Source organism: Scyliorhinus canicula, unplaced genomic scaffold (assembly GCF_902713615.1).
Source record: "Scyliorhinus canicula unplaced genomic scaffold, sScyCan1.1, whole genome shotgun sequence".
NCBI classification, from domain to species: Eukaryota; Metazoa; Chordata; class Chondrichthyes; order Carcharhiniformes; family Scyliorhinidae; genus Scyliorhinus; species Scyliorhinus canicula.
Window position 1 is genome coordinate 56,586 of NW_024055494.1, and position 65,635 is coordinate 122,220.

Below are 65,635 nucleotides of genomic sequence, written 5' to 3' on the forward strand. Positions count from 1 at the left end.
ACGGGGAGAAAGTGCAAACTCCACACAGACAGTCACCACGGAATTGAACCCGGGTCCCTGGTGCTGTGAGGCAGCATTGCTAATCACCGTGCCACCAGAAGCATAGTTTTGGTATCAGTATTACTGTTTATGAAGCTCAAGGTCGAATTTGCTTTGCCATCTATTCTCTTTAATATGACTCGCAGATATACAAAATCCCTCTACACCTCTTTCTCTCTCCTCCCAAAGAGGCCAGTTGGGTTTTATAACAATCCAGCAGTTTTCATGGTCACTTTTTCCCAGTGTAGACCCCACAAATGACCAGATTCATTCAGCTCAATTTCACAACCTGCCTTTGTGTTTTTGTGGGTTCTCTCTCACTCCCTATTTTCTGTTTTCAATCATTTTCACAGGGTGTTCGAAGGGGAGGCTTCAAAGTCCGGAAACTCAAACCAAGCATCACATCAGGATCTGACTGAGTCCTCAATTTATCATATCCTGAATATCAATGTACTTTGAACATGGAAGGAAAAAGCATTGTTCACAGTGGGGAGAAACCGTACACGTGTTGTGTGTGTGGACGAGGATTCAGTCAATCATCAGGCCTCACAAGCCACAAATGCAGTCACACTGAGGAGAAACCGTGGAAATGTGCGGACTGTGGGAAAGAATTTAGTTCCCCATCCAAGCTGGAAACTCATCGACGCAGTCACACTGGGGAGAGGCCATTCACCTGCTCCAAGTGTGGGAAGGGATTCACACAGTCATTCGACCTGCGGAAACACCAGAGAGTTCACACTGGGGAGAGACCATTCACATGCTCCAAGTGGGGGAAGGGATTCACTCAGTCATCCACTTTGTCCATACACCAGCGAATTCACACTGGGGAGAGACCATTCACCTGTTCAGAGTGTGGGAAAGGATTCACTAAGTCATCCCACCTGCTGAGACACCAGCGAGTTCACACTGGGGAGAGACCATTCACGTGCTCCAAGTGTGGGAAGGGATTCACTAAGTTATCTTCCCTGCTGAGTCACCAGCGAATTCACACTGGGGAAAGACCGTTCACGTGCTCCAAATGTGGGAAGGGATTCACTGAGTCATCCACTCTGTCCACACACCAGCGAGTTCACACTGATGTGAGACCGTTTCAATGTCCAGACTGTGGTAAGTGCTATAAAAGTTCCGGGGAACTGATGAACCATCAACGTGTTCACACTGATGAGAAACCGTTCAGGTGCTCTCACTGTGGGACTGGGTTCAGACAATCATCTAACCTCATTGTACATCAACGAATTCACACTGGGGAGAGGCCATACACCTGTGTCAAGTGTGGGAAGGGATTCACCACTTCATCCAACCTGCTGACACACCAACGAGGCCACAAGTAACCATAGTGATTGTATTTTGCTGTTCCTCACATTCAGGACTGAACCAGGTTAATTTGGGTCTCTTTCTGCTGATCACAAACTCCAGCCCATTTACAGGAGCTGATATTCTGGCTAAAAATCAAATAAATTAGATTTATGTTAAATACGCAGTGTGTTGAAACTTTTTAATATCTTGACACAAGTTAGTTCCTTTTGAAGTTCTCTCACTCTCCCCTGTCTCTTCCATCCTCACCTCCAACAAGAAGTGTGAGGAGCTTGTGGAGCTTCTTTGTGACTGAGGTTGAGTAAATCCGATCAGCTGCCTCTGCTGCTTCCCTCCCTTCCACGAGCACACCGGACCAAACTGTCTCTAAATTTCATCCTTTCCCGAGCCCTGAACCCAGATCTTTCTCTAGTTTCTCTCCCCTCATGCCCTCTCAGCGCTCATCTTGTCCATGAGACCCAGCTCCTGCTACATCGACCCTATTCCCACTGAGCTACTGATCAGCCAACTACCCTGTGTCCATGGATATTGTCAACATTTCTCTCTCTCCAGGTACTGTCCGTCTGTCCTTCAAATCTGCCATCATCACCCCCTCAATAAAACAAACCCTTGACCCTGCCATCCTTACAAATTACTGCCTCATCTTCAACCTCCCTTTCCTCTCCTAACTCTTTAAACATGTTGTCACCTCCCAAATCCTTGACTATCTTTCCCAGAATTCCCATGTTTGAACCCTTCAATCAGGTCTCTGCCCTGTCACAGTGAAATACAAGAGACAAACAGAATCTCACCCGGAGAGAAAGACAGACAATCCGGGAGCTTGGATCCAACACGGATATGTTCATAAGACCAGAAGACAAGGGTAGCAGCACAGTCATTATCGAGAGACAACAATACCTGCTGGCGACAGACAACTAAACAACATGAATCACAACACCAAGCTACCTAGACCCATATACCCCAGACAGGACGGAGAATTGGAGACAGACTGGAAGAACTCAGACTCCAGACACATTAACCAAAAACAGATGGAATATCCGAGGGGACAACAGGTAGAATAAAGGAAGTTCAACCAGCTCCCTAAAGTACCCAAACATATAATAATATTCTTTGTTATTGCCACAAGTAGGCTTACATTAACATTGCAATGAAGTTACCGTGAAAAGCCCCTAGTCACCACAATCCTGTTTGGGTGTACAGAGGGATAATTCAAAATGTCCAAATCACCTAACAAGCACATCTTTCGGGACTTGTGGGAGGAAACCGGAGCACCCGGAGGAAACCCACGCAGACAAGGAGCGAACGTGCAGACACCGCACAGACCGTGACCCAAACACGAATTGAACGAGGAATCCTGGCGCTGTGAAGCAACAGTGCTAACCACTGTGCTACCGTCGGAAATACCGGCAAACAGACACATCGGATCAGACTGTGAGAGAGAAAATCCTCCAGAATCAGAGAATTTACAATGCAAAAGGAGGCCATTCCACCCATTGAGACTGCATCAGCCCTTGGAAAAGCACCCTATTTAAGAGCATGCCTCCACCCTATCCCCGTAACCCAGTAATTCCACCTAACCTTTGTTTGGACACTAACGGGCAATTTCGATTGGTCAATCCACGCAACCTGCACATCTTTGGAGAAAATTGGAGCACCCGGAGGGAACTCATACAGTCACGGGGAGAATGTACAAACTCCACACAAACACCCAAGGCCGGAATAGCTGAAATATCAACACACTGCTCCTGGTAGTTCATGCGACAGTGGTTCAATAAATATAATTAATGGATCAAAAAGGTGTGTAATATAGAATAAAAACAGAAAATGCGAGATTAACTCAACAGATCTGGCAGCATCATTGAATCCCTACATTGCAGAAGGAGGCCATTCGTCCCATCGAGTTTGCACCAATCCTACAAAAGAGCACCCCACCCAGGCTCAAACTCTCTTGCCCTATCCCCGTAACCCAACTTCACCTTTGGACACTAAGGGGCAATTTAGCACAGCCAATCCACCAAACCTGCACATCTTTGGACGGTGGGAGAAAACTGCAGCACCCAGAGGGAACCCACACAGACACGGGGAGAATGTGCAAACTCCACACAGTCACACCAGGCTGGAATTGAACCCAGGTCGCTGGTGCGGCAATGCTAACCACTGTGCAATGCAGCAGTGCTAATCACTGTGCCCCCATGCCACATCTGTGGCGAATGAAACAGAGTTAACGTTTGTTGTTCCTTGTAGCAGTTCTGTAGAAGGCTCAATGGACTCTAAAAATAAATTGTTTTATTCAAGTTTGACTCAGGAAGAAGTTTCAGTCTGTGTGAAGCTCAATATTCAATCACACAAAACCCGCAGACTGATTGGATGGAGGACCAGAGTCCATCCGGTCCTCCAAGTCTTCAATTGGTCAACACCTCTCAGGCAGGAAATGAGATTCTGGAACCCACGCCACGTGGCCAATGGGAAGAAAAAATGATGCAGACTCTCAGCCAATGAGGGAGGTCCACGATCACCCCCGCCCCTCATTCACTCTGATTGGTTGGCGAACCAGCCGCTCCTGCTCGGTCCTCCAGTTTCCCTCTCTTCCTATTGGTCCGGAGCTGCCGTCAATCATTCCCCGGGTATTGTGATGTTGAGCATGCGCAGTGCAACTAATGTCCAGGGACAGACGCTTGTTTCTCTCATCGTTAGGCGGGAAGGAGGCGGATAGGCGGAGGCAGCGTTAGGGGCAGTGGGTGGGAGGGGAGGCTTCACACACACCCAGTGGCCTCAAAGCTAAAACAAGAAATTACCACTCCCAAGTTTGCACCGAGGGAAGGTTTTCCTGTAGAGCCTTTCTCCAGTTAACCACCGCCATCCTCGCAGGGGGCAGTGTGCAGCAGGGCGCATGCGCGGTGATCCCTGTCCACTCAGCAGAACTGACAGTGATGGATTCTGGAAACTCCTTTTACAGGAGGTTAGAAGGGGAGGATTTAAACACAGCAAAGTGAAATCAAACAAGGCATTAAGACCTGAACTTCTGTTTTGAACCAAATGTATTGACAATTTTTATATGATGCAGAACAAGGCCAGCAGTGTGGGCAGTACAGTGGTTAGCATTGTTGCTTTACAGCACCAGGGTCCCAGGTTCAATTCCTGGCTTTGGTCACTGTCTGTGCAGAGTCTTCACATTCTCCCTGTGTCTGCGTGGGTTTCCTCCGAGTGCTCCGGTTTCCTCCACAGGCCCCGAAAGACATGCTGTTAGGTAATTTGGACATTCTGAATTCTCCCTCCATGTACCCAAACAGGCCCGGAATGTGGCGGATTAGTGGCTTTTCACAGTCACTTCATTGCAGTGTTAATATAAGCTAACTTGTGACAACAAAGATTATTATTATAAATAAATCAAATCAAAACGTGGGTGAGGGTCACATTCAGGAGAAGTTATTAAAACGTAACCAAATACAGATAAACTATATCAGATTTACTTATATTTCCATTTGAATCACTGCTCCTGGTACCTGAGACCTCTTAACTTGATCCATCACACCAACATTTGGACTAACTGACTGGGCTGAGGTCGGTATTGGATAAAAACCAAAGGATCACTTGTCATCACAGAATCCTAGAAATTTACAGCACAGAGGAGGCCATTCAGCCCATTGTGTCTGTGTTGGCTGAAAATGGTTTATCGGGTCCACTTTCCACCTCTTGGTCTGTAGCCCTGCAGGTCACAGAAACTCCACATCGGGGTGTCTTTAAATGTGATGAGCGTTTCTGTCTATACCTACCTTTCAGAGTTCCAGACCCCCACCACACCCCTTGGTGAAGAAAATCCTCAATTCCCCTCTAATCTTTCCAATAGATACTTAAATCTCTGGCCCCCTGGTTACTGACCAGCCTGTTAATGAAATAGGTCCTTCTGCCGTCTGATCCACTATATCTGGGACCCTCATGATTTTATACACCTCAATTAAATGTCCACTCAGCCTCCTCTGTTCCACAGAAAACAATCCCAGTCAATCCAATCTTTCCTCTTGTTAAAATTCCCCAATCCTGGAAACATCCAGATAAATCTCTTCCGTACTCTCTCCAGTACAATCACATCCTTCCTGTAATGTGGTGACCGGAACTCCGTACTCTAGCTGTGATATAACTCGTGTTTTTTAGTTCTGGAATAACCATTCTCTTAACATTTCATTGACTTCAATGTGATGGAAACTGACAGTTGCAACCTGTCAGCATTTGAAAGATATTTACAAATGATTTGAGAGTTTCTTACAGTTGGGATATTTCTCTATCCTGTCCATTCGAGGTGTTTGATAACAGCCTTTCTCCTGTGAACATCCAGCTGGAGTATTATGCCCTGATATGTTTCCTTATTCACCTTGTTGACTAAATATTGAATCTTGTCGTTTTCAGATACCAGATAATCAAACTGCCAACAACAAATCGTCTTTTACTAATTTTATTTACAGCGCTGCAATAATACAGACAGTCAAATCCTTACATGGTTCTGGTCCTCAGTGAAATACTGAAATGATGAACTTTAGATGTACTTCATATATTCCACAGGAAACAAAGTACATTTGGTTTGTCCACATCGAGTCCTTTTTTAAAATTTAGAGTACCCAATTGTTTTTGTTCCAATTAAGGGGCAATTTACTGTGGCCAATCCACCTACCCTGCACATCTTTGTGTTGTGGGGGTGAAACCCACGCAGACACAGGGAGAATGTTCAAACTCCACACGGACAGTGACCCAGGGCCGGGATCGAACCTGGGTACTCAGCGTCATGAGGCAGCAGTGTTAACCACTGCGCCACCCCATCCACATTTAAATTTTATAAATTTTTACAGATGCACCACAGAAATGAAATGAAAAAATGAAAATCGCTTATTGTCACGAGTAGGCTTCAATGAAGTTACTGTGAAAAGCCCCTAGTCGCCACATTCTGGCACCTGTCCGGGGGGGCTAGTACGGGAATCGAACCGTGCTGCTGGTCTGCTTGGTCTGCTTTAAAAGCCAGTGATTTAGCTGAGTGAGCTAAACCAGCCCCTGGTTTAAGTAACCTATCTTACTGCATCACACCTTGTATGGTAACTGATCAGCCCAAGACCGGATTAACCATGCTAAATTGCCCCTTAGTGCTCAGAAAACATGCTTACGGTTAGGTTAGGGTCGTTGGTATAGGGAATGGGAGTGGACTTTTATAATCTTTATTATTGTCACAAGTAGGCTTACATTAACACTGCAATGAAGTTACTGTGAAAGACCCTAGTTGTCACATTCCGGCGCCGGTTGGGGTACACTGTGGGAGAATCCAGAATGTCCAATCCACCTAGCAGCACGACTTTTGGGACTTTTGGGAGGAAACTGGAGCACCCGGAGGAAACCCACGCAAACACGGGGAGAACATGCAGATTTCAATGTGGGTTTTGAGGAGAGATTTAGCCTGCTGCTGCTGAGTAGACTGAACACTGGTTCTGAAATACTGTCACACTGATCCAAATCCTCCCAGCCAATCCAGAGTTCCAGATTTAAGTAGAATTATTTAAATAAAAAAATATGTACCATTTAATTTCTTTACACTTGGGTCAGCAAACCCGGTCACACAAACTACAAGAGATAGTCTTTGAGATTAATTATTCCTTTAATGTCTGTGTTGTTCTGAATGTTGACAGTATTAACCTTCTCCCTAACCTGCGCTTACCCTTCTTTAGGATCATTCTAAAAATGTTTAACTAACTTGCTGGAGTTTTTTGAGGCGCTAACAAAAGGCGTTGATGAGGGTAATGCGACAGATGTGGTGTACATGGACTTTCAAAAGACATTTGATACAATGCCACACAACAGACTTGTGAGCAAAGCTATAGCTCATGGAATAAAAGAAACAGGAGCAACATGGATACAATATTGGCCGAGTAATAGGAAACAGAGAGGACTGGTCAATGGATATTTTTGGGGGCTGGAGGAAGAGTTTAGTCGCGTTCCCCAGAGGGTGGTATTGGGACACCTGCTTTTCTTGATATATATCGATGATCTAGACGTTGGTGTACAGGGAACAATTTCAAAGTTTGCAGATGATACAAAACAAAAGTACTCAGTATCCTGGGATTTATTATTCTGTGGCACAGTGGTTAGCACCGCTGCCTCACAGCACCTGGGACCTGGGTTCAACACTAGCCTTGGGTGACTGCCTGTGTGGAGTTTGCATGTTCTCCCGTGTCTGCATGAGTTTTCTCTGGGTGCTCCTGTTTCCCGCCCCCCCCCCCCCTCCCCCCGACAGTTCAAAGGTGTGTTGGTTAGGTGGAGTTACTGGGATAGGGATGGGAAGTGGGCCTAGGTAGGGTGCTCTTTCGGTGAGTCGGTGCGGACTTGATGGGCCGAATGGCCTCCTTCTGCACTGTATGGATTCTAAAATTAATAGGGAAATAGAGTAGACGAGCAAAGAGATTATGCTGAACTTATACTTGGGGCAGCACGGTAGCATGGTGGTTAGCATAAATGCTTCACAGCTCCAGGGTCCCAGGTTCAGTTCCCGGCTGGGTCACTGTCTGTGCGGATTCTGCACGTCCTCCCCGTGTGTGCGTGGGTTTCCTCCGGATGCTCCGGTTTCCTCCCACAGTCCAAAGATGTGCGGGTTAGGTGGATTGGCCATGTTAAATTGCACGTAGTGTCCTGTACCAGCCAGGTAGTGTTCCCATACCAGCCTCCCCGGACAGGCGCCGAAATGTGGCGACTAGGGGCTTTTCACAGTAACTTCATTGAAGCCTACTCGTGACAATAAGCAATTTTCATTTTTCATTTTCATAAAAGGTAAGGTTAGACGGGGGTTGTTGGGTTACGGGTATAGCGTGGATACGTGGGTTTGAGTAGGGTGATCATTGCTCGGCACAACATCGAGGGCCGAAGGGCCTGTTCTGTGCTGTACTGTTCTATGTTCTATACAAGGAACTTGTTAGAACCATTCTTGGAAACTTCTTCTGCACTCTCTCCAATGTGTTCACATCCTTTCTGTGGAGTGGCGCCCAGAACTGTGCACAATGTTCCAGTTGAGGTCTCAAAGGGCATGAACGGAGGTGAGGGAAACGAGAGAAAGAGGAATTCATGGCTCGGACAAAGGGGAATATTAGAGGAGACTTGGCCCAGTGGGTGAGGGGAATTATCAACAGCAGAGAAAGCTGATTGAATGGACTGAATCTTAGTGACAAAGAAAAGCATGCGTTCCTCCTCCATGAGCACTTGTGGGGAGTTGAGGATGGAGGAGGCAGGGGAGAGGGAGAGACCTTCAAAAAGAATTGTTTACGTTGACAATATTAAGATTTATCACACAAATCTTTTATTTTTACTTTTTACAATTTAATGGAGATTTTGCGTGGCCAATCCACCTACCCTGCACATCTTTGGGTTGTAGGAATGAAACCCACGCAGACACAGGTAGAATAAGCAAACTGCACACCGACAATGCCCAGGGCCACGATGAAAGCCGGGTTCTCGGCACCGTGACTCAGCAGTGCTAACCACTGCGCCACCTTTCCACGGGCCACACACAAAACATTTAACACAAAGCTCATTTATTTGGCTTTTATCGAGAATATTAACCCCAATAACTGGACTGGATTTCATCAACATCAGCAGAAACTGACCCACTAAACATATTTGAATCTGGATGTGATTAATAGCAGAATCCAATCAATGTGGTTACTTATGAAATCTTTGATGTTTCAGCAGGTTGGATGACTGAGTGAATCCCTTCCCACAATCGGAGCAGGTGAACGGCCTCTCTCCAGTGTGAACTCGCTGGTGTACAGTGAGGTGAGATGAGTGTCTGAACCCAGTCCTGCAGTGAGAGCACCTGAATGGTCTCTCCTGGTGGTGAACATGTTAATGGCGCATCAGCATACCGGAACTTTTATAGCACTTCCCACAGTCTGGGCATTTAAACGGTCTCTCCCCAGTATGAATCTGCTGATCTGTCAGCAGGGAGGATGAAGCAGTGAATGCCTTCCAATACTCGGAGCAGGTGACTGGTCTCTCTCCAGTGTGAACTAGCTGGTGTCGCCGCTGTGGATGACTGAGTGAATCCATTCCCACATTTAGAGCAGGTGAATGGCCTCTGCCCCGTGTGAACTCGCCGATGTTTCAGCTAGTGGGATGACCTAACAAATCCTTTTCCACATGTGGGGCAGGTGAATGGTCTCTCCCCAGTGTGGCTACACTGATGAATGTCCAGCTCAGACGGGTAACTGAATCCCTTACCACAGTCCCCACATTTCCATGGTTTCTCCATGGAGTGACTGTACTTATGTTTTGACAGGCCAGATGATTGGCTGAAACCTCTGCCACACATAAAAACTGATGTTTCCACAGTCAGTTCACTGGAACTCTCTCATTCGGGTGTGTGTTGTGTGGGTCTTGGTGCTTTTCCAGTCACACTGATGTTTGAAATCTTTTCTCACAACCAACAGAGAAACATTTCTCCTTTCACATTAAAAGGCCGATGTTATTCAGATTCTGATGTAGCGAGTGAGTCTGTTTCATTTCTGCGATTTTTTGATTGAGTTTCCACTCGCAAAATTTCCTCTCCTAATACCCTGTAAAAGAAGTTTACAAATATCATCACTGTATAGTTATAGAAATTCAGTACAGTCAATTCCAGTTTCTGTGGACTAATCTTTTATCGCTTGTTACCCCAAATAAGTGGTCCAAACAAACTGAAAGAAGACAAAATTAGCAAAGGGAAGCTTCCTAACTAAACCAGAATGTTGCTTCTAGTGTTTTGGAGTTGCTTTGTACCCCGAGGTTCCCACCAGTTGTGGAAGGTAGCAAGCGTACCATTGGCCGCCACTGCTCCCTTTCAATTAAAATTTGTAAGGCAGTCTGACAGCCACCCAACCTCCATAGGAACTGCTCATTGAGGTTCTTTCTTAATCAGCCCCAAGAAAAGATCCAGGAGAAGAACTTCAGATTCACCCAGCCTCCTCCACAATGAGCAGCCAAGAATTAGGAGCCTGGGGCTGAAGTGTAACCGAAGGTGAGGAGCAGCCCCTTCAGGAAACTATACAGAGGCTGCAACCTCTCACACTGAACAATGGTCCCTCCTCCAGACTGCAGTTGGGGCTGGGTGAAGTTGTTGTAGTGACTCCGTTCCTGCAGGCACTAGGACCTGGCGGGAACACACTACGAAGCCACGCCCATTACAGACGTCACCGCATCCACGCATGCGCACCGCTCCATTTCAATCAAGACGGTGGCCGTTAAGCCGGGACTGATATCGGGAAAAAGATCCGAAGTTGCAACCGCAGGACCTACAGGTGCATCTTCCAGGTTTGGGGGCCTTCACGCAGCGTTTAGAAACTCTCTCTCCAAAGCCGGCTCCATCGCTTCCTCCGGATTTCCTCATCCTTACCCTCTGCCCATGAGACAAAAAAGTGTCTCTTTCCCAGACGCCATCACACACTGCGCATGCTCCAACTACTCCCAGGCATTGCGCATGCGCACTGCTGCCCTGTGGTGTCGATAGAGGACATTCACCACCGCGGGGTATGCTGGGTAATGAATGCGCCATTTGCTTGGCGCCATGGTTTGGAACTACCTGGCAAGCTGGGCGGGCTAACTCACGGAAGCGAAGTGGAAGGCGAGCAGGTGAGGGGGAGGGGGAACTGTTCTGCTGACCCCCCCCCCCCCCCCCATCAGCAGACCTGGTCCCCCGCCCCCCTCCACCAACAATCCCAACCCCCCCCATATGAAACTAGTCACCTGCTCGCCTTCCAGGCGCTTCCGTGAGCTAGCTAGGGATTGGTGCTTGGAGACAAATTGGAGGTCGAGGACAGTGGGTGCCCGAGGGCGGGCCTGAGGAAGCGCAGGATGCGGGCTGGAGGCTGCCCTAAGAAGGGTGATGGGCGCAGAGGGGATGTTGCGTGCATGTGTGCGTTCCCCAGACCAGGCTGATCATATGGAATGTGAGAGGGCTGTATGGGCCGGTCAAGAGGGCTCGTGTATTTGCGCATTTGAGGTGGTTGAAAGCAGACGTGGCAATGTTAGAAGAAACACACCTGAGGGCAGAGGATCAGACTAGGCTGAGGAAGGGGTGGGTCAGGCAGGTATTTCATTCGGGGCTAAACTCTAAGACTAGGGGAGTTGCGATCTTGATTAATAAGCGGGTGTCATTCGAGGTAGGGAATATAGTGGCGGACTCGGTGGGGGGGGGGGGGTGTAGGTACATCATGGTGAGCGGGAAGCTGGAGGGGATATCGGTGGTTTTAGGAAATATTTATGCACCAAATTGGGACGACGTGGAATTCATGAGGTGGGTGTTAGGGAAGATTTCGGACCTGGACTTGCGTAAGCCGATCATGGGAGGCGCCTTCGATATGGTCATTGATCCGAGGTTGGATCAGTCGAGTTCAAGGACGGGGAGAGTGCCAGCCGAGGTGAAGGAGCTAAAGGGGTTTATGGAACAGATGGGGCGGGGGAGGGGGAGCGAGCGGGCGGGGGTGTGGATCCATGGGAGTTCGGTCAGCCAAGAACAAAGGTGTTTTCTTTTTTTCATAAAGGGTACTCCCGGATTGATTTTTTTTCATTTGAGCAGGGCTTTGCTGGCGGGGGTGGTGGATACCGACTATTCGGCAATTGTTGTGTCGGACAATGCCCCACACTGGGTGGATTTATGGGTGAGCAAGGATGGGGCACGGCGTCCACAATGGAGATTGGATGTCGGACTGTTAGCAGATGAGGGTGGGTGAGGGAGGCCATTCAGAATTATTTGGAGATAAATGACATGGGGGAAATTTCGGCAGCAACAGTGTGGGAAGCACTGAAGGCAGTAGTTAGCGGGGAGCTAATTTCGATACGGGCTCATAGGGTGAAGGTGGAGCGGGTAGGGATGGATAGACTGGTTAGGGAAAGACTCCAGGTGGACAGAAGGTATTCTGAAGCCCCAGAGGTAGAGTTGTTGAAGGAGCGGCAGAAGCTGCAGATGGAGTTTGGTCTGATATCTACAGGCAGTTCTTGGAAGGGTTGGAGTTTCCAACGGTGGAGGAAGAGTTGGTGGAGGGGTTGGGAGCCCCGATCGGAATTATAGAAGTAGGAGAGAGATTAGAGGCCATGCAGTCTGTTAAGGCCCCAGGACCGGACGGCTATGGCTACACTGTGGAATTCTACAAGATATTTTCTGGGAGGCTGGGCCCACTGCAGAAACCAGATGGGGTTTGATAAAGGTAGGCAGCTAACGGCCTAGAAGGCTCCTATGGTCACGATGCCTTCCAAGGGGCTGGAGGCGGAGGTAGCGGTTGCTATGGACGCAGAGAAGGCCTTCGACCGGGTTGAATGGAATTATTTGTGGGAGTCCTGGAACGGTTTGGGCAGGGCTTTATTGACTGGGTTCGGTTGCTGTACCAGGCACCAGTGGCGAGTGTGCGGACGAACCGGGTGAGCTTGGACTACTTTAGCCTGCACCGGGGGGGGGGGTTAAGGTAGGGAATGTCCCCTCTCCCCACTTGTTTGACTTGGCTATAGAGCCATTGGCGATGGCGCTAAGAGTGCCAAAGGATTGGAAGGAACTATTCCGGTGGGGGGGGGGGTTTGGAACACAGGGTCTCATTATATGCAGATGACCTACTCCTATACAATTCTGACCCATTAGCGGACATGGGAGAGATTATGCAAATCTTAAGGGAATTTGGCCGGGTCTCGGGATACAAATTGAACATGGGTAAGAGCGAGGTTTTTGTGATCCGGATGAGAGGGCAGGAGCTGGGGGAGCTGCCGTTTAAAGTGGTGGGAGGGAGTTTCCATTACTTGGGAATTAGGGTGGCACGGAGATGGGAACAGTTACATTAATTAAATTTGACCCGGTTAGTTGAACAAATGAAGGAGGACGTTGGGAGGTGGAACATGCTCCTGTGGTGGGGAGGGAACAGACCGTAAAAATTAGATTATTGTCTGTTTTCCAGTGCCTCCCTATTTTTATACCAAAGACCTTTTTTAAGCGGGTGAACAAGGTGATCTCTGGTTTTGTGTGGGCTGGTAAAACCCCACGAGTAAAGAGAAGTGTTGCTGAGCGGAGGGGGGTGGGCTGGCGCTGCCAATCTTGAGTAACTACTACTGGATGGCAAATATAGCCATGATTAGGAAGTGGGTAGTGGGGGAGCGGTAGGTGTGGGAGCGGGTAGAGGCACAAGTAAGGGCACAAGTTTGGGGGCATTGGTAATGGCCCCTCTGCCATTCTCACCGGCCCAGTACTCCACATGCCCAGTGGTACTGGCGGCCCTGAGAGTTTGGGGGCAGTGGCGGAAGCATATGGGAGTGGAGGGAGTATCGGTGTGGGCTTCAATTTGTGGCAACCACCAGTTAGTCCCTGGGAGCCTGGATGGGGAGTTTTGGAAGTGGCAGAGAGCAGGCACTGAGAGGCTGCGAGATCTATTTATTGATGGGAGCTTTCCATGTTTTGAGGATTTGGAGGCAGAGTTTGAATTGCCGGGAGAGAATTGGTTTCGATATCTGCAGATAAGGGATTTTGCACTAAGGCAGGTTCCAACTTTTCCACTTCTATAGCCACAGGGGATACAGGACCGGGTAGTTTTTAGAACGTCGGTGGGGGAGGGGAAGGTTTTGGAAATGTATAACAAACTTATGGAGTGAGAGGAAACCCAGATAGGTGAGCTAAAGCATAAATGGGAAGATGAGCTGGGAGGGGAGATAGAGGTGTGTCTGTGGGAGGATGCGCTGAGCAGAGTCAACACGTCCTCATCATGTGCCAGGCTCAGCCTGATACAATTTAAGGTGGTTCACCTGGCACACATGACAGTGTTTCATTTTCCATTTCAGTGGCCCAGATGAGCATGTTTTTTGGGGTGGAGGACAGGTGTGTGAGGTGCACGGAAGGGCCCGCAAACCTTGTTCACGTCCACCTCCGTTAGGGGATACTGGCAGGGATTTGCAGATGTCATGTCCAGGGTGCTAAAGATGAGGGTTGCGCCGGGTCAAGAGGTGGCAATTTACGGAGTGTCGGAAGATCCGGGAGTCCAGGGGGTGAGAGAGGCTGATGTTTTGGCTTTTGCCACCTTGGTAAACCGGAGACGAATATTGGTAGCTTGTAAGGGATTTGCAAACCCCAAAATCAAAGGTATGGGTTAGCGACATAGCTGGGTTTCTCAGTCTTGAGAAAATTATGTTCAGAGGTGGCAGCCGTTTATCGACTTCTTCGGAGAAAACTAAACTGTCAGTGGGTTCGATACGGTGAGGGGGATGGGGGGAGTTAGGCTATTTTGTGTCTGGAGTAGGCAGGAGCTGTGGGCGAAGGAGGGATGTGTTACTCACTGAATTGTGTTCACATTTGTATTGGTGTCGTTTATTGTTATAAAATCATAAATGCCTTCATAAAATGTTTTTTTAAAAAAAGAGTATTGATAGGCAGAGGGATCTGGGTGTACAGGTCCACAGGTCACTGAACGTGGCAGTACAGGTGGAGAAGGTCGTCAAGAAGACACACGACATGCATGCCTTCATCGGCCGGGGTATTGAGTTTAAAAATTGGCATGTTGCAACTTTACAGACACTTAGTTTAGCCGCAGTTGGAATATAGAGTTCAATTCTGGTCGCAAGACTACCAGAGGGATGTGGAGACTTTGGAGAGGTTACAGAAAAGATTTACCAGATGTTGCCTGGTCTGGAGGGTATTAGCTATGAGAAGAGATTGGAGAAACCAGGTTTGTTCTCACTGGAACGACTGAGGTTGAGGAACGGCCTTATTGAAATCTACAAGATTATGAGGGGTATAGACAGAGTGGATAGTCAGAAACTTTTTCCCAGGGTGGAAGAGACAATTTCTAGGGGGCATAGGTTTAAGGTGCGAGGGGCAAGTTTTAAAGGAGATGTATGAGGCACGTTATTCTATACAGAGGGTGGTGAAAGCCTGGAACTCGCTGTCGGGGGAGGTAGTGGAAGCAGGGACGATAGTGACGTTTAAGGGGTGTCTTGACAATAATATGAATAAGACGCGAATAGAGGAATGTGGTCACCAGAAGGGGAGGGGTTTTTAGTTCAGATGGGTGGCATGTTTGGAGGGCCTGTTCCTGTGCTGTACTTTTCTCTGTTCTTTATGACCATCAAACTGCATTAACCTTTGACCTGGGTAATTTGACATCCATGACCCTGGTTTGTAGAGACCCAGGTGCCTGATTGATGAAGCAGAACAATGGCAGATAAGGAAAGATAATGAAGCAAATTCTGCTCTCTGGATCCCACTGCCTCATGGGATGTCCTGCCCCATGTGTCCAGAAATCTGCAGCTCTGTTCAGTCACATGAAGATCCGGGGCAGAAACACATAACCCTGAGTAGACGACAACCTCGAATCGAGCGACTGCTGATGTCAAAAGGGTCAATGTGCAGTAGGCAGCAGGAGGGGTCATCCATGACCAGGGAGCAGAAGGGGTCATCCTGGGCCAGGGAGCAGGAGTGGTCATCCTGGGCCAGGGAGCAGGAGTGGTCATCCTGGAGCAGGGAGCAGGAGGGGTCATCCTGGAGCAGGGAGCAGGAGCGGTCATCCTGGACCAGGGAGCAGGAGTGGTCATCCTGGACCAGGGAGCTGGAGTGGTCATCCTGGACCAGGGAGCAGGAGGGTTCATCCTGGACCAGGGAGCAGGAGGGTTCATCCTGGACCAGGGAGCTGGAGTGGTCATCCTGGACCAGGGAGCAGGAGGGTTCATCCTGGACCAGGGAGCAGGATCAGTCATCCTGGAGCAGGGAGCAGGATCGGTCATCCTGGAGCAGGGAGCAGGATCGGTCATCCTGGAGCAGGGAGCAGGATCGGTCATCCTGGAGCAGGGAGCAGGATCGGTCATCCTGGAGCAGGGAGCAGGGGCGGCCATCCTGGACCAGGGAGCAGGAGAGGGTCATCCTGGACCAGGGAGCAGGATCGGTCATCCTGGAGCAGGGAGCAGGATCGGTCATCCTGGACCAGGGAGCAGGAGCAGTCATCCTGGAGCAGGGAGCAGGAGCGGTCATCCAGGCAGTGGCATGCAGAGGTCTGGTGATGCCCAGGGCAAATCTTGATTGTATGCCCCAAAGCCCCACGTAAATATTTCATTAAATATCACCAAAAAACCTATAAAAAACGTAGTTGCACCCGTTCTAGAGCTATTCACTGACCTCTTTATCTTTGTCATCTCTAAGGTATAGGACGGCTGCCTGAGGTTAAATTGCGCTGTAAGAGTTAGTCAATTTCTCCTTAGCGCTGGGATTCTAGGGATATTGTTCTCTTCTTCAGTCATTTTGCTCTGCAGCAATGGGTGAGATGTTATGTCTCGAAAGTTGTGCCTCCCTCCTCTGCAACCCCCATGGAGAAGGATAAAAGCAGCAACGTCATGGAAATACTGTTATGACCCTTGTGGAAACAAACTTCATACAACCCAACTAAGACCAATATACAAGACTTCACTTTTATATTAGCAATCACACCAAAATCAACGTAAATTAAACATGAATTAACAGGAAAATTGCAATAATATGACCGATAAATTACACATAGCAGATACAAAGACATATCTCACACATTTCTCAGTCAGCCCATTCAGCACGCATCGCATTCGTTTCAGCCACAATATCCTTCAAAACGTTGAACTTCTTCAAATCAAATTCCATCTTCATTTCTCTAAAGCTTTAGCACCAAGTCTCATCAAACACCGGCATTACTTCACCCAATTTCCACAAATATAATTTTCACAGTCGACACATTTCCAGATCCCTTCTTCTTCACAAAACCCTGGTCATGTGGGGCCTGTTTTTGCACTATGCCAGTGCATAAAGGGTTCCCAAATCCAGATATAAAAGCTCTGTTCAAGATCCGAGCTCCAGCAGCTTGCTGTCAAGTAGAACATAGAACATAGAACAGTACAGCACAGAACAGGCCCTTCAGCCCTCGATGTTGTGCCGAGCAATGATCACCCTACTCAAACCCACGTATCCACCCTATACCCGTAACCCAACAACCCCCCAACCTTACTTTTTTAGGACACTACGGGCAATTTAGCATGGCCAATCCACCTAACCCACACATCTTTGGACTGTGGGAGGAAACCGGAGCACCCGAAGGAAACACACGAACACACGGGGAGGACGTGCAGACTCCGCACAGACAGTGACCCAAGCCGGAATCGAACCTGGGACCCTGGAGCTGTGAAGCATTTATGCTAACCACCATGCTACCGTGCTGCCCCTGTCTCTGAGAATCTCCCATTTATAGGACCCTGGGCTTTAAGTATAAAGGGTAAGAGGGCAAAAGTTAAGAGGCCATGATGAACAACATAGAACATAGAACAGTACAGCACAGAACAGGCCATTCGGCCCTCAATGTTGCGCCGAGCAATGATCACCCCACCCAAACCCACGCATCCACCCCACACCCGCAATCCATCAACCCCCCTCCCCTCCTTAACCTTACTTTTTAGGACACTACGGGCAATTTAGCAAGGCCAATCCACCTAACCCGCTCATCTTTGGACTGTGGGAGGAAACCGGAGCACCCGGAGGAAACCCACGCACACACGGGGAGGACGTGCAGACTCCGCAAAGACAGTGACCCAGCTGGGAACTGAACCTGGGACCCTGGAGCTGTGAAGCATTTATGCTAACCACCATGCTACCGTGCTGCCCCTTTATACCGTGCTGAATCTTTATAAAATACTGGTTCTGTCCCAAATGGGTGCCCCTGGCCCAAATGTCAAATTCTGGGCACGACAGTTTAGTAAGTTGACAACTATAGAGAGGGTGCAGAGAAGAGTTTAAAAATGGATCGAAAGATAAAGAATAAATAAAACTCACCCATGGTGGCATTGATTGCCGTCGATTCGGGAGAATTCGCGCCCTTTTTGTTCACGCTCCAGCCGGCGAGTGCAAAGCCGCCTCTTCACCAGCGGCGACCGCGGTGCGCAAGTGCGCTCTGGCCGACCGCGGTGCGCAGGCGCGCTCCGTTCTCTTCACGCTGCTGCCCCCATCCAATGGATGCCCGGGGCCAGCGCACCTTCGGCCCCCCCCTCTGCACGCCACTGCATCCAGGACCAGGGAGCAGGAGCGGTCATCCTGGACCAGGGAGCATGAGCGGTCATCCTGGAGCTGGGAGCAGGAGCGGACATTGTGGAGCAGGGAGCAGGAGCGGTCATCCTGGACCAGGGAGCATGAGCGGTCATCCTGGAGCTGGGAGCAGGAGCGGTCATTGTGGAGCAGGGAGCAGGAGCGGTCATCCTGGACCAGGGAGCAGGAGCGGCCATCCTGGAGCAGGGAGCAGGAGCGGTCATCCTGGAGCTGGGAGCAGGAGCGGTCATCCTGGAGCAGGGAGCAGAAGCGGTCATCCTGGAGCTGGGAGCAGCAGCGGTCATCCTGGAGCAGGGAGCAGGAACGGTCATCCTGGACCAGGGAGCATGAGCGGTCATCCTGGAGCTGGGAGCAGGAGCGGTCATTGTGGAGCAGGGAGCAGGAGCGGTCATTGTGGAGCAGGGAGCAGAAGTGGTCATTGTGGAGCAGGGAGCAGGAGCGGCCATCCTGGAGCAGGGAGCAGGAGCGGTCATCCTGGAGCAGGGAGCAGGAGCGGTCATCCTGGAGCAGGGAGCAGGAGCGGTCATCCTGGACCAGGGAGCAGGAGCGGTCATCCTGGAGCAGGGAGCAGGGGCGGCCATCCTGGAGCAGGGAGCAGAAGTGGTCATCCTGGAGCAGGGAGCAGGAGGGGTCATCCTGGACCAGGGAGCAGGAGCGGTCATCCTGGACCAGGGAGCAGGAGCGGTCATTGTGGAGCAGGGAGCAGGAGCGGTCATCCTGGACCAGGAGGTAGGAGGGGTCATCCTGGAGCAGGGAGCAGAAGCGGTCATCGTGGACCAGGGAGCAGGAGTGGTCATCCTGGAGCAGGGAGCAGGGGCGGCCATCCTGGAGCAGGGAGCAGAAGCGGTCATCCTGGAGCAGGGAGCAGGAGGGGTCATCCTGGAGCAGGGAGCAGGAGCGGTCATCCTGGACCAGGGAGCAGGAGCGGTCATTGTGGAGCAGGGAGCAGGAGCGGTCATCCTGGAGCAGGGAGCAGGAGCGGTCATCCTGGAGCAGGGAGCAGAAGCGGTCATCCTGGAGCAGGGAGCAGGAGCGGTCATCCTGGAGCAGGGAGCAGGAGCGGCCATCCTGAAGCAGGGAGCAGGAGGGGCCATCCTGGAGCAGGCAGAGAGAATGCTGTGGGTTTCTACCCTGGACTGTGTGAAGGGGAAATAAATCGTACATGTTAAGGTTATGATATGATTTAAGAATGAGGTTTCAGTCTGAATAAAACACCAGAAAAGGGGTTACAGATTGTTACAAAAATTCAAATTGAGCTTTGTAAAACTTTAAGCACAAGTCAGCAGAATTTGCAGCTGTGTTCTCACAAGGACAGCGAACTTCAATAACAAGGAACAGGAGGTAACGGCTGTCTCAGTAACAGATAGGGACAGTGGACAATAACAAGGAACAGGAGGTAACGGCTGTCTCAGTAACAGATAGGGACAGTGGACAATAACAAGGAACAGGAGGTAACGGCTGTCTCAGTAACAGATAGGGACAGTGGACAATAACAAGGAACAGGAGGTAACGGCTGTCTCAGTAACAGATAGGGACAGTGGACAATAACAAGGAACAGGAGGTAACGGCTGTCTCAGTAACAGATAGGGACAGTGGACAATAACAAGATAAGCAGCGCCTGCAAAGAGTAGGTGAAAGTGTGTGTTTATATATACCAGATTGAAACTTTAAACAATGACTGTGCATGTGTTCAATAAGTTAGAACTATGTGCCACTTTGTGTGAACAATAAAATTAGTTCAGCAAGATGCTTGTTGAGCTTTCTCTCGTAAATCTGCTCGGATATTCCTGTGAATCATTTGTTCGGAGAAGTTAACGGTGCCAGCTTGAGAACGATGACAACTGACAGTGAGGTTTCTGTTCATTTACAGGATACTGGAAGAGGAGGTTTAACAGACTGGAAACACAAACCAGACATCACATGGCGATCTGACAAAGTCCCTCGATTCATCAGAACCTGAATATCAGCAGCTTCTGGGTCTGGAAGGTAAAAGGTTTGTCTGTTCTGTCTGTGAGGGAAGATTTCAGGTCTCAGTGAGACTGGAAAAGCCCCGAGATTCACAAACCCTGGTTAAACCAAACCTGGAGAACTGTGTTCAGTTCTGGGCAATAAACCTGAGGAAGGATAGAATGGCCTCGAAGGGAGTGCAGCACAGATTTACCTGAGTGATATCTAAACCCCCCCCCCCCCCTCCCGGGTTAAATTACATGGTGCAACTACAGGAAAGACTGTGTGGACTGTGCACATTCTCCCCAGTCTGCGTGGGTTTCCTCCGGGTGCTCCAGTACCTCCCACAAAAATGTGCAGGCTAGGTGGATCGGCCGTGCTAAATTGTCCCTTTGTGTACAACGGTAGTGTTATGGGAATAGGGTGGGAGATTAAGCCTCGGTAGTGTGTTCTTTCAGAGGGTCAGTACAGACTCGATGGACCGAATGGGCTCTTTCTGCACTGTAAGGATTTAAGGATTTCTTGGAAAGAGCCATAGAGTCATAATGGTACAGAGGAGGCCATTCCACCCATTGAGTCCGTGCCAGCTCTCCACAGCAATCCAGTCAGCCCCATTCTCCTGCTCTATCCCGTGTCCTTGCAGGTTTATTTCCCTCGTGTCTCTCCAATGTTGTTCAAAATCATTCATCGTGCCTATTTCCACCCCCTCGTGGGCAGCAGGTTTTGGGTCATTATCACTCACTGTGTAAAAATATTCTCCCTCACATCCCCGTCTATCTCTTATCCAAAAATGTAAATCTCTGTCCCAGATTTTTTTTGTCTACCTGATCCAAACCCGTCAGAATCTTGAGAACCTGAATCAAATCTCCCCTCAGCTTCTTTTGCTCCAACTATTCTGGTAAATCTGTAACTTCTCAAGAATCTTCACATCTTTCCTAAAGTCTGGTGACCAAATCTGGACACAATACTGGAGATGTGACCTAACCAGAGCTTTAGAAAGATTCAGCATAACTTCCTGGGTTTTGTATCAGTATTCCTACTTATGAAGCTCAACACCCCATTGGCTTTACTAACTAATCTCTCAATATGTCTTGCAGATATACAAAATCCTTTTCCTTTACTTCCCACCTCTATCTCTGTCCTTTCTGAGAGGCCAGAGTCCTGTGTAGGTCCAGACCAAGTGGAAGGTTCCCTCCCTGATGGATATTAGCGAATCAGTTGAGTTTTCACAATAATCCAGTAACTTTCATCATCACTTCTTCCTGGTCTCCGGTAGCACGGTGGTTAGCACTGTTGCTTGACAGCTCCGGGGTCCCAGGTTCAATTACCGGCTTGGGTCACTGTCTGTGCGGAGTCTGCACTTTCTCCCTGTGTCTGTGTGGGTTTCCTCCGGGTGCTCCAGTTTCCTCCCACAGCCCAAAGATGTGCAGCTCAGGTGGATTGGCCATGATAAATTGCCCTGAGTGTCCAAAAAGGTTGGGTGGGGTTACTGGGATAGAGTGGAGGTGTGAAGCAACAGAAAAGTATATTTAGCCTTCAGAGAGCAAGTCTGCAACAATTTGAAATGAATTCCAGGATCTCTGATCAATCCGATATCCATTCATGTGTTTGCAGACAGGAAGCAGGTGAATATCCTCTCTCCACTTTGTAATTGACAAGTTTACAGTTGTGATGATGATTAAATCCTTTTTTACACACACACACACACACACACACACACACACACACACACACCCTCTGTGCAGTGTGAACTCACTGACGAGTCAGAAGTTTAAACGACTGAGTGAATCGCTTCCCACACACGGAGCAGGTGAACAGTCTCAGCCCAGTGGGAACTTGCTGGTGTATCCACAGATTGGATGATTAATGAATCCAATCTCACGTCATATCACTGCGCAACCTCTCCCCAGCATGAACAATTTGATGATTGATCAGGTCAGTTGAAACATTTCCACACATGGAGAGAGTGAATGACTGTCCAACAGGCGACTGTGTGATTGAGTGAATCCCTCCACACACAGAGCAGGTATTCAGCCTTTCCTCAGTATGAACTCACTGGTGTCTCAGAAGGGTGTATGTCTGATATACTCTCTACTCACACAGGGCATCAGACAGCCCCTCCCCGTTGTGAGTGCGCTGGTGTGTCAGCAGGTTGGATGACTGTGAATCCCTTCCCACACTTAGAGCAGCTGAACGGCCTCTCCCCAGTGTGAAGTCGCTGGTGTGTCAGCAGGTAGGATGAGGTAGTGAATCCTTTACCACACACAGGGCAGGTGAATGGTCTCTCCCCAGTGTAAATACGCTGATGTACAGTGAGATCAGATGATCGCCTGAACCCAGTCCTACAATCAGAGCACCTAAACGGTCTCTCGTCAGTGTGAACATGTTGATGGGACATCAGTTCCTCAGAACTTGTATAACACTTCCCAGAGTCTGGACATTTAAACGGTCTGTCCTCACTGCGAACCCACTGGTGTCTCAGTAGGTTGGATGATCGAGCAAATCCCTTCCCACACCAGGAGCAGCTGAATGGCCTCTCCCCAGTGTAAGTGCGCTGGTGGGTCAGCAGTTGTGATGAGGCACTGAATCCCTTCCCACACTCACTGCAGGGGAACAGCCTCTCCCCAGTGTGAGTTCGCTGGTGTTCCAGAAGACTATATCTCTGAGTGAATCTCTTCCCACAGTCAGAGCAGGTGAATGGCCTCTCCTCAGTGTTAATGTACTGGTGTCGCTGGAGGTTGTGTGAGTGACTAAATCGCTTCCCACACTTGGAGCAGGTGAATGGTCTCTCCCCAGTGTGAATGTACTGGTGTGTCAGCAGGTAGGATGAGGTAATGAATCCTTTCCCACACTCAGAGCAGGTGAACGGCCTCTCTCTGGAGTGACTGCAATGATGTACAGTCAGATCAGATGATCGCCTGAACCCAGTCCCACAGCCAGAGCACTTGAACGGTGCCATGTCAGTGTGAACACATTGATGGGACATAAGTTCCTCAGAACCTCTACAGTGCTTCCCGCAGTCTGGGTATTTAAAAGGTATCTCGTGGGTGTGAACTCGCTGGTGTCTCAGCAGGTTGGCTGAGTGAGCTAATCCCTTCCCACACTCGGAGCAGCTGAACGGTCTCTTCCCAGTGTGGACTCATTGGGGTCAATAGGTGGGATGAGGTAGTGAATGTCTTCCCACACTCGGAGCAAGTGAGCGATCTCTCCCCTGTGTGAGTGTCACTGTGAATTTCCACTTCAATGGGTAATTGTAACCCTTCCCACAGTCCGCATGTTTCTACGTTCTCTCTCTGCTGTAACTGCGTTTGTCTCAACAGGACAGCTGATCGGCTGAAATCTCAGCCACACAGAACCTGAGCACAGTTTCCACTGTGAACGGTGTTGTTTCCCGTCCATGTTCAAAATCCGTCAGCATTTGGATGATGATGAAATTTTCACCCATTCCTTTGTTCTCTGTAGATTTAACAGTTCTAATGCAGTCCCAGCTGGTCCCCCACATTAAACCTCCCTATGAACCCGAGATCTTTATTGCTTAATCACACCAAGTTTCAGTCATGCTCACAGACCTACAAAGGCTCCCAGTTAAGAAGCAGATACATTAAAAAATACCCCATGCTCTTGTTCCCCCCTCACCCCCTTCCACTCTCTATAATCTCCTCCATGTCATTCTCTATCTCTCTATAATCTCCTCCATGCCATTCTCTATCTCTCTGTAATCTCCTCCACGTCATTCTCTATCTCTCTGTAATCTCCTCCATGTCATTCTCTATCTCTCTATAATCTCCTCCATGCCATTCTCTATCTCTCTGTAATCTCCTCCATGTCATTCTCTATCTCTCTGTAATCTCCTCCATGTCATTCTCTATCTCTCTATAATCTCCTCCATGTCATTCTCTATCTCTCTGTAATCTCCTCCATGTCATTCTCTATCTCTCTATAATCTCCTCCATGCCATTCTCTATCTCTCTGTAATCTCCTCCATGTCATTCTCTATCTCTCTATAATCTCCTCCATGCCATTCTCTATCTCTCTATAATCTCCTCCATGTCATTCTCTATCTCTCGAAAATCTCCCCCATGCTCTGGTCTCTCTCTCTCTGTAATCTCCTCCACGCTCTTATCTCCCAGTCTCTGCAATCTGCTCCAGCCTCACAACCTCCAAGGTCTCTGCACTCCTCTCATTCCAGCTTCCTGACCATTCCTGATTTTAATCACTCCATGTTTGGTATCCATGCCTCGAGCTGAGGCCATAAACTCTGGAATTTCCTCCCCAAGCCTCTTGACTTCTCTATCTTCCTGTCCTCCTTTAAGATACTCGGTAAATCCAACTCTGACCATCTGCCTCTTATCTCCTTATATGACTCTGTGTCAAATATTGCTTTTTAACCCACCCATGGAGCACCTCAGAATGGTCCATTAGTTGAAGGGCGCTATATAAATATACATTGTTATTGATTTGGACATGTATCACTGTTCGTTCATCATCACTGGGTGAATAACCTGTAACTCCAGCATTGTGGGAGTCCCTTCACCACACAGACAGCAGCGGTTCAAGAAGGTCAAACATCATCTTCTCCACAGGTAACTGGGGATGGGGAATATTTGCTGCTGGTCTTGTTGGTGAAAGGACAAGGGAGTGGGAGGGGCTGATTGGCTCTGGCACAGAGAGCCAGCACAGACAGGACGGGCTGAATGGCCTCAGTCTGTATTGTGACCATTCAATGATTCACTGATAAAGAAGCGATGTTGGAGACCAGGGAACAACCTCTGGAACCAATGGCCAACCTGATACAAAGCAGCTTGTCATTGATCTGGGGGCTGCGGCCCCGCTCGGTGTAAACAGGGGGAGGGGGGGATCCGCTCAGTTTATTCCTGGGGTTTCCGGAGCCTCTCTGTCCACCCGCCGGACCCTTCGCCCCGCCATCCCCCCCTTTACCCATTGTGGACCCATCTGCCCATCACACGCACTGCGCATGCTTCACTCACAGTCCAGCTCCGCCCCTCATTCACTCCCATTGGCTGGAGGACCAGCCGCTCATGTCCGGTCTTCCAATCCCGCCCCTCTGTTCCTATTGGTCCAGAGCCGCCACCGATCACTCCCCGCGCATTGTGACATTTTGGGCTGTGCCCAGCGCATGCGCGGTTCAGATTGTCGTTGACGGTGCGAGGAGCAGGAAAGAAACAATGGAGCAAATTTCAGGATTGGAGCCGGTGGGTGGCCGGGGAGCAATAGAAGCTGCGCAGTGAGCCGGGAGGCTTCATAAATACCCCGTGGAGGCTTCAACTCCCGAGTAAAATGTTAACGGTCCCGTCTTAAACAGCACCGAACAGAGTGAGAGCTGAGCGGTGACAGGCCCGGGTTACCGGCCGCCATCTTTACAGAGGACAAGGTGCCACAGGGCGCATGCGCTGCGAGCCTGGACCGGATACCAACTCTCCCGGATTGACTGACTGGAGTCTCCAGGATTTTATTTTATTCATTTGTGGGAGTCACTGGCTGGGCCAACATTTATTGCCCATCCCTAATTTCCCTCAAACTAAGCGGCTTCCTCGGCCATCTCGGAGGGCATTTAAAGAGTCAACCACATTGCTGTGGTTTGGAATCGTGTCGGCCAGACCAGGTAAGGACGGCAGATTTTCTTTTCGGTTCATTCACGGGATGTGGGTGTCGCTGGCTGGGCCAGCATTCACTGCCCAGCCCTAATTGCCCTTGAACTGAGTGTATCTCAGAGAGCATTTTAAGAGTCAACCAGCTGACTGTGGATCTGGAATCACATGTAGGCCAGACCAGGTAAGGATAGAAGATTTCCTTCAGTGAAGGACAGGAATAAACCAGATGGGTCTTTGCAACAATCGACAATGGTTTCATGGTCATCAGTAAACTTTCAATGAATTCAAATTTTAGCTTCTGCGTTGGTGAGATTCATACCCGGGTGTCGAGAAAATCATTGGGACGGTAAAAAATATTTGTGTGACTCTGGAACATGATTAGGACAGTAAAGATATTAATTTTGGGTCTCTGGAAAATCATTGGGACAGTAAAAAGTATTTGTGTGACTCTGGAACATGATTAGGACAGTAAAGATATTAATTTTGGGTCTCTGGAAAATCATTAGGACAGTAAAAAGGATTCTGTTTTGTAAGCTGGATGTTTTGAGATGACCTGAGGTTATGAGAATGTTGAAATCCTTCATTTAAAATGGGTAAAATTGGGGCTTAATATTTATCCTAAATAGCTATCTTTTCCCTATTAGGTGTGTTAGGAAATAGTTGACTTCTACACCCGAGCTTTATAAAGATTCACAGAATAGAATTAGAACCATAGAATTCCTATAGTGCAGAAGGAGGCCATTCGGCCCATCGAGTCTGCACTGATTCTCTGAAAGGGCACCCTGCCTAGGCCCACACCCCTACCCTGTCCCTGTAACCCCATAGCCCCACCTAACCTGCACATCCCTGGACACTAAGGGGCAATTTATCAAGGACAATCCACCTAACTTTCCCTTCTTTGGACTGTGGGAGGAAACCTGAGCACCGGGTGGACACCCACGCAGACATGGGGAGAAAGTGCAAACTCCACACAGACAGTCACCAAGGCCGGAATTGAACCTGGGTCCGTGGCACTGTGAGGCAGCAGTGCTAATCACCATGCCACCAGAAGCATAGTTTCACTATCAATATTGCTGTTTATGAAGCTCAAGATGGAATTTGCTTTGCCAACTACTCTTAATATGTCTTGTAGATATACAAAATCCATCTTCACCTCTTTCTCTCTCCTCCCAAAGAGGCCAGTTCAGTTTTTATAACAATCCAGCAGTTTTCATGGTCACTTTTTCCCAGTGACGGCCCCACAAATGACCAGATTCATTCAGCTCAATTTCACAACCTGCCTTAGTGTTTTTGTGGGTTCTCTCTCACTTTCTATTTTTTCTTTTTAATCAGTTTCACAGGGTGTTCGAAGGGGAGGCTTCAAAGTCCGAAAACTCAAACCAAGCATCACATCAGGATCTGACAGAGCCCTCAATTTATCATATCCTGAATATCAGCAGATTTTGAACATGGAAGGAAAAAGCATCGTTCACAGTGGGGAGAAACCGTACACGTCATCGGGCCCCATGAGACAGAAATGCAGCCGCACTGAGGAGAAACCGTGGAAATGTGCGGACTGTGGGAAAGGATTCACTTCCCCATCCAGGCTGGAAACTCATCGACACAGTCACACCGGGGAGAGACCATTCACCTGCTCCACGTGTGGGAAGGGATTCACTGGGTCATCCACCCTGCAGAGACACAAGTGGGTTCACACTGATGAGAGACCGTTTCAATGTCCAGACTGTGGGAAGAGCTATAAAAGTTCTGGGAATCTGATGCACCATCAACGTGTTCACACTGAGGAGAGACCGTTCAGGTGTTCTCACTGTGGGACTGGGTTCAGACGATCATATAACCTCACTGTGCATCAGCGAATTCACACTGGGGAGAGGCCATTTGCCTGCACCAAGTGTGGGATGGGATTCACTCAGTCATCTAATCTGTCCAGACACCAGCGAGTTCACACTGGGGAGAGACCGTTCACCTGCTCCCAGTGTGGGAAGGGATTCACTGAGTCATCTAATCTGTCCATACACCAGCGTGTTCACACTGGGGAGAGACCATTCACCTGCTCCCAGTGTGGGAAAGGATTCACTCAGTCATCTACTCTGTCCATACACCAGCGAGTTCACACTAGGGAGAGACCATTCACCTGCTCCAAGTGTGGGAAGGGATTTATTCAGTTAACAGCCCTGCGGAATCACCAGCGAGTTCACACTGGGGAGAGACCGTTCACCTGCTCCACGTGTGGGAAGGGATTTACTAAGTCATCCGACCTGCTGAATCATCAACGTGTTCACACTGACGAGAGACCGTTTCAATGTCCAGACTGCGGGAAGTGCTACAAAAGTTCTGGGAATCTAATGAGCCATCAACGTGTTCACACTGACGTGAAACCGTTTAGGTGCTCTCACTGCGGGACTGGGTTCAGACACGCATCTCACCTCACTGTACATCAGCGAGTTCACTCTGGGGAGAGGCCATTCACCTGCTCCAAGTGTGGGAAGGGATTCACTCAGTCATCCTCCCTGCGGAGACACCAACGAAGCCACAAGTAACGACAATGATTGGGTTTTGCTGTTACTCACATTCAGGACTGAACCATGTTCATTTGGGTCTCTTCCTGCTGATGACAAACTCCAGCCCATTTACAGGAGCTAATATTCTGGCTAAAAGTCAAATAAATTAGATTTGTGTTAAATACGCAGTGTGTCCTGCAAAGATGGAACACACTCCCACTCTCCCTCACGGGGAGAGTCCAGATGATCAAAATGAACGTACTGCCCAGGTTCCTCTTCCTGTTTAGATCCATTCCGATCTACATCCCCAAGGCCTTTTTCAAAATGCTGGACAAACCTATCATGGTGTTTGTATGGGGGGGTAAAAATGCTAGGATCCCAAAGAAGGTCCTACAAAAAACAAAATCCGGGGGGGGGGGGGGGGGGGGCTAGCCCTCCCAAACCTACAATTCTACCACTGGGCGGCAACAGCCGAGCGAGTAAGGGGATGGATCCAGGAGCCAGAAGCCGAGTGGGTGCGTGCGGAGGAGGCCGCCTGCATGGGGACCTCCCTCTGGGCCCTCACCACGGCAGCACTCCCATCCCCAGCCAAAAAACACTCCAGCAGCCCAGTGGTGACAGCCACCCTCCAATCCTGGAACCAACTGCGGCAGCAATTTGGCCTGACCAAAATGTCGGACAAGCACTGTTCACACCAGCACTGACTGACTGACGCCACCTTCAAAAGGTGGAGGCAGGACGGGGGGACACTGACAGTCAGGGACCTATACACGGATGACAGGATCGCAACACTGGATGAACTGACAGAGAAATTTCGGCTAGCCAGGTCAGCTCAAAAACTTCCTACGAAAGGAGACAAGGACGTACCCACAACCGCCACGACAGACACTACTGGAGGACCTACTGGACACAAGCATCCTAGAGAAAGGGAACTGTAGCAACATGTTTGACCGACTGGTAGAAAGGGACGACACCGTACTGGACGCAACAAGAACGAAATGGGAGGACGACCTGGGGATTGAGATAGGGTGGGGACTCTGGAGCGAAGCACTGCATAGGGTCAACTCCACCTCCATGTGCGCAAGGCTCAGCCTGACGCAACTAAAAGTGGTACATAGAGCCCACTTAAGAAGAAACCGTATGAGTAGGTTCTTCCCGGAGGTGGAGGACAGATGTGAACGGTGCCAAAGAGGCCCGGCCAACCACGCCCACATGTTCTGGTCTTGCCCCAGACTTGCAGGGTACTGGACAGCCTTCTTCGAGGCAATGTCCAAAGTGATGGAGGTGAGGGTGGAGCCATGCCCAATAGTGGCAGTCTTCGGGGTTTCAGACCAGCCAGAACTATTCCTGGGGAGGAGGGCGGACGCCCTTGCCTTTGCCTCCCTGATTGCCCGCCGTAGAATCCTGTTTGGCTGTCGGTCAGCAGCACCACCCAGAGCTGCAGACTGGCTGTCCGACCTCTCGGAATCTCTCCAAATGGAGAAAATCAAATTCGCCATCCGAGGGTCAGAATGCGGTTTCCACAGAACGTGGGAGCCATTCATGCAATTGTTCCGGGACCTGTTTGTGGCCAACGAACAAGAGGAAGAATAGTCGGGTGGCCAAGAATCAGGGGGAAATGGACGGGAATCGGGGGAAGGTAGCCGGGGGGGGGGGGGGGGGGGGGAGGGGGGGGGGGGGGGGCTACGGGTTCGTTATGGGGGTTTGATGGCTAGCTAAGGCCCAAACCAAACTGTAAATAAATGCCTATAAACATGTGCCTTGGCCATATTGGGGAATGTAAAATATGTATGTTGGCTAAAGGGGGCGGCCACAGTTGTTATTATGAAGATGCTTACGTGTAAATATATATGTTAATTTCTGCGTGTTTTTTTTCTAATAATTTGTAATTTGTTGGATATAAAATATGAAAACTCAATAAAAAACATTTAAAAAAAACGCAGTGTGATGAAACATTTTTTTTAAACAAACAATTTTAATGAGGTATTTTCCGACATTGTAAACAGTAGAATTACAGAACATGAAAACAAAAGGGATGTACAGTAAACAAAGTACATAGTGCAATTGCCGTAGTCCACCCCACCCAGATCTGCCTAAATGACCCCCTATACTACATTACCCTAACCCCCCCCCCCCCCCGCCCTGCTGACGATTAATGATCCGCAAATAAGTCAATGTATGGTTGCCACCTCCGGGCGAACCCTAACAACGACCCTCTCAAGGCAAACCTGATTTTCTCTAAGCCCAGGAAACTCGCCATGTCTGACAGCCAGTCTTCCGACTTCGGGGTCTTTTTTTTTTTTTAAATAATTTTTATTGGAATTTTTTACAGAAAATATAACAAAAAGTATAGCAAAAAGCAGTAATATGCAACTAACAGCCCCATAACACCCACAATTCTCCCCATACCGTAACATCACATGTATCACTCGACTTCGGGGTCTTTGAGACCCTCCAAGCTAGAAGTATCCGTCTCCGGGCGACCAGGGAAGCAAAGGCCAAAACGTCGGCCTCTTTCTCCCCCTGGACTTCCGGCGCCCCTGAAACCCAAAAAATCACCACCTCTGGACTCATTACCACCCTCGTGTTCAATACTCTGGACATGACGCCCTCGAACCCCTACCATTATCTCCTAAGTTTTGGACACGCCCAAAACATGTGGACATGGTCTGCCGGTCCTCTCAGACACTTTATACACCTGTCCTCTACGCCGAAGAATCTGCTCATCCGGGACACTGTCATGTGAGCCCGGTGGACGACCTTAAATTGAATCTGGCAGGGCCTGGCACATGTTGCAGTCCCATTAACCCTGCTCAGTGCGTCCGCCCACAGGCATTCCTCAATCTCCCCTCCCAACTCCTCCCATGCCTCAGCTCCTCGGTCTGCATCTCCTCCGCCCCCATGAGCTTCTTTCAAATATCCGAGACATTTCCCTCCCCACCCATCCTCTAGGCACTACCCGATCTTGGATTCCCTTGAGAGGCAAGAGTGGAAAAGATGGCACCTGCCTGCGCAAAATGTCCCGCATCTGAATATACCGGAATTCATTCCCGCTCGTCAGCCCAAACTTGGCCTCCAGCGTCCCCAAGCTAGGGAAGCTCCCTTCCAAAAACAAATCACCATCCGCTCAATCCCAGCCCTCCGCCATACCCAGAACTCCCCGTCCAACCTCCCCGGGGAAAACCAAAGGTTGTCACATATCGGGGACCCGACCGATGCTCCCATTGCTCCCACGTCCCCCCTCCACTGTCCCCAGATCCAAAGGGTCGCCACCACTACAGGGCTGGTGGAGAAGCGCGCCGGCGGGAATGGCAGAGGCACCGTCACCAACGCACCCAGACTGGTACCCCTACACGAGGTTGCCTCCACCCGCTCCCAAGCTGACCCTCCCCCCACCACCCACTTCCTTATCATGGCTACGTGAGCCGCCCAATAATAGTTGCTGAAATTCGGCAGTGCAAGCCCCCCTTCCCCCCCCGGTTCCGCTCGAGCATCACCCTCTTCACTCGCGGGGACTTGCCCGTCTATACAAAGCCCAAAATGATCTTGCTTACCCTCTTAAAAAAGGAACGTGGAATGAAAATGGGGAGACACTGGAACACGAATAAGAACCTCTGGAGGACCGTCGTTTTCACTGTCTGAACTCTCCCAGCTAACGACAGCGGGAGCGCATCCCACCTCCGAACCAGCCCCTTCCAACCCTCTGAAGCCCTCAGAGCAATTGCCAGCAGCTCTATAGCGGAAACAGCAGTGGGGAGAGGGGGCACTCCTGTCCCGTCCCGCGGTGCAGTCTAATATAGTCGGAAGTCGTCCTGTTTGTCCTCGTACTCGCCTCCGGGGCCTGATATTGCAGCCTGACCCAGTCGATGAAACCCACCCCAAATCCAAACCATCCCTGCAGCTCCCATAAATAGTCCCACTCTAATCGGTCAAATGCCTTCTCCGCGTCCATTGCCACCACTACCTCCTCCTCCTTTCCCGCTGGGGGCATCACGATCACATTGAGCAATCTTCTTATATTCGCCACCAGTTGCCTACCTTTAATGAACCCTGTTTGGTCCTCCCTAATATCACTCGGCACACAATCCTCAATCCTAGTGGCTAAAAGCTTTGCCAGCAGTTTAGTGTCCCCGTTAAGAAGGGAGATCGGCCTATAAGACCCACACGACTCCGAGTTCTTGTCCCGTTTCAAAATCAAGGAGATGGTGGCCTGCGACATTGTCTGGGACAGCACCCGCTGTCCCTTGCCTCATTAAAAACCTTGACCAGCAGCGGCCCCAATATGCCGGAGAACTTAATTATAAAATACAACCAGGTACCCATCCGGCCCCGATTCCTTACCTGACTGCATGGCCTTTAAGCCCTCAAGTATCTCCTCAGCTCGACCCAATGTGGGGCATGGTCGGAAATGGTGTTTGCCGAATACTGCGCATACACCACCCCTGTCAATAGATCCCTACTCAGTATTAAAAAATCGATCCGGGAGTAGACCCAATGGACGTGCGAGAACAGGAGAACTCCTTCCCTGTCGGCCTTCCAAACCTCCACGGGTCGACCCCCCTGCCACCCGCCCCCCGCATCTGCTCCATGAACTCCCTCAGCTCTTTTCCCATTGCTGACACTCGATTTTGAGCACGACCGGCCCAGGCCTGGATCCATAACTGTATTGAAGTTCCCTCCCATAACCAGCTTGTGGGAACCCAGGTCGGGGATCTTCCCCAGCACCCTCTTTATGAAATCCGCATCATCCCAGTTTGGCATGTATATGTTGACCAGGACCACCTTCCTCCCTTCCAGCTGACCGCTAACCATAACGTAGCGACCTCCCCCGTCCGAAACAATACTCCCACCTCAAACTGCACCCGCTTGTTCACCAGAATCGCAACCCACCTGGTCTTAGTATCCAGCCCTGAGTGGAATACCTGCCTAACCCAGCTCTTCCTCAACCTAATCTGTTCCTCTACCATCAGGTGCGTCTCCTGCAACATTATCACATCCGCCTTTAAAGCCCTAAGATGTGCAAACACTTTTGCCCTCTGCACCGGACCATTTAGCTCTCTAACGTTCCATGTGACCACCCTATTTGGGGGCACCTTGCCGGTCAGCCATCCCCTTTCCTGGGCCTGCCCCCAGCCCCTGTCCTGCGCCTCTGTAGCCCCGCCTCCTTGCAGCGCCCATCCCCAACCTCTTCTCCGCTTCTAAAATCAAATCCCTCCCTTGTCAGTCGAACAACACCCCCCCCCCCCGTGACTGAGATTGAGTCAATCCGATCAGCTGCCTCTGCTGCTTCCCTCCCTTCCACGAGCCCACCGAACCAAACTGTCTCTAAATTTCATCCTTTCCCGGGTCTGGGCTACGGGGATAGGGCGGAGCTCTGCCCTTGAGTTGGGTGCATTTTCCAAGGGCTGGTGCAGACTCGATGGGCCGCATGGCCTGTTTTGCACGGTAAATTCTATGATTCAATGATTTTGGAAGTTGGATGTTCAACGGTTTAGTGAGAATCAGGTCAAAGGAGCAATGGGTAAATCAAACAGACAAGATGAGCGCTGAGAGAGCATGATGGGAAACAGCAGGAAAATGAAATGAAATGAAATGAAAATCGCTTGTCACGAGTAGGCTTCAATGAAGTTACTGTGAAAAGCCCCTAGTCGCCACATTCTGGTGCCTGTCCGTGGAGGCTGGTACGGGAATCGAACCGTGCTGCTGGCCTGCTTTAAAAGCCAGCGATTTAGCCGAATGTGCTAAACCAGGAAAAGAGGAGAAAGATGCGAGTTCAGAATTTGGACAAGAAAGGTCTTCGAGGCAGTTTTACTGAGTTGTTTAGTGGAAGAGGAGCAACAGAATCAGCTGATTGGATTGTTTCAATGGGTTGGGTTTTCCAGTCCTTCTTGCTGGCTGGATCTTCCAGTCCCACAGATCTCTCGGTCTGCTGTTCCGGTTCATTGGTTGTCTCATTGGATTCTTGGGTCTGTGGAAGAACTCCCGAAGCCTTTTGCCTGATGAATTCCCTGGAGCGGAAAAACTGCATCTTCTTAACAGCCTTCAATACATCATCGATGAAGACGAACATCTTGCCAAGGCCATCCCCACTACTTTCCTTCAAAACAACTGCGCAAACTCACAGGCCATTAATTGCAGCAAACTACCCAGCCTTCAGAAGAACAGCGACCAGACCGCACAACCCTGCCATGGCAATCTCTGCATTAACATTTGTTCAGCTAATATCTAACAGAACAATTCTCTCTGTTCAATCATCAATGCAACATTCTTATCTTCCGACAGAAGATTTCCATCAATTTTACTCAATATTTGTTTTGTTATTCAACATTGAATGTCAGTATATTTATTTGTTATTTTTGACTTCATTTTGAGTTGAATAGCTCTCGAGTCTTCAATCTGAATAACTCTGAGATATGCACCATTGAATTGTAAACTTGACTGACCAAGAAAAGACAGTGTTTCACTGGGTAATACAAATCCCATGAATAGTTGTTGAGATTGACCACAGTCAGCTTATAAACAAAGTCAAATATAGTTGAATGGAAGTGAATTGAGAATTATGTGTTTCTTCTATTTGACCCTCTGTGTTTTGGTGTGAAACGTTCTGCAGCCTAAATCCCGTTCATGTATAAGAAAGGAGGGGTGACAGCAAATCCGCACTGAGCCTGGATTTCCTCATCTCCCTGAGTGGCTTTTCCTGTTTCTCCATCATGAATGCCAAAAAATCTTTTTAAACTGGTTCAGTTAAATCTCTGACATTTCCTCTAATTCAGTTTCAGTATCGTTTGTGTCTGTCTATATGAGCATACATTACCGTTAGATATGTTTCAGATGGTGATTAAAATATTAATCTGCGTCCACAAAGCCATTAAATAATTTTGTGAACTGAGCAAACTGCCAAGATCCGCATTTCGTTTTTTCATGTATGGAACGATCTGGATGGACTGTACGCAGTGTATTGGTACATCTGAATCCAATTGAAGAGACAGTTTCTTACTCGTCTTCAAATTGAAAAGTCTTCTTAAAAATGATTCATTCATGGGAGGTGGGGGTCACTGGCTGGACCAGCATTTACTGCTCATTCCAATTGCCCTTGAACAGCGTATCTTGTGAGGCTATTTCAGAGGGCACTTACCAAATCAACCACAAAATTACCGTGGCTCTGGAGTCACGTGTTGGCCAGGCCACATAAGGAGAGCAGATTTCCTGAAGGACATTAGTGAACCAGATTAGTTTTCACAACAATCAAGGGTGTTATCATTAGACTTTCAATTCAAGACTTTTATTCAGTTTCACCATCTGTCATGGGCAGATTCAATCCCAGATCCCCAGTATTCACCTGGGTCTCTGGATTACTCGCACAGTAACAATACCATTACGCCACTGCCCAGCCCACATATTCTTGACAGAATATGATGTTGAATGTTGTGTTCTGTGATCTTGTCTTGCAATGATTCTACAGAACTGCTGGGGAATTAGCCAGAACGATGATTTATTAATGTACACGTGGTAAGGTAACGATCAGAATGCTATACAGACTAAGTTATCACAGAGTTACATTAGACTCTCTTGGAACTAACCTAATGTGAGACTGGCCTCGTGTACGCCTTACAACCTTCTGCTGATAGCCAGATGTCACTTGACTGATGCCTGACGCCAACTACTGGTGGGAGGTCACACTGCTGAGTACATGTAATATTATATACAGGCTTATCACCACATCTCGTAACTTCTCAAAATTATCAAGTAATTTATTTTTTCAAACAAATTCTGATAGCTCTGCAGTTTCTGGAAACATTTTGGTTGATCGTGTTATGTTTTAAGATCGCATCTTTGCAATATAATTACCTAATATACCAATTCACTAATCATAATCAATGTTCACTGCTGAATAATCATTAATTTAATTATTGTTTTTTGCAATGAAATCAATACATAGTTAATATAGAAAAGGTACAGAAGATGAAATGGCTGCAGGAAGCCACATGTTTGAGGTATAAAAGGGCTTCCTTGACCTTGTTACTAATGACAGTGATTATACTATGAAAATAATAATTTTAAAACTAAATGTGATTACACATGCATACTTCCAGCTTCCTATATTACAACAGCGAATATGGTTCAAAAGTACTCCATTGGCTTTAAAACTTTAGGAGGTCTAGTGGTGGTGAGAGGTTTTACAGACATTTACATTTGTTCTAACTGTCCACAAAGTAGGATATCTAACAGTTGTGTCCTCACCAAAATTATTGATAAAGATTGAGTCTTAATTTTGTGTAATAACTAAGGTGTTGACACCATTTTGAATACACTGTGAAACTCCAGACACACCATATGCACAATGATTTGTTGTAAAACACAGCGAGTTGTTGTGATTTGGAATGCAATGTCCATAAATGGTGCTGGAATCTCATTGGACTGTAACTTCCAAAAGATAATTTGATACATTCTGAAAAAGAAAACAAGATAGTCAAACTATGGGATTAAATGTCTGGAATAAGAGCTGGAATGGGAAAAATAGGCCAAATAGACTCCTCTGTGCTCTAGCAGCCTTGTGTACATGTAAAGCGAGTGGTAACAACCTGAACCTACTGCCTATGAGAGTAGGAGATGCAGAGATGATTGCAATAGGAAATTGGATGGGTACTGGGAGAAATAAACCAACGGGATTTTGGGGATAGAACGGGGCAATGGATAGACTGGCTTGCTCCACAGAGAGCCGACATGGTTTCAAATGGCTGAATGGCCCCATTCCCCAGCCTCCAGATGCTGTGATCTCAGGAGAGAAATTCAGCTGCTCCAGTCACTCCTACTAACTGGAGTCCCTCATCTCTGGTGCCATTCTAGCACAATGGTTAGTATTGTTGTTTCAAAGCAGCAGGGTCCCAGGTTCAATCCCAGTTTGGGAGTGTGCACATTCTCCCCGTGTCTGCATAGGTTTCCTCCGGGTGCTCCAGTTTCCTCCCACAAGTCCCGAATGATGGGCTTGTTAGGTGAATTGGACATCCTGAATTCTCCCTCGGTGTACCTGAACAGGCGCCAGAGTGTGGCGACGAGGGGCTTTTCATAGTAACTTCATTGCAGTGTTAATGTAAGCCTATTTGTGGCAATAAAGATGATTATCGTAAATGTCCTCTGCACCCTCTCGAAGAACATCGCCTCTTTCCTAAAGTGTGAGACCCGTATATATGGTTTCAGTCCAACTTGTGAAGAACCAGGGTTGGACTACACTGGGAGCTGTGTCAACATTGGTGATCTCCATTTAGAAAAAGGAAATAGAGGCACTGGATAAGGTGCAACAAAGATTCATAATATACAGAACTGAGAGCATTTAACACTCAGGAAAGGCTGGGGCTGCTTTTGTCTGAAAAAGCAAAGGCTGATGGGTGACCTGATGGAAATCTTTGGGTTTATGAAGGGATTCAATAATCCAATAGGAATTTCAATTGAAACCTCTTTACCCAGAGGGTGGTGAGAATGTGGAACTCACTCCACAGCGAGTGGTTGACGTGAAGAGCATGAATCCATTAGAACATACAGTGCGGTCCATCGAGTCTGCACCGACTCACTTAAGCCCTCACTTCTACCTTATCCCCATAACCCAATAACCCTTCCTATCCTTTTTGGTCACTAAGGGCAATTTAGCATGGCCAATCCACCTAACCTGCACATCTTTGGACTGTGGGAGGAAACCGGAGCACCCGGAAGAAACCCACGCACACTCGGGGAGGATGTGCAGACTCCGCACAGACAGTGACCCAAGCCGGAATCGAACCAGGGACCCTGGAGCTGTGAAGCAATTGTGCTATCCACAATGTTACCGTGCTGCTCTTCATGGCAATGTGGCATGACTTTGGGGGGTTTCCAAACAGAAATGGTAATGAAACATCTTCTAACCTCCAAACACCCTTTCACTCTTTGATCCTTGTGAAATGTGCAACCAGATATTCGCAAGAAGGCTCAGAGAGAATCAGCCGACTGGGGGAGAAGCCGTGAGACCGGCCAGTCCAGCAGAAAGAAACCCTCTGACCATCCCCATTGACCAACAGAATGAACAAAATGCAGTCCTGGATGTAATTGAGAACAGAAACAATAACAGCAGAATCCAATCCCTGTAATCAGTTGTGAACTTGTCGGTGTCTCAGAAAGTGCGATGAATTACAAAATCCCTTTGCACATTGAGGGCAGGTGAATGGACTCTCCCCAGTGTGAACTCCCTGGTGTGACTGCAGACGGCATAACCGAGTGAATCGCGCAAATACACGTAAACAGGTGTGAGATAGTCGGGATTATGGAGACATGGCTGCCCAATGACCAGGGATGGGAACTGAATATATTCACTGAGGACAAAGGAAAAGGCAGTGGAGTAACAGTGCCGGTTAAAGAGGAAATTAATCTTCCGGTGGTGGCTATGAGGGAGTGAGTCTCATATTCGGTGGCTCTCACTCCGGCCGGAATTTTGGACCTGGTTTCCCAACTTTCCGGAACTTTTGAGTGCTGGAAAAGACGGCCACAAAGCTGCTGATTTAAACGTGCGGAGCTGAATGGAAACAAAGAAGAGCAGAAAGCAGGAACAGGGCAGAGACAAAGTGGTTTGGGAGCTGACCCAGGAACAAAGATGGCTGACGTACGGACTGCGGACCAGACGATCCAAGCAGCGCTGGACAATATGCTGCAGGTCATAAAAGGAAGTTTTGAAGCAATGAAGCGGGATAACTTTGAACCGTTTCAGAAAGCGGTGGAGCAAGTGAACCAAAAACTAGAGGCCCAGGACAAAAAGGTCAAGGAGCTGGAGCAAGCGGTGGAGGAACAGGCGGACACACAAATGATCGCTACAATAGAAATAGATGGGTTCAAGGAGTGACACAAAGGCTGCTTGACAGACTTGAAGACTTGGAAAACAGAGCCCGCAGACAAAATCTGAGAATTATTGGCCTCCCGGAGGGGGCCGAAGGAGCGGACACCACGAGGTTTGTGACAGACCTGTTGCAGCAGCTGATGGGCTAACTCCTTCATGCGACCGCTGGAGCTGGATGGGGCACACAGAGTGCAGGTGAGGCAGCCATGACCGGGGGGGGAGGTTCCCCCCCACTCCCCCCCCCGACCAGTGGTGGTTAGGTTCCACAGGTTCACGGAGAAGGAGCGTGTCCTTCAGTGGGCAAAGAACACAAAGAGCTGTACATGGAACAACAATGTCCTGTGCATCTACCAGGACTTGAGTCAGGAGGTGGCCAGGCGATGAGCAGCCTTAAAACGAATTAAAGAGGTTTTGTTCAAAAAGCACGTGAAGTTCGGTCAGGTCTTCCATGCGCGGCTTTGGGACACGCACCAGAGCCAGCATTACTACATGTGGACCCCGATGTGGCGATGGAGTTCGCAAAGGATCAGGGACTGGCGCTGAACTGAGGACCCACGGACTGAAGCCAGAGACTGAGTATTACTGTTTACCTGACTTCTATTTTTCTTGGACTGACTTTCTATTTTTTTGCTGCTTCACAGGTACTTTGTATTTTTTTTCGCTGCCTTTGGTTGCAATGGGCGAGGGGGAGATGGATGCTCCCTTTCTCGTTTCTTTCTGCTTTTTCTTTGTGTTATTTTCTTTTTGGAGCTTCCATCGTAACAGAAATGTGGCCGGGAAGCAATGGGGGTTAAAGGTATTTGATGCAGGGGGGTTACACGGGTACTGTGTTGCTGTGTTTTTCTTTTAATAATGCGCAGAAAGGGGTAATTGGTATCACTGATCTGTTTACACAACTGGAACAGCATTACAGCTGGAGCGGTCTCGGTTCTTTGTTTGATTGCCCTTTTTTGTTTGATCTTCCTTACTTCAGAGAGACTACTCGAGCAGGACAGACCGGTGGAATTGGTGTGGGTGGGTGGGTGGGTGGGGGGATGAGCTCAAGGGAACAATGGGAGCGAGACAAGTGGGCGCCGGAGAGATGAGTCACCAGGCTTGCAGGAAGTTAGTCAAGGAAGTCAGGTGGGGGGTATACATACAGCCAGTACATGGCAGGGGTCAGGTTACAGAGGGTTGTTGTTGCTGGGGGCGGGGGTGAAGCTATTCTGCTGACATGGGAGGGATATAAATTATGTAGCACAGAGGAGGTCAGGGGTGGGAACTGCCAGGAGGCGAACTGGGAGGGGCGCAGCACATGGGCCGGGGACGGGCTCAAGAAGGGTTATGGTTGACCGGTATGGGGGGGGGGGGGGGGGGGGGCAGGTGCCCTCCAACCAGGCTGATCAATGGGAATATCAGAGGACTAAATGGGCCAGTCAAGAGGGCACCTGTGTTCGCACATTTGCGGGCTCGAAAGGCGGACGTAATCATGCTGCAGGAGACACATCTGGAAGTGACTGACCAGACCAGACTAAGGAAGGGCTGGATTAGTCAGGTCTTCCACTCGGGCTTGGACTCTAAGTCCAGGGGGGTGGCAAATTTTTTGGGGTGGAGGACAAGTGCGCTAGATGCGCGGGAGGACCAGTGAATCACGTCCACATGTTTTGGGCAAAACCTAGGAGATACTGGGAGGGATTTGCGGACGTCATGTCCCAGATACTGAAAACTAGGGTAGTGATGAGTCCAGTGGTGGCAATTTTTGGGGTCTCAGAAGACCCGGGGGTCCAGGAGGAGAATGAGGCCGACGTCTTGGCCTTTGCTTCCCTGGTAGCCCAGCGACGGATACTGCTGGCATGGAGGGACTCAAAGCCCCCGAAGTATGGCTCTCGGGCATGTTGAGCTTTCTTGGTCTGGAAAAAATTAAGTTTGCCTTCAGAGGATCTGTATTAGGGTTCGCCCGAAGATGGCAGCCATTCATCGGCTTCTTTGCGGGGAATTGAACGTCAGTCAGCCTGGGGGGGGGGGGGGGGGGGGGGGGGGGGGTAGAATAGGGGGGATATAAATAGGCGGGTACTGTTTATGAGAGAGGATGGGTCATTTGCACTGTGTTTTTGTTGATATTTGCACATTATTGTACACTGCAACTGTTCACAATGCCAAACATACCTCCATAAAATTATTTATTTAAAAAAAAAGGAAATTAAGGCAATAGTGAGGAAGGATATCAGCTCTGACAATGTGGAATCTGTATGGGTGGAGCTGAGAAACACCAAGGGGCAAAAAAATTAGTGGGCATCATATATAGACCCCAAACTGCAGTGATGATGTTGGGAATGGCACAAAACAGGAAATTAGGCTGACTGCATAAGAGGCAACAAAGAAATGGTGTTGGGGAAATTGATGGGATTGAAGGCTGATAAATCCCCAGGGCCTGATAATCTGCATCCCAAAGTACTTAAGTTCTAGAAATAGTGGATGCACTGGTGGTCATCTTCCAGGATTCTATAGACTCTGGAACAATTCCTGCAGATTGGAGGATGGTTTATGCAACTCACTATTTAAAAAGGGAGGTGGAGACAAAACAGGGAATTATAGACCAGTAAGCCTGACATTGACAGTGGGGAAAATTTGAGAATCCATTATCAAAGATTTTAAAGCAAAGCACTTAGAAAACAGTGGCAGGATCGGACAGAGTCAGCATGGATTTATGAAGGGGAAATCATGCTTGACAAATCTACTGGAATTCTTCGAGGATGTAACTGGTAGAGTTGATGAGGGGGAGCCAGTGGATGTGGTATATTTGGACTTTCAGATGACTTTTGACATATTCCCGCATAAGATATTAATGTGTAAAATTAAAGCACAGGGGATTAGTGGTAGTGTATCGAGATAGATAGAAAACTGGTTGGTGGACAGGAAACAAAGAGTAGGAATTAATGGATCTTTTTCAAATTGGCAGGCAGTGACTAGTGGGGTACCGCTGGGATCGGTGCCTGGGCCCCAGATATTCACAAGATATATAAATGATTTTACTTTTCAAATTTAAAGTACCCAATTCTATTTTTCCAATGAAGTGTCAATTCAGCGTGGCCAGTTCACCTACCCTGCACATCTTTGGTGTTATGGGGTGAGACCTACGCAAAATCGAGGAGAACTTGTCTCCATAGACAATCACCCGGGCAGGATTGAACTCTGGTCCTCAGCACCGTGCGGCAGCAGTGCTAACCACTGCACCACTTATATATTAACAATTTAGATGAGGGAACAAAATGCAATATCTCCAAATTTGCAGATGACACAACTTGTGTGGGAGGGTGAGCTGTGAGGAGGTTGCAGAGATCCTTCAGTGTGATTTGTCAAGTTGAGTGAGTGGGCAAATGAAGGCAGATACAGTATAATTTGGAGAAATGCAAGGTTATCCACATTGGTTGCAAAAATGAGAAGGCAGACTATTATCTGAACGGCCATAGATTAGGAGAGGGGAATGTGCAACGCGATCTGGGTATCCTCGGACACCAGTCACTGAAGGTAAACATGTAGCTACAGCAGGCAATAAAGAAGAAAAATAGTAGCCTTCATGGCGAGCGGGTTCGAGTACAGGAGCAGGAATATCTTGCTGTCATTATACAGGGCCTTGGAGAGGCCATACCTGGAATATTGTGAGCAATTTTGGTCTCCTTATCTGAGGAAGGATGTTCTTGCTCGGGTGGAAGTGCAGCGAAGGTTTACCAGACTGATTCCTGGGATGGTGGGACTAACGTATGAGAGATTGAATCAGTTAGGATTGTATTCGCTGGAGTTCAGAAGAATGGGGGATCTCATTGAAACCTATAATATTCCAACAGGACTTGACAGGGTAGATGCAGGAAAGATTCTCCCGATGGTGGGAATGTACAGAACCAGAGGTCACAGTCTGAGGATACGGGGTAGACCATTTAGACAAAGATGAGGAGAATTTTCTTCACCCAGACAGAATTTGTTACCACAGGAAATAGTTGAGGCCAATACATTGCATGCTTTCATAGAACATAGAACAGTACAGCACAGAACAGGCCCTTCGGCCCTCGATGTTGTGCCGAGCAATGACCACCCTACTCAAACCCACGTATCCACCCTATACCCACAACCCAACAACCCCCCCCTTAACCTTACTTTTTAGGACACTACGGGCAATTTAGCATGGCCAATCCACCTAACCCGCACATCTTTGGACTGTGGAGGAAACCGGAGCACCCGGAGGAAACCCACGCACACACGGGGAGGACGTGCAGACTCCGCACAGACAGTGACCCAGCCGGGAATCGAACCTGGGACCCTGGAGCTGTAAAGCATTTATGCTAACCACCATGCTACCGTGCTGCCCCAAGAAGCAGTTAGATATTGCACTGAAGGCGAAGGGGGTCAAAGGATGTAGAGGGGAAAGCGGGATTAAGCTATTGAGTTGGATGATAAGCCATGATCATAATGAATGGCAGAGCAGGCGCAAAGGGCCAAATGGCCTCTTCCTGCTCCTACTTTCTATGTTTCTACGTAATCCCTTCCCACACTAAGAGCAGGTGAATGACCTCTCCCCAGTGTGAACTTGCTGGTGTATCTGCAGACTGGATAACTGTGTGAATCCATTCCCACAGAGGGAGCAGATGAATGGCCTCGTCCCCAGTGTGAACATACTGGTGTTTCCGAAGGTTGGACGAATTACTGAATCCCTTCCCACACTGAGAACAGGTGAATGGCCTCTAACCAGTGTGAATTCGCTGATGTCTCTGCAGGGTGGATGAACTAACAAATACCTTCCCACACTGTGAGCAGGTGAACGGCCTCTCCCCAGTGTGAACTCGCTGATGGTTCCGAAGATTGGATGAATTATTGAATCCCCTCCCACACTGAGAGCAGGTGAATGGCTTCTCCCCAGTGTGAACTCGCTGGTGTGCATGCAGACTGGATAACTGAGTGAATCCCTTCCCACAGGGAGAGCAGGTGAATGGCCACTCCCCAGTGTGAACTCGCTGATGTGTCCTTAGGTTGGACGAAGAACTGAATCCCTTCCCACACTGAGAGCAGGTGAATGGCCTCTCCCCAGTGTGAACTCGCTGGTGTGTATGCAGACTGGATAACTGAGTGAATCCCTTCCTACAGTGAGAGCAGGTGAATGGCCTCTCCCCAGTGTGAACTCGCTGATGTCTCCGTAGGTTGGACGAAGAACTGAATCCCATCCCACACTGGGAGCAGGTGAATGGCCTCTCCCCAGTGTGAACTCGCTGGTGTGTATGCAGACTGAATAAGTGAGTGAATCCCATCCCACACTGAGAGCAGGTGAATGGCTTCTCCCCAGTGTGAACTCGCTGGTGTGACTGCAGGTTAAACAAGTGCGTGAATCCCTTCCCACACTGAGAGCAGGTGAACGGCCTCTCCCCATTGTGACTGCGGCGATGAGTCTCCAGCACAGATGGGGCTCTGAATCCCCTCCCACAGTCAGCACATTTCCACGGTTTCTCCATGTTTTGGGTCTCCTCGTGTCTCTCCAGATTGGACAATCAGTGGAAGCCTTGTCTATACACAGAACATGTTCACCGTCTCTCCTCACTGTGAATGGTGTGATGTTTTTTCAGGCTGTGTAACAGGTTAAAGCTCTTTCCACAGTCAGTTCACTGGAACTCTCTCACTCGGGTGTGTGTTGTGGGGGTCTCGGTGCTTCTCTAGTCACACTCACGTTTAAAATCTTTTGAAGCCGACAGATCGGACAAATCTCCTTCTCCCGATGATATTTAGAGTCCGATGATATTCAGATCAGAAGGAACAGAGTGAGTTTGTCACATTGAAATGTGATGTTTGAGATTTCTGTCTATAATTCCTCCTCTTCTTATATCTTTTAAAAAAAAATTAGAAAAGTCATAATTGTTAGTGCAGGATAGAAATTCAGAGCAGACAATTCTTGTTCCGATGGAATATCACTTCCTCTCTCGTTCGCCAAAAGCTGTAAATCTCCATCCCACACACTCTCCCTCCATTCTCACTCTGCTGCATCTAATATTCACCCTCCCAATTCTCCTGAAGGCACTAATTCATGTTGATTGACAGATCCAAGCTCAGCTCACTGCTTCCTGACCAGGACACAGATTAGAATAGGAGTAAGACTAGGCCATTCGGCCCACCGAGTCTGCTCAACCGTTCAATGAGATCCTTGGCCGATCTACCTCAGCACCATTTTCCCACACGGTCCCCATATCCCTCAATATCTTCAATATCTAGAAACCTAGCAATATTTGTCTTGAACATACCTGATGACTGAGGCTGCACATTCCTCTGGGGTAGAGAATTCCAAAGCTTCACCACATTTGTGAGTGAAAAAAATCCCTCATAGAACATAGACTGCAGAAGGAGGCCATTCGGCCCATTGAGTCTGCACCGACCCACTTCCACCCTGTCCCCGTAACCCAATACCCCTCCTAACCTTTTTTTGGGTTACTGAGGGCAATTTGTTGGTCCCTTAGGGCAATTTAGCACGGCCAATCCACCTAACCTGCACGTCTTTGGATTGTGGGAGGAAACTGGAGCACCCGGAGGAAACCCATGCAGACGCGGGGAGAACGTGCACACTCCATGCAGACAATGACCCAGCAGGGAATCGAACCTGGGATCCTGGCGCTGTGAAGCCATAGTGGTATCCACTTGTGCGACCGTGCTGCCCTCACATCTCATCTCAGCTTGCATTCTGTTTTCCTGCCTGAACCCCATAACCCTTAACTCCATTCTCAATCAAACATCTGTCAAACTCATGTTTGAATATATTCAATGACCCCCCCAGACTCCGCTGCTCCCTGTGGAAATGAAATCCAAAGATTAACCTTCAGAACATAATATTCTTTATTAGTGTCACAGGTAGGCTTACATTAACACTGCATTGAAGCTACTGTGAAAAGCCCCTCATCGCCACCCTCCGGCGCCTGTTCGGGTACACAGAGGGAGAATTCAGAATGTCCAATTCAGCTCAAAAGCATGTCTTTCAGGACTCGTGGGAGGAAACCAGAGCACCTGGAGGAAACTCACGCAGTCACAGGAGAACATGCAGATTCCACACAGACAGTGACCCAAGCCGGAATCGAACCCAAGTCCTTGTTGCTGTAAAGCAACAGTGCTAACCACTGTGCGATCATGCTACTACATTAGATATATCTCTGCCCAATATTAATTTACTGTCCCTGAAATGTCAGCCATATCCTGGGGAAACCAGCACTTTAGTTGTAAACATTAGGAAAGAGACCATCCTTTTAGCCAGACAAATAAATGAATCAAGCTGAGGGACACTGCAGCCTGGGTGTGATTACATTCTCGGGCACTAGGACCTGGCCGGGTGAGACTATGAACCCTGACCCATTACAGACGTCACCGCAATCACGCATGCGCGCCGCTCCATTTGAATCAAGATGGGGGCTGTAGATTGGGCCTGTTATTGGGAAAAGACCCGAAGCTACAAACGCAGGACCTACTGGTACTTATTCCTGGTTTAGGGCCTTCACGCAGTGTTTAGAAACTCTCTCCCTCCAGAGTGGGCGCCATCGCTGCCTCCGGATTTCCGCATCCTTACCCGCTGCCCATGAGACAAAGAAGCGTCTCTTTCCCAGGCGCCATCACATCGCGCATGCTCCAACTACTCCAGGCAATGCGCCTGCGCACTGCTGCCCTGCAGTGTCGATAGGGGACATTGACCACCGCGGGGAATGCCGGGTAATGCACGCGCCATTGATCATCCCAATTAGTGAATAGTGATTTTTGTTTGCTATGATGTGAAGATTGGGCGAGTGGGATAAAAATCATACATAAATCCAAGTGAGAAGGAGGCGTGGTATAGTAGTTAACAGTGGGACTAAGGTGCTGAGGACCTAAGGCGCATGATGGACTGGGGTTGTGTTCATTGCTTTCTGTAGTTTCTGATGGTCTTGGGCTGAGCAGTTGCCACAGCAGGCTGTGATGCAGCCAGATAGGATGTTTTCCTATCATGTTTTCCTGCATCTGTAAAAATTGTAAGACCCAACGTGGACAAGCTGAATTTCCATAGTTTCCTGAGGAAGTATAGGCGCTGTTATGCTTTCTTGGTCGTAGCGTCGATGTGTGAAGCCCTATCCAGCTAATATTGGAAAATAGATATCTAATGCGAGGGAAATCAATTTGTGTACCCTTTTTAGCGTGGCCAATCCACCTACCCTGCACGTCTTTGTAGCTGAGATCCACACAGGCACAGGGAGAACAATTTATGTATCCTTAATGAACATCGATATGCAGAGAGAAAGATGAAAGGCCTTCAAACATCTCACTTGGGACAGAACTGTCTGAAACTCGAAACAGGATCTTCAGGAGATCTGAAATTTAATAAATTTCGAGTACCCAAACTCCACATGGATAGTGACCCAGAGCCGGTAAGTAGCAATGATAACCACTGTGCTGCCCACCCATGTCTCATTCTTTAAGTGTGTCACCTCGTTCTAGTCTTTCCCATGGATCTAAACTACAGTGGACTTTTTGGGTACGGACATTTCCATTGCGGGACACTAAATTAGAATTAGAATTAGAACAGTACAGCACAGAACAGGGAGGTATGTTCCAGGAGAAATTAGTTGTTAAGCAGATGCTGGTCCAGCATTGCAATAGAATACAGCATTGTTTGATTAACAAGTATATCCGTTGAGTATTTCAAGTGACCAAGGTGTTCCAGAATATTTTTTGGTAGAATTACAGGATTGTCATTCACTGACAATGGAGGAACAGGTATATATGTCCAACTCAGAATGGTATATGACTGGAAGTGATTGTGTCTGTCCACACTGGTGCCTTCGTCTTTGTTGCTGGTGGAGTGACAGGTTCTGTTCATGTCCTGGCAAACTCTTGTGTAGGTTCAGAGCTGATGGCAGGTACCTTTCCCAGAAGGATATTAACACACAGTTGGGTTTTTACAATAATCCAGCAGTTTCATGGTCTCCTTTTCTCCTGCTGGTCCCATAGATTCTGCCCAATTTCACAACCTGTCTCCTTGTTTTTGTGGCCTCTCTCATATGCTCCCTTTTTGCTTTCAGAAGGCCATATAATAAGAAGTGGAAAATTTAAAACAGATTTGAGGAGAAACTACTTCTCCCAAGGGTTGTGAATCTGTGGAATTTGCTATCCCAGATGCAGGGACAGTGAGTAAATTTAAGGAGGAGTTAGACAGATTTTTAAGTGGTAATGGTATGGAGAAAAGGCAGGACAGTGGAGTTGAGGTCATGATGTGATCAGCCATGATCCCATTGATGTGTTTAGGCTCGGGAGGCTGAATTGCCTATTCAATCTCCTGGGTCATGTGTTCCAAGGAGGAGATGCTCTAGCTGATTTTGCAATCCACCTCTTAGTCTGTAGCATTAAAGGTGACAGATGAGGAATATATCAGCCAGAATGGCGGATCAGACTCACTTATAATAATAATGGGCCAAATGGCCTAATTCTGCTCCTAAATGTTATGAACTGTGTTTCTTACTCTCAAAGTGAGTGAATCCTTTGCTGTTTCTCCTCTGGGCCCCATCTCCACTATTATTGTCTGATTGTCCCACTGAGACTCTCACTTATTATTGGACAATCAACGATTGTCTCAGCCTGTGGCCGCTCTCACCATCTGTCACCGTCACAATGCCCGAGTGATTGACGGCAGATTTCGACCAATTGGAAGAGGAGGGGCGGGACTGGAGGCCCGACAGGGAGCGGCTGGTCCTCCAACCAATCGGAGTGAATGAGGGGTAGGACTGGGCTTAATTGAAGCATGCGCAGTGTGGGTCATGGCGATAGACAGCGGCTCCTTGTTGAGATCTAAAATCGGTCAGAGGCAATTGACGGGGCGGAGGGAGCGAAGAAGCACGTGGTGGGCAGGCGTAAACATGTTGTGTGAGCCGCAAATCTGGGAAAAGAGCTTACCGGATCCAATTTGTACCAAGCGGGGCTGCAGATTCTCATGCTAGGCCCGGGTGAACAGCCACCATCTTTATTGGGGGAAAGCTCACCAGGGCGAATGTGGAGCCGCCATCTTTGTTGGAGGCAACGTTTTTTAAAAAAAGAATAATCCTTAACGTCACAATGAAGTTACTGTGAAAATCCCCAATCGCCACATTCCGGCGCCTGTTCGGGTCACTGAGGGAGAATTCAGAATGTCCAAATTACCTAACATCACGTCTTCAGACTCTGCACAGACAGTGACCTTAGGCAAGAATCGAAGCTGGGACCCTGACGATGTGAAGCAACAGTGCTAACCACTGTGCTACCGTAGATTGGCCACGCTTAATTACTCCTTAATGTCCAGGGATGTGCAGGTTAGGTTCTTGGTCATGGGGATAAGGCGGGTGGACGAGGGAATGTAAATAGGTAGAGCGCTCATTCAAAGGGTTGGTGCAGACTCAATGGGCCGAATGGCCTCCTTCTGCACTGTTCGGGTACACAGAGGGAGAATTCAGAATGTCCAACTCTCCTAACAGCATGTCGTTTGGGATGTGTTGAAGGAGGTGATTGTTTTGGGAGGTATTTGTTACCCTACGTTCAGAATGAAGCCAACCATCAATCTACATTAGCCTTTGAGTCCCAACGTCTTATTGTTGAAGCAGAGCAGGAAGAGAAGAGAAAGACGTTCTGCTTTTCAGTTCTCACTACCTCCTGGGCTATTCTCCTCCATGTGTCTAGAGATCTATGATTGTGTCCAGTCACATGAAGAACCATGTCAAATCTCTCAACCTACCCTGAGTAAATATCATCCTCGAATAGAGGGACTGCTGATGACATGGAGGGGCAAAGTGTAGCAGGGAGTATGACCATTCATCCTGGAGCAGGAGGAGCGATGTTGTGAATTTCTATCCTGGACTGAAGGTGATTAACTTTGGAAAATCCTTTTACAGGGGGTTAGAAAGCGAGGATTTACGCAAAGCAAACTCAAACCAAGAATAGGTTTACTTAGAACATAGAACAGTACAGCACAGAACAGGCCCTTCGGCCTTCGATGTTGTGCCGAGCAATGACCACCCTACTTAAACCCACGTAACCTGTATACCCGTAACCCAACAATCCCCCCATTAACCTTACACTACGGGCAATTTAGCATGGCCAATCCACCTAACCCGCACATCTTTGGACTGTGGGAGGAAACCGGAGCACCCGGAGGAAACCCATGCACACACGGGGAGGACGTGCAGACTCCACACAGACAGTGAAGCCGGGAATCGAACCTGGGACCCTGGAGCTGTGAAGCATTGATGCTAACCACCATGCTACCGTGAGGCCCCTTTTCTTTCCTGAATTTCTTGTTTGGACTGACAAAGATGGCTTTTGCAACTTTCATTTTCAGGGTATTAGAAAAGGATTTACAGGCAGGAAACACAAGCGAACCCTGACATCAAACTCCTACAGCATCACTCAATTCATCAGGACCTGGATATTATTGCACTTTCAGTGTAAGCATTGAGTTCCAAGTCATTACCACTCAGTGTAAAATTTCTGCCTCATATCACCCTGTAGATCTTGCTCCAAATCTTAAATCTGTGTCCTGAAATCCTTTTGCAATTAGCTGGAAGGAGCAACGTTTCTTTAACTACTTTACCGAGACCAATCAGAAACTTGTACCTCTATCAATCTCCGTTCCTCCAAGGAGAACAACCGCAATTTCTCCAACCTAACATTGCAACTAAAATCCCTCATTCCTGGAACTATTCTGTTAAGTCTCCCCTGCACTCTCTCAAGGACCGTCACATCCTCCATAATATATGGTTTGCACAGATCCAGATGTTCTGACTTCCTGTCTGTGATGTCATCACGCACCGACACTTGCACGGTGACATCACCCCCCGTTCCCCGGATATTTCCTCAACTAGGAAACTTTTCCTCCGACTCCAGAGTTGCTGATATCTTTCCAGCTTTAGGCTACAGTGGGACATTTTAATATTGAAAACAATGAAATTGCTTCACAGCTGAGTATTTCTAAGCATTTCTCAACAATTTTGAGCTTTTAGTGCTCTGCTCTGTTACCTGTGAGGGGTTCCGTGTCTCTGGAGCTGGTGTGACTCTCAAAAAACAATGCAAAACACCCGTGGAGGGTGAGGGCTACCAGCTTTCGACATATAAAATTCATTCTTTCTCTCGCTCGCTCGCTCTCTCTCTCGCTCTCTCCCTCCTTCAGAAAACTCAACCAAGATTCACTTCAAAATCTGACAGTCACTCAGTTCATCAGGACCTGAATGTAAGTGTTTCTGTTTGATCTGTGGTTGAAGATTTAAACATCTGTGCAGCTGAAATAGGATAGAGCAAGATTTGCAAACAAGGATGTGAATGTTCCATTGAGATGTTGCTTAACCAGTGCCCAATGTAGGTCAATGAGCACAGGAGTGATGGGTAAGTGAGTGGGACTCAACTTTGGCAGATTCCCTTCCCTGAAGGACACTCGTGAACCAGTTGGGTTTTTACAACAATCCAGCAGTTTTCGTGGTCACTTTTTCTTAGTGCCGGCCCCACAAATGACCAGATTCATTCAGCTCAATTTCACAATCTGCCTTTGTGTTTTTGTGGTTTCTCTCTCACTCCCTTTATTCTGTTTCAAATCAATTTCACAGGGTGTTAGAAGAGGAGGATTTGCAGTCAGGAAACTTAAATCGAAAATGATATCAGAATCTGATGGAGACGGCCAATTTATTGTAACCTGAACATCATCGTAATTTGAACATGGAAGAAAAAAGCACCGATCACAGTGGGGGGAAACTGTTCACGTGTTGTGTGTGTGGACAAGACTTCAGCCAATCATCTGGCCTTTCGGAACATAATTGCAGTCAGGACAGGGAGATGCCATGGAAATGTGGGGACTGTGAGAAGGGATTCAATTACCCATCCCAGCTAGAAACTCATCGACGCAGCCACACTGGGGAGAGGCCATTCACCTGCTCTCAGTGTGGGAAGGGATTTGCTCACACATCCACTCTGCTGAGACACCAGCGACTTCACACTCAGGAGAGGCCATTCACCTGCTCTCAGTGTGGGAAGGGATTTGCTCACACATCCACTCTGCTGAGACACCAGCGACTTCACACTCAGGAGAGGCCATTCACCTGCTCTCAGTGTGGGTTGGAATTCAATCGGTCATCCAACCTAGCATTACACCAACAGGTTCACACTGGGGAGAAGCCGTTCATCTGCTCCCAGTGTGGGAAGAGATTTGCTCACTCATACACCCTGCGGACACACAAGCGAGTTCACACTCTGGAGAGGCCATTCACCTGCTCCCAGTGTGGGAAGGGATTCACTCATTCAGCCAATCTGCTGAGACAACAATGAGTTCACACTGGGGAGAGACCATTCACCTGCTCCCAGTGTGGGAAGGGATTCACTCAATCATCCCACCTACTTGCACATCGGTATATTCACACTGGGGAGAGGCCATTCACCTGTTCCCTGTGTTGGAAGGGATTCAATCAGTCATCCAACCTGCTGAAACACCAGCGAATTCATAAGTAACTGTTGTGATTGGAATTTGCTGGTGATCATATTCAGGACTGAACCATGTCCATCCGAGTCTGTTTCTGCTTAATTGAAAAATACCTCCAGCTCAGTTATAGGTGTTAATATAGTTGGTCTTTGAAAGAGAGGATTTGCAGTTAGGAAACACAAACCAAACATCATATCAGCATCTAACATTCACTGAATTTACCGGAAACTGAATATCATCAGATTTTGAACATAGCAGGAAAAAGCACCGTTCACAGTGGAGAGAAACTGCACATGTGTCCTGTGTGTGGACGAGGCTTCAGCCAATCATCTGGCCTGCCAGTACATAAATGCAGTCACACCGGGGAGAAACCATGGGAATGTCGAGACTGTGAGAAGGGATTCGATTACCCATCCAAGTTGAAAATCCATCAGTGAGTTCCCACTGGGGAGAGACCATTTAAATATTCAGACTGTGAGCAGTTTTAAAACAATTCTGGATAACTGATGTCCCCTTAACATGTTCACGCTGTAGAACTGGGTTCAGACAATCTTCTTGCCTCACTACAGCTGTGAGTTCACACAGGGGAGAAGCCGTCCGAGTGTAGGAGGGGATTCACTCAGTTATCCCTGTATGCTTGTCCCAGTTCACCCTCCCACCCAACTTGGTATCATCTGCAGACTTTAAGATGTTACATTTTGTTCCCTCATCCAAATCATGAATATATATTGTGAATAGCTGGGATCCTACTAGTTACTGCCTGCCAATTTGAAAAGGACCCATTAATTCCTACTCTTTTTTGTTTCCTCTCTGCCAGCCAGTTTTCTATCCACCTCAATACATTTCCCCCAATCACATGCGCTTTAATTTTGCACAATAATCTCTTAAGCGAGACTTTGTCAAACGCCTTCTGAAAGTCCAAATGTACCACATCGACTGGCTCACTGTACTGGTTACATCTTCAAAGAATTCCAACAGATTTGTCAAGCATGATTTTCCCTTCATAAATCTATGCCGACTCTGACTGATCCTGCTAGTGCTTTCTAAGTGTTTCGCCATAAAGTCCTTGAAATGAAATGAAATGAAAATCGCTTCTTGTCACAAGTAGGCTTCAAATTAAGTTACTGTGAAAAGCCCCTAGTCGCCACATTCCAGCACCTGTTCGGGAAGGCTGGTACGGGAATCGAACAATGCCCTGGTCTGCTTTCAAAGCCAGCGATTTAGCCCTGTGTGCTAAACCAGCCCCTATCTTTGATAATGAATTCAAGAATTTTCCCCACTACCGATGTTAGACTTACTGGTCTATAATTCCCTGCTATCTCTCTACCTTCCTTTTTGAATATTGGAGTGACGTGAGCTATACTCCAATCTGCAGGGACTGTTCCAGAGTCTACAAAATCCCGGAAGATGACCATCAATGCATCCACTATTTCCAGAGCCACTTCCTTAAGCACTCTGGGATCCAGATTCTCAGATCCTGGGGATTTACTTGCAATTCCTACCCAATACTAGCTGCTGACCGGAAGCTGCTTTACATCCTGGTTACTTCCTCACAAAAAAATCTCCTGAACTTGATATCACAACAAGGACAGCAATTAGTCTCCTCTTGGGGAAAACAAATACCTAACACTGTATTTAGAAAACACTGTTATACTTAACGCATATCAAAATATTAAACTCCAGTCCAGTCACAGGCATTATTAATGGAAGGGAAAACAAGCCCTGTCAGAATGGACATAGTTCAGTCCTGGATGTGATTAACAGAAGCAATAAGAGCAGAATCCAACCCTGCAGTCACTCGTGAACTTGCTGGTGTTTCAGTAGGTGGTAGGACTGAGCAAATCCCTTCCCACACTTGGAGCAGGTGAACGGCCTCTCCCCAGTGTGAATTCGCCAGTGTTTCACCAGGTGGGATGACTCAATGAATCCCTTCCCACACTGGGAGCAGATGAATGACCTCTCCCCAGTGTGAACTAGGTGGTGTCTCAGCAGGGCAGATGACTGAATGAATCCCTTCCCACACTCGGAGCAGGTGAATGGACTCTCCAAAGTGTGAACTTTCTGATGTCTCTGCAGGACGCATAACCGAGTGAATTTCATTTTACACTTAGTGCAAGGGAACGGTCTCTCCCTGGTATGAACTCGCTGGTGTCTCAGGAGGCTGAATGACCGAGGGAATCCCTTCCCACACACAGAACAGGAGAATGGGCTCTGACTAGAGTGAATGTGTTGGTGTCTCTAGATCCCTTGTGCTTTTGAAGCTCTTATCACAGTCAGAACATTTAAAAAGTCTCTTATCAGTGTGAACAAGTTGATGAGAAGTAAGGTTAGTTAAATTAATGAATCCCTTCCCACACTCAGAGCAGGTAAACGGCCTCTCCCCAGTGTGAACTCGCTGGTGTTCAGTGAGGTGGGATGACTGAGTGAATCCCTTTCCACACTCTGAGCAGGTGAATGGCCTCTTCCCAGTGTGAACTCGCTGGTGTCTAGTCAGGGTGGATAACTGAGTGAATCCCTTCCCACATTTAGAGCAGTTGAATGGTCTCTTGCCGGTGTGACTGCGTTGGTGAATTTCCAGCTCTGATGGGGATCTGATAACTTTACCACAGTCTCCACATTTCAATGGTCTCTGTGTGATGCTGGCCCGGGTGTGACTGAGTTGATGAGTTTCCAGCAGGGATGGATGATTGAATCTCTTCCCACAGTCCCCACATTTCCACGGTTTCTCCATGGTGCCGGTGTCCTTGTGACTCTCCAGGTTGGACGATCAGTTGAAGCCTCGTCCAAACAGGACACATGTACAGTTTCTCCCCACTGTGAATGTTACTGTGAGGTTTCTGGTTGTGTAACTGGTGGAGGCTCTTTCCACAGTCAGTTCACTGGAACTCTCTCACTCGGGTGTGTGTTGTGTGGGACTCGGTGCTTTTCCAGTCATACTGATGTTTCCACAGTCAGTTCACTGGAACACTTTCACTCGGGTGTGTGTTGTGTGGGACTCGGTGCTTTTCCAGTCATACTTACATTTGAAATCTGTTCCCACAGACAGAATAGACAAACATTTCTCCTTCCACATTCAAAGGCTGATGATATTCAAGTCCTGGTGAATCAAGTGTCTGTCAGATCTTGACATGATGTTTTGTTTCACTGCTTTAAACATCTGCAAATCCTCACCTTCCCATGCTCTGTAAAAGGAGATTACCAAAGTCATCACTGTAAGTGGAGGATAGAAATGCATAACAGGCAATTCTAGTTCCTATGGAACATTTTTTTCACTTATTCCACTGCAGATCCTCATCTTTCTCTCTCTCTATTCCCTCTCTCTCTCTCTCTGTGAAACTCAGTGTCTTGTCCTGTTTTAGTTTCTGGTTCTCTTCCTGCCCAATGTAATCCTGAGCTGATGTTTCACAAGGAGACATTTGTTAATAGTTTCCCAGAGCTCAGAGTCCTCATTAATTTCAGTGCCAGCTCTTATTTATTATCTCCCCTCCCCAATCCTCTGATGTGAACCATCCTCCAGTGGCTGAAGCAGGATGTTGAGTGTTAACAAGGGACTGTTCCAGGCAGAGAGGGAGGGAGGGAGCGAGCGAGAGAGGAGAGAGAGAGATGGGCCACCTGGCCTCCTTTGGTCCTATGAATTTAAATTTTCTGTTTCCATTGTCGAGCATATTTAAGACTGAAATAGACTGAATTTTGGTCTCTCAGAGAATTAAGGGTTCTGGTGAACAGGCAGGAGGGAGGAATTGAGGCTGAATCAGCCATGATTGTATTGAATAACAGTGTAGGTGAGACAGGTTGTCTGGATTGATCCTGCTCCTAACCCTTTTCTGCTTCCAACGGCGCGGTCTACTTTCATCATCACCGATTTTTTAAACAGATATCCAGATAATTAAACTGTGTCTCAGTTACAGGAGTTACTAACAGCAACATAAACAAACGAATGATGTGATTAACAGCAGAACCTGACTTCCGTAGTCATTTGTGAACTCGTTGGTGTGTCAGCAAGTGAGATGATCGAGCGAATCTCTTCCCACACACAGAGCAGGTGAACGGCCTCTCCCCAGTGTGAACTTGCTGGTGTCTCAGCACGTTGGAAGACTGAGTAAAGCCCTTCCCAGACACAGAGCAGGTGAATATCTTCTCCCTTGTCTCATCAACATCCGTTGGTGTCTCACCAGGTGGGATGATGAAATGAATCCCTTCCCTCACTCGGGTGTGTGTGTCTCGGTGCTTTTCCAGTCTCACTGATGTTTGAAATTATTTCCTGCAGCCAAAACTGATAAATATTTCTCCTTTGACATTCAAAGCTTGATGATATTCAGCTCCGAGTGAATTAAGTGATGATCAGATCTTAATGTGATGCTTGGTTTGAGTTTCCCATCCACAAATCATCTTCTAATATCCTATAAACAGTTTACAAAAGTCATTGCTGTCAGTGCAGGACAGAAATTTAGAATAGGCAATTCTAGTTTCTATGCAACATTCTTTCTTTTCTTGTTTTCTTAAACGTGTTGTTCAATCAAAATAAAATGAATCAAAATCAGAAACAAAATCCCAACAAGAGCAAAAGAGAATCTTCCTGACTAAACCAGAATGTCTTTACCAATGTCTATGAAACACTCTGTACTCTGAGGTACCCACTGATTGTGGAAGGTGTCAACTGTTTCCCAGAGCCACCCAGACACATGCAGGCCCATGGAAGAGAGGCCTCTTATGGGGGTCGGCAGTAAAGTGACCTTATTCAATGGTGGAGCAGGCTTGATAGACTGATTTTAAAAAAAAGTTCCTATTTATTGAACTTCTCTAATTGCCCTGGAGGAGGCAGTTAAGAGTCATCCACTTTGCTGTGGGTCTGGAGTCACATGTAGGTCAGACCAGGTAAGGACAGAAGATTTCCTTCCCTAAAGGTCATTGGTGAATCAGTTGAGTTTTAACGACAATCGACAATGGTTTCATGGTCACCATTAGACTTTTAATTCCAGATTTTTATTTAATTAAAATTTTACCATCTGCAGTGGCAGGATTCGAACCCGGGTAACAGAACATTACCCTGGATTTCTGGTTTAGTAGTCCAGTGACAATACCACACCGTCACTGCCACCCCACAGGAGGTAGTGGCGCAGTGGTAGTGGTGAAGTTGTTGACTCCTATTTCTTTTATTCCCACCACCAAATGGGACCTGATCATCCAAATTCTATAAATTGCTGTTTTAACCAGGCCCAAGAGCAAGTCCAGGACAAGATCCTCTGACTTACCCAGTCCCTCCACACCAAGCAGCCAAAGATTAGGAGCAGGGGACTGAAGTGTAACTAAAACTTGAGAAGTAGCTGCTGCAGATAACTAACTATCGGGACTGCAACCTCCCACACTGAATTAAGACATGGTCCATGGAATTCTCTGGGTTGGAAGCAGCGCCTGCAGCCTAATGCGCCTCCCGAACACTAGGACCCGGTTGGAAACAGAGGCGCAAAAGCCCCGCCCACCATCTTTCGAATTCGCCAAAACACGAACGCATGCGCAGTTTCTCCACTGAAACAAGATGGCGGCCGTTAGTCTGGGTCTGTCTCCGGGGAAAAGACCCGGAGCTGCAAATGTGGGACCCGCAGCTTCGGATTCGGGGCTTGATGCCTTCACCAGGTGTTTAGAAACCCTCCACGTCCACCCGCCGGTTCCATCGCCCCCTCCGCGTTTCCGCATCCTCACCGGTTTGGAGATCCGATAAACAATAGGCTTCCCATCCCTATCACTGCGCATGATCCTGTGCAGGGCGTTTCTGCGCCTGCGCACTGCTCTCCTGTGCTCTGGAGAGAGGACATTCACCACCGCGGGGGGTGTCGGGTAACGTCCTCGCCATGGCAGCTACCAACTAACCAGGGAATTGTGAATTTATTGTGCTTTGATTTAGCAATTGGGGAGGAAATCAGTAACAATAGGAACCCAGGCGGGATAGTGGATAGTGATTAGCATGGTAGCACTGCTAGCGACCTGGGTTTGATTCCAAGACTTGGTTGACTGTGGAGTTTGCACTTTCTCCCCGTGTCTGCATGGGCTTCCTCCCAGTGCTCTGGTTTCCTCTCACAGTCACCTTCTTGAACCTCTTCAGTCCATGTGGTGTTGGTCTACCCACAGTGTTGTTAGGAAGGATGTTGATGCAGCAACAGTAAAGGAACAGTGATATGTTTCCAAGTCCCAATGGCGTGGCTTGGAGGGGAACTTCCAGGAAGTGATGTTCCATACATCTGCTGCCCTTGTCCTTCTAGGTTTCGTGGTTGTGTGTGGGAAGAGATTCACTCAGTAATTTATCTGCTTCGTGGATGAAAAGAGTTTTGCTGATAATGGAGCCACAACTTTTCAGAAATCCTGGACTTCATTTCAAATTATAACAGATTGTTTCTCCCCAACAGGTTCAATATACATTGTGTTTTTACAGAAGTCTCTGTATGCAGACTCCATTAAACAGTAGGAAACAATGGGCATTTAAAGATTATTTCTATTACATAAGTGACTGCATACTGAGACCGTGAGATTACTGGATACTCAAAGGAGGACACATTAGAAAGAGCTGTGAGTGTAATCAGCACATTGTTCTCATCTGGTTCCTCTGCTCAAAGCTAGACCAGGTCAGAAGCCCCAGGCTTTTACATACTGAACATTTTGGTTTTAATAAAGTCTTGCTAACCTGATAATAAATGTCAACATATACTCAGATCCTCTTTCAATGATGTTCAACATACCATTTGCCTTCCTGATCATTTGCTGCACCTGCTTTTGATGACTCATGAACAAGGACACCCAGATCCCTCTGGATATCTGCACTTCCCAATCTCTCACCATTTAAGAAATATTCTACATCACCTTCCTAGAACCAAAGAGGATAACTTCATATTTTGTCCACATTATAATCCATCTGCCATGTTCTTACCCATTCATTAGCCTGTCTAAATCCTCATGAATCCTCTTTGCATCCTCCTCGCAACGCACATTCTCACCGAGTTTTGAGTCATCAGCAATCATGGAAATATTGCATTTGGTCCCCGCACCCAAATAATTGATATAGATTGTGAACAGCTGGAGCCCGAATACTGATCCTTGTAATACCTCACTGGTCACAGTCTGCCCAGCTGAAAATGATCCATTTATTCCTGCTCGCTGTTTTCTATGAATCCTCAATCCGTGCCTGTATACCCCCCCCCCCCCCCCCCCCCAACTCAGATGTTCCTAACCTCCTCTGTTGGACTTAATCGAAAGTCTTCTGAAGATCCAAATGCACCATATCCACTGATTCACCTTATCTGTTCTGTAATAATATTCTTTTTTTTTTATAAACTTAGAGTATCCAATTTTGTTTTGTTCCAAATAAGGGGCAATTTAGCATGGCCAATCCGCTTAACCTGCACATTTTTGGGTTGTGGGGGTGAAACCCACGCAGAGACAGTAGTAATATTCTTAAAGAAAACCTCCAACAGCTTTGGAATCATAGAATTTGCAGTGCAGAAGGAGGACATTCGGCCCATCGAGTCTGCACTGGCCCTTGGAAAGAGCACCCTACTTAAGCCCACGCCTCCCCCCATCCCCATAATCCAGTAACCCTACCTAACCTTTTTTAGACACTAAGGACAATTTAGCATGGACAATCCACCTAACTTGCACATCTTTGGACTGTGGGAGGAAACCGGAGCCCCGGAGGGAACCTATGCAGACACGGGGAAAATGTGCAGACTCCACAGACAGTGACCCATGTCAGGAATCGAACCTGGGACCCTGGAGCTGTGAAGCAACTGTGCTACCCACTGTGCTACCGTGCTGCCCCATGGAAAATATAATTTCACTGTCAGAAATTCATTTTTTAAAAAATTTTTTTTAAATAAATTTAGAGTACCCAATTCATTTTTTCCAATTAAGGGGCAATTTAGTGTGGTCAATCCACCTACCTGCACATCTTTGGGTTGTGGGGGCGAAACCCACGCAAACACGGGGAGAATGTGCAAACTCCACACGGACAGTGACCCAGAGCCGGGATCGAACCTGGGACCTCGGCGCCGTGAGGCAGCAGGGCTAACCCACTGCGCCACCGTGCTGCCCTGCTGTCAGAAATTTATGCTGAATTTCCCCAATCAGATCATTATTTTCTAAATGTTGCTGTTAACACATCCTTGTAACAGATTCTAGTATTTACCCCATTACTGATGTCAGGATAACAAGTCTGTTGTTCCCCATTTTCTCCCCCATTTCTGAAAAAGTGGGATTACATTTTCAACCTCCAATCTGCAGAGTCTATAGAATGTTGAAAGATGACCAGCAGCGTATCCACTGTGTTGACAGCCACCTCCTCTGACACTCTGCAATGTAAATCATCGGGTCCCTGGTATTTATCAACTTTCAATCCCATTAATTTCTCCAGTGCTACTTTTTCACTCATCTCATTCAGTTCCTCATTCCCATTAGTCTGTAGTTTCTCTCTTATTTCTGGGAGGGTTTTTTCTACGTTTCTCCGTGGAGACAGACACAAAGTAATTATTTAGATTCTCTGTCATTTCCCTCTTCCCCATTATAAATAAATCCTGTCTCGTCCTGTAATGGACCCACATTTGTCTTTAATAGAATCCTAAAAGTGCAGAAGGAGGCCATTCAGCCCATCGATTCTGCACTGACCCTCTAAATGATCACCCCCACCTAGACCCACTCTCCTGATCTATCCCCGTAACCCCACCTGAATATTGGACACTAAGGGGCAATTTAGCATGGCCAATCCACCTAACCTGCGCATTTTTGGACTGTGGGAGGAAACCAGAGCATCTGGAGGAAACCCACGCTGACACGGGGAAAACGTGCAAATACCACACAGTGTGTGTAGTTTGTGCATACTCCCCAATTCTGTGTGAGTTTTCTCCAGGTGCTCTGATTTCTTCTCACAGTCCAAAGATGTGCAGGTTAGGTGGTGTTATGGGGGAGGAAGGGGGAGTGGGCCTAGCTAGGGTCCTCTTTCAGGCAGTCAATGCAAACTCGGTGTGCCAAGTGGCCTCCTTCTGCACTGTGGTGATTCTATGGATTCTAGTGCCATCATGTAGATGAGAAATAGGACGGGCCAAGGATAGATCCTTGGGGGACACCAAACTGGAGAGGAAAGGGAGGTTGGAGACGGGGTGGTCATTTGCAAAGAAGTTGGGGGTCAAGAGTTGTTTTCTCAGGATGGGTGAGGATGGTGTATTTAAATTGAGGGGCAACACCAGAAGAGAGAGAGAGAACTGTTAACAATATCAGTTAATGTGGGGAAGTTGGATGGTCAGCGGTTTAGTGAGAATAGGGTCAATGGAGCAGAAGGCAGGTTTCGTAAACAAGATTAGATTGAACGGGACATGACAGGAGACCAGACAGAAACTGGAGATAGATGTGTTCATGACTCAGACAAGGGGGAGTTTTAGAGACAGTTTTGTCTGGTGGGTTAGAGGAAGGGAGGGAAGCAGCAGAGGCAGCTGATCGGATTGTCTCAATCTTTGTGACAAAGAACCTCCATGAGCTCCTCACAGTTGTTTTTGGAGATGAGAATGGAGAAGACAGGGGAGAAGGAGGATCCTTCAAAAGGAACTAACTTATGTTTGAGGTGTTAAAAAAATTAAATAGGGGCAGCACGGTGGTGCAGTGGGTTAGCACTGGGGCCTCATTGTGCCAAGGTCCCAGGTTTTATCCCAGCTCTGGGTCACTGTCCGTGTGGAGTTTGCACATTCCCCCCGTGTTTGCGTGGGTTTTGCCAGCACAACCCAAAAGATGTGGTTAGGTAGATTGGCCACACTAAACTGCCCCTTTATTGGGAAAAAATTAATTGGCATTCTAAATTTTAAAAAAAGATTAAATATAGCGCATTAAGCTGATTTATTAAAATGTTATCTTGGATATTAGCTTATGTAACGAGGTTGAAATTCAATAACATCAGCAGAAACAGATCCCAATGAAGATGGATCAGACCTGCATGTGATTAACAGCATAATCCACGCACTGTAATTACTTGTGAATTTGCTGGTGTCTCATCAGGTTGGATGACTGTGTGAATCCCTTCCCACACTTGAGGCAAATGTAAGGCCTCTCCCCAGTGTGAGCTCTCTTGTGTGTCAGCAGGCTGGATGACTGAGTGAATGTCTTCCCACACTGGGAGCAGGTGAACGGCCTCTCCCCAGTGTGAATTCGCTGGTGTACAGTGAGGTCAGATGATGTCTTGAACCCAGTCCCACAGTAAGAGCACCTGAATGGTTTCTCGTCAGTGTGAATACGTTGATGCCGCATAAGTTCCCCGGAACTTTTAAAGCATTTCCCACAGTCTGGGCATTGAAAAGGTCTCTCATCAGTGTGAACACGTTGATGGAGTATCAGAGCCCGAGAACCTTTATAGCACTTCCCGCAGTCTGGACATTTAAATGGTCTCTCGTCCGTGTGAACCCGCTGGTGCGTCATCAAGTCTGATGACCGAATGAATCCTTTCCCACACTCTGAGCAGATGAATGGCCTCTTCCCAGTGTGAACTCGCTGGTGTCTCAGCAGGCTGGATGACTGAGCGAATCCCTTCCCACACACGGAGCAGTTGAATGGTTTCTCCCCGGTGTGCACTCGCTGGTGTTGCAGCAGGCTGGATGATCGAGAGAATTCCTTCCCACAATCGGAGCAAGCGAATGATCTCTCCCCAGAGGGTCTGGGATGATGAATTTCCAGTTGAGATGTGGCTCTGAATCCCTCCTCACATTCCCATGGTTTCTCCTCACTGTGAACGGTGCTTTTTCCTTCCATGTTCAAAATTCACCGATATTCAGATTGCAACAAATTAGGCGATCCTCCGATCCTGATGTAATGTTTGGCTTTCCTGACTGCAAATCTTCCCCTTGTAACACTGTTAAATTGATTTAAAACAAAAAAAAGGGAATGAGAGAACACCCACAAAAACACAAAGACAGGTTGTGAAATTGAGCTGAATGAATCTGGTCATTTGTGGGGCCAACGCTAGGATAAAGTGACCATGAAAACTGTTGGATTGTCATAAAAACCCAACTGGTTCACTAATGTCCTTCAGGGAAGGGAACCTGCCAACCGGCCGGAACCCACACAAGACTCGGGCCTCTGCAAGAATACAAGAAACAGGAGCAAAAGTAGATCATTCGGCCTGACAAACCTGTTCTGCCATTGAACACGATTGTGGCTGATCTTAGTCTTCCAGTCTCCTTTCCTGTCAGCTCCCCATTTCCTTGACTTCCTGAGAGACCAAACATCACACCATCTTAACCTTAAATATATTCAACGATGGAGCATCCACAACCTTCTGGGCTAGGGAATTCCACGTGACAAGAAAGACAGAGAGAGAGAAAAAGAGAGTGAGTCATGGTGGAGAGACAGAGAGGAAAGACAGAAATGATGAGGGAAAGGGAGAGAGAAAAGGAAGTGGGAGTGACAGGAACAATGGAGAGGCATTTGAAAAAAATGAAATGAGAATATATACCTATATCGGAATCACAATTTGACAGAATCTCCTCAACCCTTCACCTCCACCACCTGGATGGACCAGGACAGCAGCTGTATGTTAACATCACTACCTGTAAGTTCCCTTCCAAGACACACAATGTCCGATCTTGTCTGACCTCAAGTGCTGAAGGAGCAGAAATTTACTCTATTTAAATATTGAGAAGATTAAACCCATTAGAACATAGAACAGTACAGCACAGAACAGGCCCTTCGGCCCTCAATGTTGTGCCGAGCCATGATCACCCTACTTAAACTCACGTATCCACCCTATACCCGTAACCCAACAACCCCCCCTTAACCTTACTTTTATTAGGACACTACGGGCAATTTAGCATGGCCAATCCACCTAACCCGCACATCTTTGGACTGTGGGAGGAAACCGGAGCACCCGGAGGAAACCCACGCACACAGGGGGAGGACGTGCAGACTCCACATAGACAGTGACCCAGCCGGGAATCGAACCTGGGACCCTGGAGCTGTGAAGCATTTATGCTAACCACCATGCTACCCTGCTGCCCCTTCTCTTCCGTTCCCTAGACAAACACGATCCCTGTCTGTTCCTGCAAAATGTCTGAGGCTGAAGCAAACTGTTTACATCCCTGGTGAAATATTTCACCCCCAGATGAGCTCCCAAACATATATCCACATCACCACCAAGATCACCTATTTTGTAACGTTTCATTAAGAAAAGTCTTAATGTTTTATTCTGTTCAAGGCACAATATAAATACGAATTATTGTCACAGCTCTGGATATGTATCATTGTTCTGCCCCATAAATAATAATCTGTAACTCAGAGTGAAAAAGTTTGATGACATTCTGACATGAAGAAACATTTTTTTAAATGTTGCCCCCAACAATGATGGCGACTGAACATGCGCTCTGCTCCAATCAAAATATGTAGGGCGCGCATGCGCACTGCTGCGAATACGCAATTGAAAATGTGTGCGCATGCGCATTGCTTCTAGTGCGAAACAAAGATGGCGGCTGTTTCGTCCTGTGTGTAAGAAAGCTGCAGCCTCCGCTCAGGTCACCGGGTACCGGTAGGTTATTTTTCCCGGATTCCTGTTTCTATCATATGTTTAGGAAGTGTGCCTAACGACCGGGCTGATCCCACTGACCTGCCATTCCGACCTTTACGGATTGTGAATCGGAGAAAGAACCTTCTTCACGTCGCCATTAATCACACTGCGCATGCTTCACTCAGCCCAGTCCCGCCCATTCACTGTGATTGGCTAGAGGACCAGCTGCTTCCGAACAAGCCTCCGGTCCCGCCCCTCTGCTTCCATTGGTCCGGAGATGCCGTCAATCATTCCCCGGGCATTGTGAGGTTTCA

The 65,635-nt window shown here is 48.0% G+C and overlaps 1 protein-coding gene and 1 pseudogene across 1 annotated transcript; one reads left to right on the plus strand and one right to left on the minus strand.

The window, feature by feature from the left end:
• Nucleotides 1-764: 764 nt before the first annotated feature.
• Nucleotides 765-28,674, plus strand: LOC119960266 (zinc finger protein 229-like; the record flags this gene model as incomplete). Its single annotated transcript, XM_038788016.1, has 2 exons — nucleotides 765-1,078; nucleotides 27,734-28,674. Coding segments are annotated over 2 exons (1,110 nt in total), but the record flags the coding sequence as incomplete, so codon positions are not given.
• Nucleotides 28,675-43,915: 15,241 nt separating this feature from the next.
• Nucleotides 43,916-44,663, minus strand: LOC119960267 (annotated as a pseudogene).
• Nucleotides 44,664-65,635: the final 20,972 nt, after the last annotated feature.